Genomic DNA, 71,463 nt, shown 5'->3' with positions numbered 1-71,463 from the left:
ACGGATCATGTGCCACAGCAGGCAAGAATCAAGCAGCTGAGCAGGCATGAATCCTGCGGCCCAGCTGGCGATTATCAGGCAGCTGAGCAGGCATGAATCCTGCGGCCCAGCTGGCGATTATCAGGCAGCCCAGCAGGCATGAATCCTGCGGCCCAGCTGGCGATTATCAGGCAGCCGAGCAGGCATGAATCCTGCGGCCCAGCTGGCGATTATCAGGCAGCCCAGCAGGCATGAATCCTGCGGCCCAGCTGGCGATTATCAAGCAGGTGAGGAGGCGCTGATCCTGCACCGCGGCAGGCACTGATCACGTGCCTGTCATGCAGTGATCAGGTGACTGAGAGGCGCTGATCATGTGACTGCACATGTGCTGATCAGGTAGCTCTCCTGCACGGATCATGTGCCTCAGCAGGCAAGAATCAAGCAGCTGAGCAGGCATGAATCCTGCGGCCCAGCTGGCGATTATCAGGCAGCCGAGCAGGCATGAATCCTGCGGCCCAGCTGGCGATTATCAGGCAGCTGAGCAGGCATGAATCCTGCGGCCCAGCTGGCGATTATCAGGCAGCCGAGCAGGCATGAATCCTGCGGCCCAGCTGGCGATTATCTGGCAGCTGAGCAGGCATGAATCCTGCGGCCCAGCTGGCGATTATCAAGCAGGTGAGCAGGCGCTGATCCCGCACTGCGGCAGGCACTGATCACGTGCCTCTCATGCAGTGATCAGGTGACTGAGAGGCGCTGATCATGGGACTGCACATGTGCTGATGAGGTAGCTCTCCTGCACGGATCATGTGCCTCAGCAGGCAAGAATCAAGCAGCTGAGCAGGCATGAATCCTGCGGCCCAGCTGGCGATTATCAGGCAGCTGAGCAGGCATGAATCCTGCGGCCCAGCTGGCGATTATCAGGCAGCCGAGCAGGCATGAATCCTGCGGCCCAGCTGGCGATTATCAAGCAGGTGAGCAGGCGCTGATCCTGCACCGCGGCAGGCACTGATCACGTGCCTGTCATGCAGTGATCAGGTGACTGAGAGGCGCTGATCATGTGACTGCACATGTGCTGATGAGGTAGCTCTCCTGCACGGATCATGTGCCTCAGCAGGCAAGAATCAGGCAGCTGAGCAGGCATGAATCCTGCGGCCCAGCTGGCGATTATCAGGCAGGTGAGCAGGCGCTGATCGTGCACCGCGGCAGGCACTGATCACGTGCCTGTCATGCAGTGATCAGGTGACTGAGAGGCGCTGATCATGGGACTGCACATGTGCTGATCAGGTAGCTCTCCTGCACGGATCATGTGCCTCAGCAGGCAAGAATCAGGCAGCTGAGCAGGCATGAATCCTGCGGCCCAGCTGGCGATTATCAGGCAGGTGAGCAGGCGCTGATCCCGCACCGCGGCAGGCACTGATCACGTGCCTCTCATGCAGTGATCAGGTGACTGAGAGGCGCTGATCATGTGACTGCACATGTGCTGATGAGGTAGCTCTCCTGCACGGATCATGTGCCTCAGCAGGCAAGAATCAAGCAGCCGAGCAGGCATGAATCCTGCGGCCCAGCTGGCGATTATCAGGCAGCCGAGCAGGCATGAATCCTGCGGCCCAGCTGGCGATTATCAGGCAGCCGAGCAGGCATGAATCCTGCGGCCCAGCTGGCGATTATCAGGCAGCCGAGCAGGCATGAATCCTGCGGCCCAGCTGGCGATTATCAGGCAGCCGAGCAGGCATGAATCCTGCGGCCCAGCTGGCGATTATCAGGCAGCCGAGCAGGCATGAATCCTGCGGCCCAGCTGGCGATTATCAGGCAGCCCAGCAGGCATGAATCCTGCGGCCCAGCTGGCGATTATCAAGCAGGTGAGCAGGCGCTGATCCCGCACCGTGGCAGGCACTGATCACGTGCCTCTCATGCAGTGATCAGGTGACTGAGAGGCGCTGATCATGTGACTGCACATGTGCGGATCAGGTAGCTCTCCTGCACGGATCATGTGCCACAGCAGGCAAGAATCAAGCAGCTGAGCAGGCATGAATCCTGCGGCCCAGCTGGCGATTATCAGGCAGCCGAGCAGGCATGAATCCTGCGGCCCAGCTGGCGATTATCAGGCAGCCGAGCAGGCATGAATCCTGCGGCCCAGCTGGCGATTATCAGGCAGCCGAGCAGGCATGAATCCTGCGGCCCAGCTGGCGATTATCAGGCAGCTGAGCAGGCATGAATCCTGCGGCCCAGCTGGCGATTATCAGGCAGCCGAGCAGGCATGAATCCTGCGGCCCAGCTGGTGATTATCAGGCAGCTGAGCAGGCATGAATCCTGCGGCCCAGCTGGCGATTATCAAGCAGGTGAGCAGGCGCTGATCCCGCACTGCGGCAGGCACTGATCACGTGCCTCTCATGCAGTGATCAGGTGACTGAGAGGCGCTGATCATGGGACTGCACATGTGCTGATGAGGTAGCTCTCCTGCACGGATCATGTGCCTCAGCAGGCAAGAATCAAGCAGCCGAGCAGGCATGAATCCTGCGGCCCAGCTGGCGATTATCAGGCAGCCGAGCAGGCATGAATCCTGCGGCCCAGCTGGCGATTATCAGGCAGCCGAGCAGGCATGAATCCTGCGGCCCAGCTGGCGATTATCAGGCAGCCGAGCAGGCATGAATCCTGCGGCCCAGCTGGCGATTATCAAGCAGGTGAGCAGGCGCTGATCCTGCACCGCGGCAGGCACTGATCACGTGCCTGTCATGCAGTGATCAGGTGACTGAGAGGCGCTGATCATGTGACTGCACATGTGCTGATGAGGTAGCTCTCCTGCACGGATCATGTGCCTCAGCAGGCAAGAATCAGGCAGCTGAGCAGGCATGAATCCTGCGGCCCAGCTGGCGATTATCAGGCAGGTGAGCAGGCGCTGATCGTGCACCGCGGCAGGCACTGATCACGTGCCTGTCATGCAGTGATCAGGTGACTGAGAGGCGCTGATCATGGGACTGCACATGTGCTGATCAGGTAGCTCTCCTGCACGGATCATGTGCCTCAGCAGGCAAGAATCAGGCAGCTGAGCAGGCATGAATCCTGCGGCCCAGCTGGCGATTATCAGGCAGGTGAGCAGGCGCTGATCCCGCACCGCGGCAGGCACTGATCACGTGCCTCTCATGCAGTGATCAGGTGACTGAGAGGCGCTGATCATGTGACTGCACATGTGCTGATGAGGTAGCTCTCCTGCACGGATCATGTGCCTCAGCAGGCAAGAATCAAGCAGCTGAGCAGGCATGAATCCTGCGGCCCAGCTGGCGATTATCAGGCAGCCGAGCAGGCATGAATCCTGCGGCCCAGCTGGCGATTATCAGGCAGCCGAGCAGGCATGAATCCTGCGGCCCAGCTGGCGATTATCAGGCAGCTGAGCAGGCATGAATCCTGCGGCCCAGCTGGCGATTATTAGGCAGCTGAGCAGGCATGAATCCTGCGGCCCAGCTGGCGATTATCAAGCAGGTGAGCAGGCGCTGATCCTGCACCGCAGCAGGCACTGATCATGTGCCTGTCATGCAGTGATCAGGTGACTGAGAGGCGCTGATCATGTGACTGCACATGTGCTGATGAGGTAGCTCTCCTGCACGGATCATGTGCCTCAGCAGGCAAGAATCAAGCAGCTGAGCAGGCATGAATCCTGCGGCCCAGCTGGCGATTATCAGGCAGCCGAGCAGGCATGAATCCTGCGGCCCAGCTGGCGATTATCAGGCAGCCGAGCAGGCATGAATCCTGCGGCCCAGCTGGCGATTATCAGGCAGCCGAGCAGGCATGAATCCTGCGGCCCAGCTGGCGATTATCAGGCAGCCGAGCAGGCATGAATCCTGCGGCCCAGCTGGCGATTATCAGGCAGCCCAGCAGGCATGAATCCTGCGGCCCAGCTGGCGATTATCAGGCAGCCGAGCAGGCATGAATCCTGCGGCCCAGCTGGCGATTATCAGGCAGCCCAGCAGGCATGAATCCTGCGGCCCAGCTGGCGATTATCAAGCAGGTGAGGAGGCGCTGATCCTGCACCGCGGCAGGCACTGATCACGTGCCTGTCATGCAGTGATCAGGTGACTGAGAGGCGCTGATCATGTGACTGCACATGTGCTGATCAGGTAGCTCTCCTGCACGGATCATGTGCCTCAGCAGGCAAGAATCAAGCAGCTGAGCAGGCATGAATCCTGCGGCCCAGCTGGCGATTATCAGGCAGCCGAGCAGGCATGAATCCTGCGGCCCAGCTGGCGATTATCAGGCAGCTGAGCAGGCATGAATCCTGCGGCCCAGCTGGCGATTATCAGGCAGCCGAGCAGGCATGAATCCTGCGGCCCAGCTGGCGATTATCAGGCAGCTGAGCAGGCATGAATCCTGCGGCCCAGCTGGCGATTATCAAGCAGGTGAGCAGGCGCTGATCCCGCACTGCGGCAGGCACTGATCACGTGCCTCTCATGCAGTGATCAGGTGACTGAGAGGCGCTGATCATGGGACTGCACATGTGCTGATGAGGTAGCTCTCCTGCACGGATCATGTGCCTCAGCAGGCAAGAATCAAGCAGCTGAGCAGGCATGAATCCTGCGGCCCAGCTGGCGATTATCAGGCAGCTGAGCAGGCATGAATCCTGCGGCCCAGCTGGCGATTATCAGGCAGCTGAGCAGGCATGAATCCTGCGGCCCAGCTGGCGATTATCAAGCAGGTGAGCAGGCGCTGATCCTGCACCGCGGCAGGCACTGATCACGTGCCTGTCATGCAGTGATCAGGTGACTGAGAGGCGCTGATCATGTGACTGCACATGTGCTGATGAGGTAGCTCTCCTGCACGGATCATGTGCCTCAGCAGGCAAGAATCAGGCAGCTGAGCAGGCATGAATCCTGCGGCCCAGCTGGCGATTATCAGGCAGGTGAGCAGGCGCTGATCGTGCACCGCGGCAGGCACTGATCACGTGCCTGTCATGCAGTGATCAGGTGACTGAGAGGCGCTGATCATGGGACTGCACATGTGCTGATCAGGTAGCTCTCCTGCACGGATCATGTGCCTCAGCAGGCAAGAATCAGGCAGCTGAGCAGGCATGAATCCTGCGGCCCAGCTGGCGATTATCAGGCAGGTGAGCAGGCGCTGATCCCGCACCGCGGCAGGCACTGATCACGTGCCTCTCATGCAGTGATCAGGTGACTGAGAGGCGCTGATCATGTGACTGCACATGTGCTGATGAGGTAGCTCTCCTGCACGGATCATGTGCCTCAGCAGGCAAGAATCAAGCAGCCGAGCAGGCATGAATCCTGCGGCCCAGCTGGCGATTATCAGGCAGCCGAGCAGGCATGAATCCTGCGGCCCAGCTGGCGATTATCAGGCAGCCGAGCAGGCATGAATCCTGCGGCCCAGCTGGCGATTATCAGGCAGCCGAGCAGGCATGAATCCTGCGGCCCAGCTGGCGATTATCAGGCAGCCGAGCAGGCATGAATCCTGCGGCCCAGCTGGCGATTATCAGGCAGCCGAGCAGGCATGAATCCTGCGGCCCAGCTGGCGATTATCAGGCAGCTGAGCAGGCATGAATCCTGCGGCCCAGCTGGCGATTATCAAGCAGGTGAGGAGGCACTGATCCTGCACCGCGGCAGGCACTGATCACGTGCCTCTCATGCAGTGATCAGGTGACTGAGAGGCGCTGATCATGTGACTGCACATGTGCTGATCAGGTAGCTCTCCTGCACGGATCATGTGCCTCAGCAGGCAAGAATCAAGCAGCTGAGCAGGCATGAAACCTGCGGCCCAGCTGGCGATTATCAGGCAGCCGAGCAGGCATGAATCCTGCGGCCCAGCTGGCTATTATCAGGCAGCCGAGCAGGCATGAATCCTGCGGCCCAGCTGGCGATTATCAGGCAGCCGAGCAGGCATGAATCCTGCGGCCCAGCTGGCGATTATCAGGCAGCTGAGCAGGCATGAATCCTGCGGCCCAGCTGGCGATTATCAGGCAGCCGAGCAGGCATGAATCCTGCGGCCCAGCTGGCGATTATCAGGCAGCTGAGCAGGCATGAATCCTGCGGCCCAGCTGGCGATTATCAAGCAGGTGAGCAGGCGCTGATCCCGCACTGCGGCAGGCACTGATCACGTGCCTCTCATGCAGTGATCAGGTGACTGAGAGGCGCTGATCATGGGACTGCACATGTGCTGATGAGGTAGCTCTCCTGCACGGATCATGTGCCTCAGCAGGCAAGAATCAAGCAGCCGAGCAGGCATGAATCCTGCGGCCCAGCTGGCGATTATCAGGCAGCCGAGCAGGCATGAATCCTGCGGCCCAGCTGGCGATTATCAGGCAGCCGAGCAGGCATGAATCCTGCGGCCCAGCTGGCGATTATCAGGCAGCCGAGCAGGCATGAATCCTGCGGCCCAGCTGGCGATTATCAAGCAGGTGAGCAGGCGCTGATCCTGCACCGCGGCAGGCACTGATCACGTGCCTGTCATGCAGTGATCAGGTGACTGAGAGGCGCTGATCATGTGACTGCACATGTGCTGATGAGGTAGCTCTCCTGCACGGATCATGTGCCTCAGCAGGCAAGAATCAGGCAGCTGAGCAGGCATGAATCCTGCGGCCCAGCTGGCGATTATCAGGCAGGTGAGCAGGCGCTGATCGTGCACCGCGGCAGGCACTGATCACGTGCCTGTCATGCAGTGATCAGGTGACTGAGAGGCGCTGATCATGGGACTGCACATGTGCTGATCAGGTAGCTCTCCTGCACGGATCATGTGCCTCAGCAGGCAAGAATCAGGCAGCTGAGCAGGCATGAATCCTGCGGCCCAGCTGGCGATTATCAGGCAGGTGAGCAGGCGCTGATCCCGCACCGCGGCAGGCACTGATCACGTGCCTCTCATGCAGTGATCAGGTGACTGAGAGGCGCTGATCATGTGACTGCACATGTGCTGATGAGGTAGCTCTCCTGCACGGATCATGTGCCTCAGCAGGCAAGAATCAAGCAGCTGAGCAGGCATGAATCCTGCGGCCCAGCTGGCGATTATCAGGCAGCCGAGCAGGCATGAATCCTGCGGCCCAGCTGGCGATTATCAGGCAGCCGAGCAGGCATGAATCCTGCGGCCCAGCTGGCGATTATCAGGCAGCTGAGCAGGCATGAATCCTGCGGCCCAGCTGGCGATTATTAGGCAGCTGAGCAGGCATGAATCCTGCGGCCCAGCTGGCGATTATCAAGCAGGTGAGCAGGCGCTGATCCTGCACCGCAGCAGGCACTGATCATGTGCCTGTCATGCAGTGATCAGGTGACTGAGAGGCGCTGATCATGTGACTGCACATGTGCTGATGAGGTAGCTCTCCTGCACGGATCATGTGCCTCAGCAGGCAAGAATCAAGCAGCTGAGCAGGCATGAATCCTGCGGCCCAGCTGGCGATTATCAGGCAGCCGAGCAGGCATGAATCCTGCGGCCCAGCTGGCGATTATCAGGCAGCCGAGCAGGCATGAATCCTGCGGCCCAGCTGGCGATTATCAGGCAGCCGAGCAGGCATGAATCCTGCGGCCCAGCTGGCGATTATCAGGCAGCTGAGCAGGCATGAATCCTGCGGCCCAGCTGGCGATTATCAGGCAGCCGAGCAGGCATGAATCCTACGGCCCAGCTGGCGATTATCAGGCAGCCGAGCAGGCATGAATCCTGCGGCCCAGCTGGCGATTATCAGGCAGCCCAGCAGGCATGAATCCTGCGGCCCAGCTGGCGATTATCAAGCAGGTGAGCAGGCGCTGATCCCGCACCGTGGCAGGCACTGATCACGTGCCTCTCATGCAGTGATCAGGTGACTGAGAGGCGCTGATCATGTGACTGCACATGTGCGGATCAGGTAGCTCTCCTGCACGGATCATGTGCCACAGCAGGCAAGAATCAAGCAGCTGAGCAGGCATGAATCCTGCGGCCCAGCTGGCGATTATCAGGCAGCCGAGCAGGCATGAATCCTGCGGCCCAGCTGGCCATTATCAGGCAGCCGAGCAGGCATGAATCCTGCGGCCCAGCTGGCGATTATCAGGCAGCTGAGCAGGCATGAATCCTGCGGCCCAGCTGGCGATTATTAGGCAGCTGAGCAGGCATGAATCCTGCGGCCCAGCTGGCGATTATCAAGCAGGTGAGCAGGCGCTGATCCTGCACCGCAGCAGGCACTGATCATGTGCCTGTCATGCAGTGATCAGGTGACTGAGAGGCGCTGATCATGTGACTGCACATGTGCTGATGAGGTAGCTCTCCTGCACGGATCATGTGCCTCAGCAGGCAAGAATCAAGCAGCTGAGCAGGCATGAATCCTGCGGCCCAGCTGGCGATTATCAGGCAGCCGAGCAGGCATGAATCCTGCGGCCCAGCTGGCGATTATCAGGCAGCCGAGCAGGCATGAATCCTGCGGCCCAGCTGGCGATTATCAGGCAGCCGAGCAGGCATGAATCCTGCGGCCCAGCTGGCGATTATCAGGCAGCTGAGCAGGCATGAATCCTGCGGCCCAGCTGGCGATTATCAGGCAGCCGAGCAGGCATGAATCCTACGGCCCAGCTGGCGATTATCAGGCAGCCGAGCAGGCATGAATCCTGCGGCCCAGCTGGCGATTATCAGGCAGCCCAGCAGGCATGAATCCTGCGGCCCAGCTGGCGATTATCAAGCAGGTGAGCAGGCGCTGATCCCGCACCGTGGCAGGCACTGATCACGTGCCTCTCATGCAGTGATCAGGTGACTGAGAGGCGCTGATCATGTGACTGCACATGTGCGGATCAGGTAGCTCTCCTGCACGGATCATGTGCCACAGCAGGCAAGAATCAAGCAGCTGAGCAGGCATGAATCCTGCGGCCCAGCTGGCGATTATCAGGCAGCTGAGCAGGCATGAATCCTGCGGCCCAGCTGGCGATTATCAAGCAGGTGAAGAGGCACTGATCCTGCACCGCGGCAGGCACTGATCACGTGCCTGTCATGCAGTGATCAGGTGACTGAGAGGCGCTGATCATGTGACTGCACATGTGCTGATCAGGTAGCTCTCCTGCACGGATCATGTGCCTCAGCAGGCAAGAATCAAGCAGCTGAGCAGGCATGAATCCTGCGGCCCAGCTGGCGATTATCAGGCAGCCGAGCAGGCATGAATCCTGCGGCCCAGCTGGCGATTATCAGGCAGCCGAGCAGGCATGAATCCTGCGGCCCAGCTGGCGATTATCAGGCAGCCGAGCAGGCATGAATCCTGCGGCCCAGCTGGCGATTATCAGGCAGCCGAGCAGGCATGAATCCTGCGGCCCAGCTGGCGATTATCAGGCAGCTGAGCAGGCATGAATCCTGCGGCCCAGCTGGCGATTACCAGGCAGCCGAGCAGGCATGAATCCTGCGGCCCAGCTGGCGATTATCAGGCAGCTGAGCAGGCATGAATCCTGCGGCCCAGCTGGCGATTATCAAGCAGGTGAGCAGGCGCTGATCCCGCACTGCGGCAGGCACTGATCACGTGCCTCTCATGCAGTGATCAGGTGACTGAGAGGCGCTGATCATGTGACTGCACATGTGCTGATGAGGTAGCTCTCCTGCACGGATCATGTGCCTCAGCAGGCAAGAATCAAGCAGCTGAGCAGGCATGAATCCTGCGGCCCAGCTGGCGATTATCAGGCAGCCGAGCAGGCATGAATCCTGCGGCCCAGCTGGCGATTATCAGGCAGCCGAGCAGGCATGAATCCTGCGGCCCAGCTGGCGATTATCAGGCAGCCGAGCAGGCATGAATCCTGCGGCCCAGCTGGCGATTATCAGGCAGCCGAGCAGGCATGAATCCTGCGGCCCAGCTGGCGATTATCAGGCAGCCGAGCAGGCATGAATCCTGCGGCCCAGCTGGCGATTATCAGGCAGCCGAGCAGGCATGAATCCTGCGTCCCAGCTGGCGATTATCAGGCAGCCGAGCAGGCATGAATCCTGCGGCCCAGCTGGCGATTATCAGGCAGCCCAGCAGGCATGAATCCTGCGGCCCAGCTGGCGATTATCAAGCAGCTGAGCAGGCGCTGATCCCGCACCGTGGCAGGCACTGATCACGTGCCTCTCATGCAGTGATCAGGTGACTGAGAGGCGCTGATCATGTGACTGCACATGTGCTGATCAGGTAGCTCTCCTGCACGGATCATGTGCCTCAGCAGGCAAGAATCAAGCAGCTGAGCAGGCATGAATCCTGCGGCCCAGCTGGCGATTATCAGGCAGCTGAGCAGGCATGAATCCTGCGGCCCAGCTGGCGATTATCAAGCAGGTGAGGAGGCGCTGATCCTGCACCGCGGCAGGCACTGATCACGTGCCTGTCATGCAGTGATCAGGTGACTGAGAGGCGCTGATCATGTGACTGCACATGTGCTGATCAGGTAGCTCTCCTGCACGGATCATGTGCCTCAGCAGGCAAGAATCAAGCAGCTGAGCAGGCATGAATCCTGCGGCCCAGCTGGCGATTATCAGGCAGCCGAGCAGGCATGAATCCTGCGGCCCAGCTGGCGATTATCAGGCAGCTGAGCAGGCATGAATCCTGCGGCCCAGCTGGCGATTATCAAGCAGGTGAGCAGGCGCTGATCCCGCACTGCGGCAGGCACTGATCACGTGCCTCTCATGCAGTGATCAGGTGACTGAGAGGCGCTGATCATGGGACTGCACATGTGCTGATGAGGTAGCTCTCCTGCACGGATCATGTGCCTCAGCAGGCAAGAATCAAGCAGCTGAGCAGGCATGAATCCTGCGGCCCAGCTGGCGATTATCAGGCAGCTGAGCAGGCATGAATCCTGCGGCCCAGCTGGCGATTATCAGGCAGCTGAGCAGGCATGAATCCTGCGGCCCAGCTGGCGATTATCAAGCAGGTGAGCAGGCGCTGATCCTGCACCGCGGCAGGCACTGATCACGTGCCTGTCATGCAGTGATCAGGTGACTGAGAGGCGCTGATCATGTGACTGCACATGTGCTGATGAGGTAGCTCTCCTGCACGGATCATGTGCCTCAGCAGGCAAGAATCAGGCAGCTGAGCAGGCATGAATCCTGCGACCCAGCTGGCGATTATCAGGCAGGTGAGCAGGCGCTGATCGTGCACCGCGGCAGGCACTGATCACGTGCCTGTCATGCAGTGATCAGGTGACTGAGAGGCGCTGATCATGTGACTGCACATGTGCTGATCAGGTAGCTCTCCTGCACGGATCATGTGCCTCAGCAGGCAAGAATCAGGCAGCTGAGCAGGCATGAATCCTGCGGCCCAGCTGGCGATTATCAGGCAGGTAAGCAGGCGCTGATCCCGCACCGCGGCAGGCACTGATCACGTGCCTCTCATGCAGTGATCAGGTGACTGAGAGGCGCTGATCATGTGACTGCACATGTACTGATGAGGTAGCTCTCCTGCACGGATCATGTGCCTCAGCAGGCAAGAATCAAGCAGCTGAGCAGGCATGAATCCTGCGGCCCAGCTGGCGATTATCAGGCAGCCGAGCAGGCATGAATCCTGCGGCCCAGCTGGCGATTATCAGGCAGCTGAGCAGGCATGAATCCTGCGGCCCAGCTGGCGATTATCAAGCAGGTGAGCAGGCGCTGATCCCGCACTGCGGCAGGCACTGATCACGTGCCTCTCATGCAGTGATCAGGTGACTGAGAGGCGCTGATCATGTGACTGCACATGTGCTGATCAGGTAGCTCTCCTGCACGGATCATGTGCCTCAGCAGGCAAGAATCAAGCAGCTGAGCAGGCATGAATCCTGCGGCCCAGCTGGCGATTATCAGGCAGCCGAGCAGGCATGAATCCTGCGGCCCAGCTGGCGATTATCAGGCAGCTGAGCAGGCATGAATCCTGCGGCCCAGCTGGCGATTATCAAGCAGGTGAGCAGGCGCTGATCCCGCACTGCGGCAGGCACTGATCACGTGCCTCTCATGCAGTGATCAGGTGACTGAGAGGCGCTGATCATGTGACTGCACATGTGCGGATCAGGTAGCTCTCCTGCACGGATCATGTGCCTCAGCAGGCAAGAATCAAGCAGCTGAGCAGGCATGAATCCTGCGGCCCAGCTGGCGATTATCAGGCAGCCGAGCAGGCATGAATCCTGCGGCCCAGCTGGCGATTATCAGGCAGCCGAGCAGGCATGAATCCTGCGGCCCAGCTGGCGATTATCAGGCAGCCGAGCAGGCATGAATCCTGCGGCCCAGCTGGCGATTATCAGGCAGCCGAGCAGGCATGAATCCTGCGGCCCAGCTGGCGATTATCAGGCAGCCGAGCAGGCATGAATCCTGCGGCCCAGCTGGCGATTATCAGGCAGCCGAGCAGGCATGAATCCTGCGGCCCAGCTGGCGATTATCAGGCAGCCGAGCAGGCATGAATCCTGCGGCCCAGCTGGCGATTATCAGGCAGCCGAGCAGGCATGAATCCTGCGGCCCAGCTGGCGATTATCAGGCAGCTGAGCAGGCATGAATCCTGCAGCCCAGCTGGCGATTATCAAGCAGGTGAGGAGGCGCTGATCCTGCACCGCGGCAGGCACTCATCACGTGCCTGTCATGCAGTGATCAGGTGACTGAGAGGCGCTGATCATGTGACTGCACATGTGCTGATCAGGTAGCTCTCCTGCACGGATCATGTGCCTCAGCAGGCAAGAATCAAGCAGCTGAGCAGGCATGAATCCTGCGGCCCAGCTGGCGATTATCAGGCAGCCGAGCAGGCATGAATCCTGTGGCCCAGCTGGCGATTATCAGGCAGCCGAGCAGGCATGAATCCTGCGGCCCAGCTGGCGATTATCAGGCAGCCGAGCAGGCATGAATCCTGCGGCCCAGCTGGCGATTATCAGGCAGCCGAGCAGGCATGAATCTTGCGGCCCAGCTGGCGATTATCAGGCAGCCGAGCAGGCATGAATCCTGCGGCCCAGCTGGCGATTATCAGGCAGCTGAGCAGGCATGAATCCTGCGGCCCAGCTGGGGATTATCAGGCAGCCGAGCAGGCATGAATCCTGCGGCCCAGCTGGCGATTATCAGGCAGCTGAGCAGGCATGAATCCTGCGGCCCAGCTGGCGATTATCAAGCAGGTGAGCAGGCGCTGATACCGCACTGCGGCAGGCACTGATCACGTGCCTCTCATGCAGTGATCAGGTGACTGAGAGGCGCTGATCATGGGACTGCACATGTGCTGATGAGGTAGCTCTCCTGCACGGATCATGTGCCTCAGCAGGCAAGAATCAAGCAGCTGAGCAGGCATGAATCCTGCGGCCCAGCTGGCGATTATCAGGCAGCCGAGCAGGCATGAATCCTGCGGCCCAGCTGGCGATTATCAGGCAGCCGAGCAGGCATGAATCCTGCGGCCCAGCTGGCGATTATCAGGCAGCTGAGCAGGCATGAATCCTGCGGCCCAGCTGGCGATTATCAGGCAGCCGAGCAGGCATGAATCCTGCGGCCCAGCTGGCGATTATCAGGCAGCTGAGCAGGCATGAATCCTGCGGCCCAGCTGGCGATTATCAAGCAGGTGAGCAGGCGCTGATCCCGCACTGCGGCAGGCACTGATCACGTGCCTCTCATGCAGTGATCAGGTGACTGAGAGGCGCTGATCATGGGACTGCACATGTGCTGATGAGGTAGCTCTCCTGCACGGATCATGTGCCTCAGCAGGCAAGAATCAAGCAGCTGAGCAGGCATGAATCCTGCGGCCCAGCTGGCGATTATCAGGCAGCCGAGCAGGCATGAATCCTGCGGCCCAGCTGGCGATTATCAGGCAGCCGAGCAGGCATGAATCCTGCGGCCCAGCTGGCGATTATCAGGCAGCCGAGCAGGCATGAATCCTGCGGCCCAGCTGGCGATTATCAGGCAGCCGAGCAGGCATGAATCCTGCGGCCCAGCTGGCGATTATCAGGCAGCCCAGCAGGCATGAATCCTGCGGCCCAGCTGGCGATTATCAAGCAGCTGAGCAGGCGCTGATCCCGCACCGTGGCAGGCACTGATCACGTGCCTCTCATGCAGTGATCAGGTGACTGAGAGGCGCTGATCATGTGAATGCACATGTGCTGATCAGGTAGCTCTCCTGCACGGATCATGTGCCTCAGCAGGCAAGAATCAAGCAGCTGAGCAGGCATGAATCCTGCGGCCCAGCTGGCGATTATCAGGCAGCTGAGCAGGCATGAATCCTGCGGCCCAGCTGGCGATTATCAAGCAGGTGAGGAGGCGCTGATCCTGCACCGCGGCAGGCACTGATCACGTGCCTGTCATGCAGTGATCAGGTGACTGAGAGGCGCTGATCATGTGACTGCACATGTGCTGATCAGGTAGCTCTCCTGCACGGATCATGTGCCTCAGCAGGCAAGAATCAAGCAGCTGAGCAGGCATGAATCCTGCGGCCCAGCTGGCGATTATCAGGCAGCCGAGCAGGCATGAATCCTGCGGCCCAGCTGGCGATTATCAGGCAGCTGATCAGGCATGAATCCTGCGGCCCAGCTGGCGATTATCAAGCAGGTGAGCAGGCGCTGATCCCGCACTGCGGCAGGCACTGATCACGTGCCTCTCATGCAGTGATCAGGTGACTGAGAGGCGCTGATCATGGGACTGCACATGTGCTGATGAGGTAGCTCTCCTGCACGGATCATGTGCCTCAGCAGGCAAGAATCAAGCAGCTGAGCAGGCATGAATCCTGCGGCCCAACTGGTGATTATCAGGCAGCTGAGCAGGCATGAATCCTGCGGCCCAGCTGGCGATTATCAGGCAGCTGAGCAAGCATGAATCCTGCGGCCCAGCTGGCGATTATCAAGCAGGTGAGCAGGCGCTGATCCTGCACCTCGGCAGGCACTGATCACGTGCCTGTCATGCAGTGATCAGGTGACTGAGAGGCGCTGATCATGTGACTGCACATGTGCTGATGAGGTAGCTCTCCTGCACGGATCATGTGCCTCAGCAGGCAAGAATCAGGCAGCTGAGCAGGCATGAATCCTGCGGCCCAGCTGGCGATTATCAGGCAGGTGAGCAGGCGCTGATCGTGCACCGCGGCAGGCACTGATCACGTGCCTCTCATGCAGTGATCAGGTGACTGAGAGGCGCTGATCATGTGACTGCACATGTGCTGATCAGGTAGCTCTCCTGCACGGATCATGTGCCTCAGCAGGCAAGAATCAGGCAGCTGAGCAGTAATGAATCCTGCGGCCCAGCTGGCGATTATCAGGCAGGTAAGCAGGCGCTGATCCCGCACCGCGGCAGGCACTGATCACGTGCCTCTCATGCAGTGATCAGGTGACTGAGAGGCGCTGATCATGTGACTGCACATGTGCTGATGAGGTAGCTCTCCTGCACGGATCATGTGCCTCAGCAGGCAAGAATCAAGCAGCTGAGCAGGCATGAATCCTGCGGCCCAGCTGGCGATTATCAGGCAGCCGAGCAGGCATGAATCCTGCGGCCCAGCTTGCGATTATCAGGCAGCCGAGCAGGCATGAATCCTGCGGCCCAGCTGGCGATTATCAGGCAGCTGAGCAGGCATGAATCCTGCGGCCCAGCTGGCGATTATTAGGCAGCTGAGCAGGCATGAATCCTGCGGCCCAGCTGGCGATTATCAAGCAGGTGAGCAGGCGCTGATCCTGCACCGCAGCAGGCACTGATCATGTGCCTGTCATGCAGTGATCAGGTGACTGAGAGGCGCTGATCATGTGACTGCACATGTGCTGATGAGGTAGCTCTCCTGCACGGATCATGTGCCTCAGCAGGCAAGAATCAAGCAGCTGAGCAGGCATGAATCCTGCGGCCCAGCTGGCGATTATCAGGCAGCCGAGCAGGCATGAATCCTGCGGCCCAGCTGGCGATTATCAGGCAGCCGAGCAGGCATGAATCCTGCGGCCCAGCTGGCGATTATCAGGCAGCCGAGCAGGCATGAATCCTGCGGCCCAGCTGGCGATTATCAGGCAGCCGAGCAGGCATTAATCCTGCGGCCCAGCTGGCGATTATCAGGCAGCCGAGCAGGCATGAATCCTGCGGCCCAGCTGGCGATTATCAGGCAGCCGAGCAGGCATGAATCCTGCGGCCCAGCTGGCGATTATCAGGCAGCTGAGCAGGCATGAATCCTGCGGCCCAGCTGGCGATTATCAAGCAGGTGAGGAGGCGCTGATCCTGCACCGCGGCAGGCACTGATCACGTGCCTGTCATGCAGTGATCAGGTGACTGAGAGGCGCTGATCATGTGACTGCACATGTGCTGATCAGGTAGCTCTCCTGCACGGATCATGTGCCTCAGCAGGCAAGAATCAAGCAGCTGAGCAGGCATGAATCCTGCGGCCCAGCTGGCGATTATCAGGCAGCCGAGCAGGCATGAATCCTGTGGCCCAGCTGGCGATTATCAGGCAGCCGAGCAGGCATGAATCCTGCGGCCCAGCTGGCGATTATCAGGCAGCCGAGCAGGCATGATTCCTGCGGCCCAGCTGGCGATTATCAGGCAGCCGAGCAGGCATGAATCTTGCGGCCCAGCTGGCGATTATCAGGCAGCCGAGCAGGCATGAATCCTGCGGCCCAGCTGGCGATTATCAGGCAGCTGAGCAGGCATGAATCCTGCGGCCCAGCTGGCGATTATCAGGCAGCCGAGCAGGCATGAATCCTGCGGCCCAGCTGGCGATTATCAGGCAGCTGAGCAGGCATGAATCCTGCGGCCCAGCTGGCGATTATCAAGCAGGTGAGCAGGCGCTGATACCGCACTGCGGCAGGCACTGATCACGTGCCTCTCATGCAGTGATCAGGTGACTGAGAGGCGCTGATCATGGGACTGCACATGTGCTGATGAGGTAGCTCTCCTGCACGGATCATGTGCCTCAGCAGGCAAGAATCAAGCAGCTGAGCAGGCATGAATCCTGCGGCCCAGCTGGCGATTATCAGGCAGCCGAGCAGGCATGAATCCTGCGGCCCAGCTGGCGATTATCAGGCAGCCGAGCAGGCATGAATCCTGCGGCCCAGCTGGCGATTATCAGGCAGCGAGCAGGCATGAATCCTGCGGCCCAGCTGGCGATTATCAGGCAGCCGAGCAGGCATGAATCCTGCGGCCCAGCTGGCGATTATCAGGCAGCCGAGCAGGCATGAATCCTGCGGCCCAGCTGGCGATTATCAGGCAGCCGAGCAGGCATGAATCCTGCGGCCCAGCTGGCGATTATCAGGCAGCCGAGCAGGCATGAATCCTGCGGCCCAGCTGGCGATTATCAGGCAGCCCAGCAGGCATGAATCCTGCGGCCCAGCTGGCGATTATCAAGCAGGTGAGCAGGCGCTGATCCCGCACCGTGGCAGGCACTGATCACGTGCCTCTCATGCAGTGATCAGGTGACTGAGAGGCGCTGATCATGTGACTGCACATGTGCTGATCAGGTAGCTCTCCTGCACGGATCATGTGCCTCAGCAGGCAAGAATCAAGCAGCTGAGCAGGCATGAATCCTGCGGCCCAGCTGGCGATTATCAGGCAGCCGAGCAGGCATGAATCCTGCGGCCCAGCTGGCGATTATCAGGCAGCTGAGCAGGCATGAATCCTGCGGCCCAGCTGGCGATTATCAAGCAGGTGAGGAGGCGCTGATCCTGCACCGCGGCAGGCACTGATCACGTGCCTCTCATGCAGTGATCAGGTGACTGAGAGGCGCTGATCATGTGACTGCACATGTGCTGATCAGGTAGCTCTCCTGCACGGATCATGTGCCTCAGCAGGCAAGAATCAAGCAGCTGAGCAGGCATGAATCCTGCGGCCCAGCTGGCGATTATCAGGCAGCCGAGCAGGCATGAATCCTGCGGCCCAGCTGGCGATTATCAGGCAGCCGAGCAGGCATGAATCCTGCGGCCCAGCTGGCGATTATCAGGCAGGTGAGCAGGCGCTGATCCTGCACCGCAGCAGGCACTGATCATGTGCCTGTCATGCAGTGATCAGGTGACTGAGAGGCGCTGATCATGTGACTGCACATGTGCTGATGAGGTAGCTCTCCTGCACGGATCATGTGCCTCAGCAGGCAAGAATCAAGCAGCTGAGCAGGCATGAATCCTGCGGCCCAGCTGGCGATTATCAGGCAGCCGAGCAGGCATGAATCCTGCGGCCCAGCTGGCGATTATCAGGCAGCCGAGCAGGCATGAATCCTGCGGCCCAGCTGGCGATTATCAGGCAGCCGAGCAGGCATGAATCCTGCGGCCCAGCTGGCGATTATCAGGCAGCCGAGCAGGCATGAATCCTGCGGCCCAGCTGGCGATTATCAGGCAGCCGAGCAGGCATGAATCCTGCGGCCCAGCTGGCGATTATCAGGCAGCCCAGCAGGCATGAATCCTGCGGCCCAGCTGGCGATTATCAAGCAGGTGAGCAGGCGCTGATCCCGCACCGTGGCAGGCACTGATCACGTGCCTCTCATGCAGTGATCAGGTGACTGAGAGGCGCTGATCATGTGACTGCACATGTGCTGATCAGGTAGCTCTCCTGCACGGATCATGTGCCTCAGCAGGCAAGAATCAAGCAGCTGAGCAGGCATGAATCCTGCGGCCCAGCTGGCGATTATCAGGCAGCCGAGCAGGCATGAATCCTGCGGCCCAGCTGGCGATTATCAGGCAGCTGAGCAGGCATGAATCCTGCGGCCCAGCTGGCGATTATCAAGCAGGTGAGGAGGCGCTGATCCTGCACCGCGGCAGGCACTGATCACGTGCCTCTCATGCAGTGATCAGGTGACTGAGAGGCGCTGATCATGTGACTGCACATGTGCTGATCAGGTAGCTCTCCTGCACGGATCATGTGCCTCAGCAGGCAAGAATCAAGCAGCTGAGCAGGCATGAATCCTGCGGCCCAGCTGGCGATTATCAGGCAGCCGAGCAGGCATGAATCCTGCGGCCCAGCTGGCGATTATCAGGCAGCCGAGCAGGCATGAATCCTGCGGCCCAGCTGGCGATTATCAGGCAGGTGAGCAGGCGCTGATCCTGCACCGCAGCAGGCACTGATCATGTGCCTGTCATGCAGTGATCAGGTGACTGAGAGGCGCTGATCATGTGACTGCACATGTGCTGATGAGGTAGCTCTCCTGCACGGATCATGTGCCTCAGCAGGCAAGAATCAAGCAGCTGAGCAGGCATGAATCCTGCGGCCCAGCTGGCGATTATCAGGCAGCCGAGCAGGCATGAATCCTGCGGCCCAGCTGGCGATTATCAGGCAGCCGAGCAGGCATGAATCCTGCGGCCCAGCTGGCGATTATCAGGCAGCCGAGCAGGCATGAATCCTGCGGCCCAGCTGGCGATTATCAGGCAGCCGAGCAGGCATGAATCCTGCGGCCCAGCTGGCGATTATCAGGCAGCCGAGCAGGCATGAATCCTGCGGCCCAGCTGGCGATTATCAGGCAGCCGAGCAGGCATGAATCCTGCGGCCCAGCTGGCGATTATCAGGCAGCTGAGCAGGCATGAATCCTGCGGCCCAGCTGGCGATTATCAAGCAGGTGAGGAGGCGCTGATCCTGCACCGCGGCAGGCACTGATCACGTGCCTGTCATGCAGTGATCAGGTGACTGAGAGGCGCTGATCATGTGACTGCACATGTGCTGATCAGGTAGCTCTCCTGCACGGATCATGTGCCTCAGCAGGCAAGAATCAAGCAGCTGAGCAGGCATGAATCCTGCGGCCCAGCTGGCGATTATCAGGCAGCCGAGCAGGCATGAATCCTGTGGCCCAGCTGGCGATTATCAGGCAGCCGAGCAGGCATGAATCCTGCGGCCCAGCTGGCGATTATCAGGCAGCCGAGCAGGCATCAATCCTGCGGCCCAGCTGGCGATTATCAGGCAGCCGAGCAGGCATGAATCTTGCGGCCCAGCTGGCGATTATCAGGCAGCCGAGCAGGCATGAATCCTGCGGCCCAGCTGGCGATTATCAGGCAGCTGAGCAGGCATGAATCCTGCGGCCCAGCTGGCGATTATCAGGCAGCCGAGCAGGCATGAATCCTGCGGCCCAGCTGGCGATTATCAGGCAGCTGAGCAGGCATGAATCCTGCGGCCCAGCTGGCGATTATCAAGCAGGTGAGCAGGCGCTGATACCGCACTGCGGCAGGCACTGATCACGTGCCTCTCATGCAGTGATCAGGTGACTGAGAGGCGCTGATCATGGGACTGCACATGTGCTGATGAGGTAGCTCTCCTGCACGGATCATGTGCCTCAGCAGGCAAGAATCAAGCAGCTGAGCAGGCATGAATCCTGCGGCCCAGCTGGCGATTATCAGGCAGCCGAGCAGGCATGAATCCTGCGGCCCAGCTGGCGATTATCAGGCAGCCGAGCAGGCATGAATCCTGCGGCCCAGCTGGCGATTATCAGGCAGCTGAGCAGGCATGAATCCTGCGGCCCAGCTGGCGATTATCAAGCAGGTGAGGAGGCGCTGATCCTGCACCGCGGCAGGCACTGATCACGTGCCTGTCATGCAGTGATCAGGTGACTGAGAGGCGCTGATCATGTGACTGCACATGTGCTGATCAGGTAGCTCTCCTGCACGGATCATGTGCCTCAGCAGGCAAGAATCAAGCAGCTGAGCAGGCATGAATCCTGCGGCCCAGCTGGCGATTATCAGGCAGCTGAGCAGGCATGAATCCTGCGGCCCAGCTGGCGATTATCAAGCAGGTGAGGAGGCGCTGATCCTGCACCGCGGCAGGCACTGATCACGTGCCTGTCATGCAGTGATCAGGTGACTGAGAGGCGCTGATCATGTGACTGCACATGTGCTGATCAGGTAGCTCTCCTGCACGGATCATGTGCCTCAGCAGGCAAGAATCAAGCAGCTGAGCAGGCATGAATCCTGCGGCCCAGCTGGCGATTATCAGGCAGCCGAGCAGGCATGAATCCTGCGGCCCAGCTGGCGATTATCAGGCAGCCGAGCAGGCATGAATCCTGCGGCCCAAATGGCGATTATCAGGCAGCCGAGCAGGCATGAATCCTGCGGCCCAGCTGGCGATTATCAGGCAGCCGAGCAGGCATGAATCCTGCGGCCCAGCTGGCGATTATCAGGCAGCCGAGCAGGCATGAATCCTGCGGCCCAGCTGGCGATTATCAGGCAGCCGAGCAGGCATGAATCCTGCGGCCCAGCTGGCGATTATCAGGCAGCCGAGCAGGCATGAATCCTGCGGCCCAGCTGGCGATTATCAGGCAGCCCAGCAGGCATGAATCCTGCGGCCCAGCTGGCGATTATCAAGCAGGTGAGCAGGCGCTGATCCCGCACCGTGGCAGGCACTGATCACGTGCCTGTCATGCAGTGATCAGGTGACTGAGAGGCGCTGATCATGTGACTGCACATGTGCTGATCAGGTAGCTCTCCTGCACGGATCATGTGCCTCAGCAGGCAAGAATCAAGCAGCTGAGCAGGCATGAATCCTGCGGCCCAGCTGGCGATTATCAGGCAGCCGAGCAGGCATGAATCCTGCGGCCCAGCTGGCGATTATCAGGCAGCTGAGCAGGCATGAATCCTGCGGCCCAGCTGGCGATTATCAAGCAGGTGAGGAGGCGCTGATCCTGCACCGCGGCAGGCACTGATCACGTGCCTCTCATGCAGTGATCAGGTGACTGAGAGGCGCTGATCATGTGACTGCACATGTGCTGATCAGGTAGCTCTCCTGCACGGATCATGTGCCTCAGCAGGCAAGAATCAAGCAGCTGAGCAGGCATGAATCCTGCGGCCCAGCTGGCGATTATCAGGCAGCTGAGCAGGCATGAATCCTGCGGCCCAGCTGGCGATTATCAAGCAGGTGAGGAGGCGCTGATCCTGCACCGCGGCAGGCACTGATCACGTGCCTGTCATGCAGTGATCAGGTGACTGAGAGGCGCTGATCATGTGACTGCACATGTGCTGATCAGGTAGCTCTCCTGCACGGATCATGTGCCTCAGCAGGCAAGAATCAAGCAGCTGAGCAGGCATGAATCCTGCGGCCCAGCTGGCGATTATCAGGCAGCCGAGCAGGCATGAATCCTGCGGCCCAGCTGGCGATTATCAGGCAGCTGAGCAGGCATGAATCCTGCGGCCCAGCTGGCGATTATCAAGCAGGTGAGCAGGCGCTGATCCCGCACTGCGGCAGGCACTGATCACGTGCCTCTCATGCAGTGATCAGGTGACTGAGAGGCGCTGATCATGGGACTGCACATGTTCTGATGAGGTAGCTCTCCTGCACGGATCATGTGCCTCAGCAGGCAAGAATCAAGCAGCTGAGCAGGCATGAATCCTGCGGCCCAGCTGGCGATTATCAGGCAGCTGAGCAGGCATGAATCCTGCGGCCCAGCTGGCGATTATCAGGCAGCTGAGCAGGCATGAATCCTGCGGCCCAGCTGGCGATTATCAAGCAGGTGAGCAGGCGCTGATCCTGCACCGCGGCAGGCACTGATCACGTGCCTGTCATGCAGTGATCAGGTGACTGAGAGGCGCTGATCATGTGACTGCACATGTGCTGATGAGGTAGCTCTCCTGCACGGATCATGTGCCTCAGCAGGCAAGAATCAGGCAGCTGAGCAGGCATGAATCCTGCGGCCCAGCTGGCGATTATCAGGCAGGTGAGCAGGCGCTGATCGTGCACCGCGGCAGGCACTGATCACGTGCCTGTCATGCAGTGATCAGGTGACTGAGAGGCGCTGATCATGTGACTGCACATGTGCTGATCAGGTAGCTCTCCTGCACGGATCATGTGCCTCAGCAGGCAAGAATCAGGCAGCTGATCAGGCATGAATCCTGGGGCCCAGCTGGCGATTATCAGGCAGGTAAGCAGGCGCTGATCCCGCACCGCGGCAGGCACTGATCACGTGCCTCTCATGCAGTGATCAGGTGACTGAGAGGCGCTGATCATGTGACTGCACATGTGCTGATGAGGTAGCTCTCCTGCACGGATCATGTGCCTCAGCAGGCAAGAATCAAGCAGCTGAGCAGGCATGAATCCTGCGGCCCAGCTGGCGATTATCAGGCAGCCGAGCAGGCATGAATCCTGCGGCCCAGCTGGCGATTATCAGGCAGCCGAGCAGGCATGAATCCTGCGGCCCAGCTGGCGATTATCAGGCAGCTGAGCAGGCATGAATACTGCGGCCCAGCTGGCGATTATCAGGCAGCTGAGCAGGCATGAATCCTGCGGCCCAGCTGGCGATTATCAACCAGGTGAGCAGGCGCTGATCCTGCACCGCAGCAGGCACTGATCATGTGCCTGTCATGCAGTGATCAGGTGACTGAGAGGCGCTGATCATGTGACTGCACATGTGCTGATGAGGTAGCTCTCCTGCACGGATCATGTGCCTCAGCAGGCAAGAATCAAGCAGCTGAGCAGGCATGAATCCTGCGGCCCAGCTGGCGATTATCAGGCAGCCGAGCAGGCATGAATCCTGCGGCCCAGCTGGCGATTATCAGGCAGCCGAGCAGGCATGAATCCTGCGGCCCAGCTGGCGATTATCAGGCAGCCGAGCAGGCATGAATCCTGCGGCCCAGCTGGCGATTATCAGTCAGCTGAGCAGGCATGAATCCTGCGGCCCAGCTGGCGATTATCAGGCAACCGAGCAGGCATGAATCCTGCGGCTTAGCTGGCGATTATCAGGCAGCCGAGCAGGCATGAATCCTGCGGCCCAGCTGGCGATTATCAGGCAGCCCAGCAGGCATGAATCCTGCGGCCCAGCTGGCGATTATCAAGCAGGTGAGCAGGCGCTGATCCCGCACCGTGGCAGGCACTGATCACGTGCCTGTCATGCAGTGATCAGATGACTGAGAGGCGCTGATCATGTGACTGCACATGTGCTGATGAGGTAGCTCTCCTGCACGGATCATGTGCCTCAGCAGGCAAGAATCAAGCAGCTGAGCAGGCATGAATCCTGCGGCCCAGCTGGCGATTATCAAGCAGCCGAGCAGGCATGAATCCTGCGGCCCAGCTGGCGATTATCAGGCAGCCGAGCAGGCATGAATCCTGCGGCCCAGCTGGCGATTATCAGGCAGCCGAGCAGGCATGAATCTTGCGGCCCAGCTGGCGATTATCAGGCAGCCCAGCAGGCATGAATCCTGCGGCCCAGCTGGCGATTATCAGGCAGCTGAGCAGGCATGAATCCTGCGGCCCAGCTGGCGATTATCAAGCAGGTGAGGAGGCGCTGATCCTGCACCGCGGCAGGCACTGATCACGTGCCTGTCATGCAGTGATCAGGTGACTGAGAGGCGCTGATCATGTGACTGCACATGTGCTGATCAGGTAGCTCTCCTGCACGGATCATGTGCCTCAGCAGGCAAGAATCAAGCAGCTGAGCAGGCATGAATCCTGCGGCCCAGCTGGCGATTATCAAGCAGCCGAGCAGGCATGAATCCTGCGGCCCAGCTGGCGATTATCAGGCAGCCGAGCAGGCATGAATCCTGCGGCCCAGCTGGCGATTATCAGGCAGCCGAGCAGGCATGAATCTTGCGGCCCAGCTGGCGATTATCAGGCAGCCGAGCAGGCATGAATCCTGCGGCCCAGCTGGCGATTATCAAGCAGGTGAGCAGGCGCTGATCCCGCACCGCGGCAGGCACTGATCACGTGCCTCTCATGCAGTGATCAGGTGACTGAGAGGCGCTGATCATGGGACTGCACATGTGCTGATGAGGTAGCTCTCCTGCACGGATCATGTGCCTCAGCAGGCAAGAATCAAGCAGCTGAGCAGGCATGAATCCTGCGGCCCAGCTGGCGATTATCAGGCAGCCGAGCAGGCATGAATCCTGCGGCCCAGCTGGCGATTATCAGGCAGCCGAGCAGGCATGAATCCTGCGGCCCAGCTGGCGATTATCAGGCAGCTGAGCAGGCATGAATCCTGCGGCCCAGCTGGCGATTATCAGGCAGGTGAGCAGGCGCTGATCGTGCACCGCGGCAGGCACTGATCACGTGCCTGTCATGCAGTGATCAGGTGACTGAGAGGCGCTGATCATGTGACTGCACATGTGCGGATCAGGTAGCTCTCTTGCACGGATCATGTGCCACAGCAGGCAAGAATCAAGCAGTTGAGCAGGCATGAATCCTGCGGCCCAGCTGGCGATTATCAGGCAGCTGAGCAGGCATGAATCCTGCGGCCCAGCTGGCGATTATCAAGCAGGTGAGGAGGCACTGATCCTGCACCGCGGCAGGCACTGATCACGTGCCTGTCATGCAGTGATCAGGTGACTGAGAGGCGCTGATCATGTGACTGCACATGTGCTGATCAGGTAGCTCTCCTGCACGGATCATGTGCCTCAGCAGGCAAGAATCAAGCAGCTGAGCAGGCATGAATCCTGCGGCCCAGCTGGCGATTATCAGGCAGCCGAGCAGGCATGAATCCTGCGGCCCAGCTGGCGATTATCAGGCAGCTGAGCAGGCATGAATCCTGCGGCCCAGCTGGCGATTATCAAGCAGGTGAGGAGGCGCTGATCCTGCACCGCGGCAGGCACTGATCACGTGCCTGTCATGCAGTGATCAGGTGACTGAGAGGCGCTGATCATGTGACTGCACATGTGCTGATCAGGTAGCTCTCCTGCACGGATCATGTGCCTCAGCAGGCAAGAATCAAGCAGCTGAGCAGGCATGAATCCTGCAGCCCAGCTGGCGATTATCAGGCAGCTGAGCAGGCATGAATCCTGCGGCCCAGCTGGCGATTATCAAGCAGGTGAGGAGGCGCTGATCCTGCACCGCGGCAGGCACTGATCACGTGCCTGTCATGCAGTGATCAGGTGACTGAGAGGCGCTGATCATGTGACTGCACATGTGCTGACCAGGTAGCTCTCCTGCACGGATCATGTGCCTCAGCAGGCAAGAATCAAGCAGCTGAGCAGGCATGAATCCTGCGGCCCAGCTGGCGATTATCAGGCAGCCGAGCAGGCATGAATCCTGCGGCCCAGCTGGCGATTATCAGGCAGCCGAGCAGGCATGAATCCTGCGGCCCAGCTGGCGATTATCAGGCAGCCGAGCAGGCATGAATCCTGCGGCCCAGCTGGCGATTATCAGGCAGCCGAGCAGGCATGAATCCTGCGGCCCAGCTGGCGATTATCAGGCAGCCGAGCAGGCATGAATCCTGCGGCCCAGCTGGCGATTATCAGGCAGCCCAGCAGGCATGAATCCTGCGGCCCAGCTGGCGATTATCAAGCAGGTGAGCAGGCGCTGATCCCGCACCGTGGCAGGCACTGATCACGTGCCTGTCATGCAGTGATCAGATGACTGAGAGGCGCTGATCATGTGACTGCACATGTGCTGATGAGGTAGCTCTCCTGCACGGATCATGTGCCTCAGCAGGCAAGAATCAAGCAGCTGAGCAGGCATGAATCCTGCGGCCCAGCTGGCGATTATCAAGCAGCCGAGCAGGCATGAATCCTGCGGCCCAGCTGGCGATTATCAGGCAGCCGAGCAGGCATGAATCCTGCGGCCCAGCTGGCGATTATCAGGCAGCCGAGCAGGCATGAATCTTGCGGCCCAGCTGGCGATTATCAGGCAGCCGAGCAGGCATGAATCCTGCGGCCCAGCTGGCGATTATCAGGCAGCTGAGCAGGCATGAATCCTGCGGCCCAGCTGGCGATTATCAAGCAGGTGAGGAGGCGCTGATCCTGCACCGCGGCAGGCACTGATCACGTGCCTGTCATGCAGTGATCAGGTGACTGAGAGGCGCTGATCATGTGACTGCACATGTGCTGATCAGGTAGCTCTCCTGCACGGATCATGTGCCTCAGCAGGCAAGAATCAAGCAGCTGAGCAGGCATGAATCCTGCGGCCCAGCTGGCGATTATCAAGCAGCCGAGCAGGCATGAATCCTGCGGCCCAGCTGGCGATTATCAGGCAGCCGAGCAGGCATGAATCCTGCGGCCCAGCTGGCGATTATCAGGCAGCCGAGCAGGCATGAATCTTGCGGCCCAGCTGGCGATTATCAGGCAGCCGAGCAGGCATGAATCCTGCGGCCCAGCTGGCGATTATCAAGCAGGTGAGCAGGCGCTGATCCCGCACCGCGGCAGGCACTGATCACGTGCCTCTCATGCAGTGATCAGGTGACTGAGAGGCGCTGATCATGGGACTGCACATGTGCTGATGAGGTAGCTCTCCTGCACGGATCATGTGCCTCAGCAGGCAAGAATCAAGCAGCTGAGCAGGCATGAATCCTGCGGCCCAGCTGGCGATTATCTGGCAGCCGAGCAGGCATGAATCCTGCGGCCCAGCTGGCGATTATCAGGCAGCCGAGCAGGCATGAATCCTGCGGCCCAGCTGGCGATTATCAGGCAGCTGAGCAGGCATGAATTCTGCGGCCCAGCTGGCGATTATCAGGCAGCTGAGCAGGCATGAATCCTGCGGCCCAGCTGGCGATTATCAAGCAGCTGAGCAGGCGCTGATCCTGCACCGCGGCAGGCACTGATCACGTGCCTGTCATGCAGTGATCAGGTGACTGAGAGGTGCTGATCATGTGACTGCTCATGTGCGGATCAGGTAGCTCTCCTGCACGGATCATGTGCCACAGCAGGCAAGAATCAGGCAGCCGAGCAGGCATGAATCCTGCGGCCCAGCTGGCGATTATCAGGCAGCTCAGCAGGCATGAATCCTGCGGCCCAGCTGGCGATTATCAGGCAGCCGAGCAGGCATGAATCCTGCGGCCCAGCTGGCGATTATCAGGCAGCCGAGCAGGCATGAATCCTGCGGCCCAGCTGTCGATTATCAGGCAGCTGAGCAGGCATGAATCCTGCGGCCCAGCTGGCGATTATCAGGCAGGTGAGCAGGCGCTGATCGTGCACCGCGGCAGGCACTGATCACGTTCCTGTCATGCAGTGATCAGGTGACTGAGAGGCGCTGATCATGTGACTGCACATGTGCGGATCAGGTAGCTCTCCTGCACGGATCATGTGCCACAGCAGGCAAGAATCAAGCAGCTGTGCAGGCATGAATCCTGCGGCCCAGCTGGCGATTATCAGGCAGCTGAGCAGGCATGAATCCTGCGGCCCAGCTGGCGATTATCAAGCAGGTGAGGAGGCACTGATCCTGCACCGCGGCAGGCACTGATCACGTGCCTGTCATGCAGTGATCAGGTGACTGAGAGGCGCTGATCATGTGACTGCACATGTGCTGATCAGGTAGCTCTCCTGCACGGATCATGTGCCTCAGCAGGCAAGAATCAGGCAGCTGAGCAGGCATGAATCCTGCGGCCCAGCTGGCGATTATCAGGCAGCTGAGCAGGCATGAATCCTGCGGCCCAGCTGGCGATTATCAGGCAGCTGAGCAGGCATGAATCCTGCGGCCCAGCTGGCGATTATCAGGCAGCCGAGCAGGCATGAATCCTGCGGCCCAGCTGGCGATTATCAGGCAGCCGAGCAGGCATGAATCTTGCGGCCCAGCTGGCGATTATCAGGCAGCCGAGCAGGCATGAATCCTGCGGCCCAGCTGGCGATTATCAAGCAGGTGAGCAGGCGCTGATCCCGCACCACGGCAGGCACTGATCACGTGCCTCTCATGCAGTGATCAGGTGACTGAGAGGCGCTGATCATGGGACTGCACATGTGCTGATGAGGTAGCTCTCCTGCACGGATCATGTGCCTCAGCAGGCAAGAATCAAGCAGCTGAGCAGGCATGAATCCTGCGGCCCAGCTGGCGATTATCAGGCAGCCGAGCAGGCATGAATCCTGCGGCCCAGCTGGCGATTATCAGGCAGCCGAGCAGGCATGAATCCTGCGGCCCAGCTGGCGATTATCAGGCAGCTGAGCAGGCATGAATCCTGCGGCCCAGCTGGCGATTACCAAGCAGGTGAGGAGGCGCTGATCCTGCACCGCGGCAGGCACTGATCACGTGCCTGTCATGCAGTGATCAGGTGACTGAGAGGCGCTGATCATGTGACTGCACATGTGCTGATCAGGTAGCTCTCCTGCACGGATCATGTGCCTCAGCAGGCAAGAATCAAGCAGCTGAGCAGGCATGAATCCTGCGGCCCAGCTGGCGATTATCAGGCAGCTGAGCAGGCATGAATCCTGCGGCCCAGCTGGCGATTATCAAGCAGGTGAGGAGGCGCTGATCCTGCACCGCGGCAGGCACTGATCACGTGCCTGTCATGCAGTGATCAGGTGACTGAGAGGCGCTGATCATGTGACTGCACATGTGCTGATCAGGTAGCTCTCCTGCACGGATCATGTGCCTCAGCAGGCAAGAATCAAGCAGCTGAGCAGGCATGAATCCTGCGGCCCAGCTGGCGATTATCAGGCAGCCGAGCAGGCATGAATCCTGCGGCCCAGCTGGCGATTATCAGGCAGCCGAGCAGGCATGAATCCTGCGGCCCAGCTGGCGATTATCAGGCAGCGGAGCAGGCATGAATCCTGTGGCCCAGCTGGCGATTATCAGGCAGCCGAGCAGGCATGAATCCTGCGGCCCAGCTGGCGATTATCAGGCAGCTGAGCAGGCATGAATCCTGCGGCCCAGCTGGCGATTATCAAGCAGGTGAGGAGGCGCTGATCCTGCACCGCGGCAGGCACTGATCACGTGCCTGTCATGCAGTGATCAGGTGACTGAGAGGCGCTAATCATGTGACTGCACATGTGCTGATCAGGTAGCTCTCCTGCACGGATCATGTGCCTCAGCAGGCAAGAATCAAGCAGCTGAGCAGGCATGAATCCTGCGGCCCAGGTGGCGATTATCAGGCAGCCGAGCAGGCATGAATCCTGCGGCCCAGCTGGCGATTATCAGGCAGCCGAGCAGGCATGAATCCTGCGGCCCAGCTGGCGATTATCAGGCAGCCGAGCAGGCATGAATCCTGCGGCCCAGCTGGCGATTATCAGGCAGCCGAGCAGGCATGAATCGTGTGGCCCAGCTGGCGATTATCAGACAGCTGAGCAGGCATGAATCCTGCGGCCCAGCTGGCGATTATCAGGCAGCCGAGCAGGCATGAATCCTGCGGCCCAGCTGGCGATTATCAGGCAGCTGAGCAGGCATGAATCCTGCGGCCCAGCTGGCGATTATCAAGCAGGTGAGCAGGCGCTGATCCCGCACTGCGGCAGGCACTGATCACGTGCCTCTCATGCAGTGATCAGGTGACTGAGAGGCGCTGATCATGGGACTGCACATGTGCTGATGAGGTAGCTCTCCTGCACGGATCATGTGCCTCAGCAGGCAAGAATCAAGCAGCTGAGCAGGCATGAATCCTGCGGCCCAGCTGGCGATTATCAGGCAGCCGAGCAGGCATGAATCCTGCGGCCCAGCTGGCGATTATCAGGCAGCTGAGCAGGCATGAGTCCTGCGTCCCAGCTGGCGATTATCAAGCAGGTGAGGAGGCGCTGATCCTGCACCGCGGCAGGCACTGATCACGTGCCTGTCATGCAGTGATCAGGTGACTGAGAGGCGCTGATCATGTGACTGCACATGTGCTGATCAGGTAGCTCTCCTGCACGGATCATGTGCCTCAGCAGGCAAGAATCAAGCAGCTGAGCAGGCATGAATCCTGCGGCCCAGCTGGCGATTATCAGGCAGCCGAGCAGGCATGAATCTTGTGGCCCAGCTGGCGATTATCAGGCAGCCGAGCAGGCATGAATCCTGCGGCCCAGCTGGCGATTATCAGGCAGCCAAGCAGGCATGAATCCTGCGGCCCAGCTGGCGATTATCAGGCAGCCGAGCAGGCATGAATCTTGCGGCCCAGCTGGCGATTATCAGGCAGCCGAGCAGGCATGAGTCCTGCGGCCCAGCTGGCGATTATCAGGCAGCCGAGCAGGCATGAATCCTGCGGCCCAGCTGGCGATTATCAGGCAGCCGAGCAGGCATGAATCCTGCGGCCCAGCTGGCGATTATCAAGCAGGTGAGCAGGCGCTGATCCCGCACCGGGGCAGGCACTGATCACGTGCCTCTCATGCAGTGATCAGGTGACTGAGAGGCGCTGATCATGGGACTGCACATGTGCTGATGAGGTAGCTCTCCTGCACGGATCATGTGCCTCAGCAGGCAAGAATCAAGCAGCTGAGCAGGCATGAATCCTGCGGCCCAGCTGGCGATTATCAGGCAGCCGAGCAGGCATGAATCCTGCGGCCCAGCTGGCGATTATCAGGCAGCCGAGCAGGCATGAATCCTGCGGCCCAGCTGGCGATTATCAGGCAGCTGAGCAGGCATGAATCCTGGGGCCCAGCTGGCGATTATCAGGCAGCTGAGCAGGCATGAATCCTGCGGCCCAGCTGGCGATTATCAAGCAGGTGAGCAGGCGCTGATCCCGCACCGTGGCAGGCACTGATCACGTGCCTCTCATGCAGTGATCAGGTGACTGAGAGGCGCTGATCATGTGACTGCACATGTGCTGATCAGGTAGCTCTCCTGCACGGATCATGTGCCTCAGCAGGCAAGAATCAAGCAGCTGAGCAGGCATGAATCCTGCGGCCCAGCTGGCGATTATCAGGCAGCCGAGCAGGCATGAATCCTGCGGCCCAGCTGGCGATTATCAGGCAGCTGAGCAGGCATGAATCCTGCGGCCCAGCTGGCGATTATCAAGCAGGTGAGGAGGCGCTGATCCTGCACCGCGGCAGGCACTGATCACGTGCCTCTCATGCAGTGATCAGGTGACTGAGAGGCGCTGATCATGTGACTGCACATGTGCTGATCAGGTAGCTCTACTGCACGGATCATGTGCCTCAGCAGGCAAGAATCAAGCAGCTGAGCAGGCATGAATCCTGCGGCCCAGCTGGCGATTATCAGGCAGCTGAGCAGGCATGAATCCTGCGGCCCAGCTGGCGATTATCAAGCAGGTGAGGAGGCGCTGATCCTGCACCGCGGCAGGCACTGATCACGTGCCTGTCATGCAGTGATCAGGTGACTGAGAGGCGCTGATCATGTGACTGCACATGTGCTGATCAGGTAGCTCTCCTGCACGGATCATGTGCCTCAGCAGGCAAGAATCAAGCAGCTGAGCAGGCATGAATCCTGCGGCCCAGCTGGCGATTATCAGGCAGCCGAGCAGGCATGAATCCTGTGGCCCAGCTGGCGATTATCAGGCAGCCGAGCAGGCATGAATCCTGCGGCCCAGCTGGCGATTATCAGGCAGCCAAGCAGGCATGAATCCTGCGGCCCAGCTGGCGATTATCAGGCAGCCGAGCAGGCATGAATCTTGCGGCCCAGCTGGCGATTATCAGGCAGCCGAGCAGGCATGAGTCCTGCGGCCCAGCTGGCGATTATCAGGCAGCCGAGCAGGCATGAATCCTGCGGCCCAGCTGGCGATTATCAGGCAGCCGAGCAGGCATGAATCTTGCGGCCCAGCTGGCGATTATCAGGCAGCCGAGCAGGCATGAATCCTGCGGCCCAGCTGGCGATTATCAAGCAGGTGAGCAGGCGCTGATCCCGCACCGGGGCAGGCACTGATCACGTGCCTCTCATGCAGTGATCAGGTGACTGAGAGGCGCTGATCATGGGACTGCACATGTGCTGATGAGGTAGCTCTCCTGCACGGATCATGTGCCTCAGCAGGCAAGAATCAAGCAGCTGAGCAGGCATGAATCCTGCGGCCCAGCTGGCGATTATCAGGCAGCCGAGCAGGCATGAATCCTGCGGCCCAGCTGGCGATTATCAGGCAGCCGAGCAGGCATGAATCCTGCGGCCCAGCTGGCGATTATCAGGCAGCTGAGCAGGCATGAATCCTGCGGCCCAGCTGGCGATTATCAGGCAGCTGAGCAGGCATGAATCCTGCGGCCCAGCTGGCGATTATCAAGCAGGTGAGCAGGCGCTGATCCCGCACCGTGGCAGGCACTGATCACGTGCCTGTCATGCAGTGATCAGGTGACTGAGAGGCGCTGATCATGTGACTGCTCATGTGCGGATCAGGTAGCTCTCCTGCACGGATCATGTGCCACAGCAGGCAAGAATCAGGCAGCCGAGCAGGCATGAATCCTGCGGCCCAGCTGGCGATTATCAGGCAGCTGAGCAGGCATGAATCCTGCGGCCCAGCTGGCGATTATCAGGCAGCCGAGCAGGCATGAATCCTGCGGCCCAGCTGGCGATTATCAGGCAGCCGAGCAGGCATGAATCCTGCGGCCCAGCTGTCGATTATCAGGCAGCTGAGCAGGCATGAATCCTGCGGCCCAGCTGGCGATTATCAGGCAGGTGAGCAGGCGCTGATCGTGCACCGCGGCAGGCACTGATCACGTGCCTGTCATGCAGTGATCAGGTGACTGAGAGGCGCTGATAATGTGACTGCACATGTGCTGATCAGGTAGCTCTCCTGCACGGATCATGTGCCTCAGCAGGCAAGAATCAAGCAGCTGAGCAGGCATGAATCCTGCGGCCCAGCTGGCGATTATCAGGCAGCCGAGCAGGCATGAATCCTGCGGCCCAGCTGGCGATTATCAGGCAGCCGAGCAGGCATGAATCCTGCGGCCCAGCTGGCGATTATCAGGCAGCCGAGCAGGCATGAATCCTGCGGCCCAGCTGGCGATTATCAGGCAGCCGAGCAGGCATGAATCCTGCGGCCCAGCTGGCGATTATCAGGCAGCTGAGCAGGCATGAATCCTGCGGCCCAGCTGGCGATTATCAAGCAGGTGAGGAGGCGCTGATCCTGCACCGCGGCAGGCACTGATCACGTGCCTGTCATGCAGTGATCAGGTGACTGAGAGGCGCTGATCATGTGACTGCACATGTGCTGATCAGGTAGCTCTCCTGCACGGATCATGTGCCTCAGCAGGCAAGAATCAAGCAGCTGAGCAGGCATGAATCCTGCGGCCCAGCTGGCGATTATCAGGCAGCCGAGCAGGCATGAATCCTGCGGCCCAGCTGGCGATTATCAGGCAGCCGAGCAGGCATGAATCCTGCGGCCCAGCTGGCGATTATCAGGCAGCCGAGCAGGCATGAATCCTGCGGCCCAGCTGGCGATTATCAGGCAGCCGAGCAGGCATGAATCGTGTGGCCCAGCTGGCGATTATCAGGCAGCTGAGCAGGCATGAATCCTGCGGCCCAGCTGGCGATTATCAGGCAGCCGAGCAGGCATGAATCCTGCGGCCCAGCTGGCGATTATCAGGCAGCTGAGCAGGCATGAATCCTGCGGCCCAGCTGGCGATTATCAAGCAGGTGAGCAGGCGCTGATCCCGCACTGCGGCAGGCACTGATCACGTGCCTCTCATGCAGTGATCAGGTGACTGAGAGGCGCTGATCATGGGACTGCACATGTGCTGATGAGGTAGCTCTCCTGCACGGATCATGTGCCTCAGCAGGCAAGAATCAAGCAGCTGAGCAGGCATGAATCCTGCGGCCCAGCTGGCGATTATCAGGCAGCCGAGCAGGCATGAATCCTGCGGCCCAGCTGGCGATTATCAGGCAGCTGAGCAGGCATGAATCCTGCGGCCCAGCTGGCGATTATCAAGCAGGTGAGGAGGCGCTGATCCTGCACCGCGGCAGGCACTGATCACGTGCCTGTCATGCAGTGATCAGGTGACTGAGAGGCGCTGATCATGTGACTGCACATGTGCTGATCAGGTAGCTCTCCTGCACGGATCATGTGCCTCAGCAGGCAAGAATCAAGCAGCTGAGCAGGCATGAATCCTGCGGCCCAGCTGGCGATTATCAGGCAGCCGAGCAGGCATGAATCCTGTGGCCAAGCTGGCGATTATCAGGCAGCCGAGCAGGCATGAATCCTGCGGCCCAGCTGGCGATTATCAGGCAGCCGAGCAGGCATGAATCCTGCGGCCCAGCTGGCGATTATCAGGCAGCCGAGCAGGCATGAATCTTGCGGCCCAGCTGGCGATTATCAGGCAGCCGAGCAGGCATGAGTCCTGCGGCCCAGCTGGCGATTATCAGGCAGCCGAGCAGGCATGAATCCTGCGGCCCAGCTGGCGATTATCAGGCAGCCGAGCAGGCATGAATCTTGCGGCCCAGCTGGCGATTATCAGGCAGCCGAGCAGGCATGAATCCTGCGGCCCAGCTGGCGATTATCAAGCAGGTGAGCAGGCGCTGATCCCGCACCGGGGCAGGCACTGATCACGTGCCTCTCATGCAGTGATCAGGTGACTGAGAGGCGCTGATCATGGGAATGCACATGTGCTGATGAGGTAGCTCTCCTGCACGGATCATGTGCCTCAGCAGGCAAGAATCAAGCAGCTGAGCAGGCATGAATCCTGCGGCCCAGCTGGCGATTATCAGGCAGCCGAGCAGGCATGAATCCTGTGGCCCAGCTGGCGATTATCAGGCAGCCGAGCAGGCATGAATCCTGCGGCCCAGCTGGCGATTATCAGGCAGCGAGCAGGCATGAATCCTGCGGCCCAGCTGGCGATTATCAGGCAGCCGAGCAGGCATGAATCCTGCGGCCCAGCTGGCGATTATCAGGCAGCCGAGCAGGCATGAATCCTGCGGCCCAGCTGGCGATTATCAGGCAGCCGAGCAGGCATGAATCCTGCGGCCCAGCTGGCGATTATCAGGCAGCTGAGCAGGCATGAATCCTGCGGCCCAGCTGGCGATTATCAAGCAGGTGAGGAGGCGCTGATCCTGCACCGCGGCAGGCACTGATCACGTGCCTGTCATGCAGTGATCAGGTGACTGAGAGGCGCTGATCATGTGACTGCACATGTGCTGATCAGGTAGCTCTCCTGCACGGATCATGTGCCTCAGCAGGCAAGAATCAAGCAGCTGAGCAGGCATGAATCCTGCGGCCCAGCTGGCGATTATCAGGCAGCCGAGCAGGCATGAATCCTGTGGCCCAGCTGGCGATTATCAGGCAGCCGAGCAGGCATGAATCCTGCGGCCCAGCTGGCGATTATCAGGCAGCTGAGCAGGCATGAATCCTGCGGCCCAGCTGGCGATTATCAAGCAGGTGAGGAGGCACTGATCCTGCACCGCGGCAGGCACTGATCACGTGCCTGTCATGCAGTGATCAGGTGACTGAGAGGCGCTGATCATGTGACTGCACATGTGCTGATCAGGTAGCTCTCCTGCACGGATCATGTGCCTCAGCAGGCAAGAATCAAGCAGCTGAGCAGGCATGAATCCTGCGGCCCAGCTGGCGATTATCAGGCAGCCGAGCAGGCATGAATCCTGCGGCCCAGCTGGCGATTATCAGGCAGCCGAGCAGGCATGAATCCTGCGGCCCAGCTGGCGATTATCAGGCAGCGGAGCAGGCATGAATCCTGTGGCCCAGCTGGCGATTATCAGGCAGCCGAGCAGGCATGAATCCTGCGGCCCAGCTGGCGATTATCAGGCAGCTGAGCAGGCATGAATCCTGCGGCCCAGCTGGCGATTATCAAGCAGGTGAGGAGGCGCTGATCCTGCACCGCGGCAGGCACTGATCACGTGCCTGTCATGCAGTGATCAGGTGACTGAGAGGCGCTAATCATGTGACTGCACATGTGCTGATCAGGTAGCTCTCCTGCACGGATCATGTGCCTCAGCAGGCAAGAATCAAGCAGCTGAGCAGGCATGAATCCTGCGGCCCAGCTGGCGATTATCAGGCAGCGGAGCAGGCATGAATCCTGCGGCCCAGCTGGCGATTATCAGGCAGCCGAGCAGGCATGAATCCTGCGGCCCAGCTGGCGATTATCAGGCAGCCGAGCAGGCATGAATCCTGCGGCCCAGCTGGCGATTATCAGGCAGCCCAGCAGGCATGAATCCTGCGGCCCAGCTGGCGATTATCAGGCAGCCCAGCAGGCATGAATCCTGCGGCCCAGCTGGCGATTATCAAGCAGGTGAGCAGGCGCTGATCCCGCACCGGGGCAGGCACTGATCACGTGCCTCTCATGCAGTGATCAGGTGACTGAGAGGCGCTGATCATGGGACTGCACATGTGCTGATGAGGTAGCTCTCCTGCACGGATCATGTGCCTCAGCAGGCAAGAATCAAGCAGCTGAGCAGGCATGAATCCTGCGGCCCAGCTGGCGATTATCAGGCAGCCGAGCAGGCATGAATCCTGCGGCCCAGCTGGCGATTATCAGGCAGCCGAGCAGGCATGAATCCTGCGGCCCAGCTGGCGATTATCAGGCAGCTGAGCAGGCATGAATCCTGGGGCCCAGCTGGCGATTATCAGGCAGCTGAGCAGGCATGAATCCTGCGGCCCAGCTGGCGATTATCAAGCAGGTGAGCAGGCGCTGATCCCGCACCGTGGCAGGCACTGATCACGTGCCTCTCATGCAGTGATCAGGTGACTGAGAGGCGCTGATCATGTGACTGCACATGTGCTGATCAGGTAGCTCTCCTGCACGGATCATGTGCCTCAGCAGGCAAGAATCAAGCAGCTGAGCAGGCATGAATCCTGCGGCCCAGCTGGCGATTATCAGGCAGCCGAGCAGGCATGAATCCTGCGGCCCAGCTGGCGATTATCAGGCAGCTGAGCAGGCATGAATCCTGCGGCCCAGCTGGCGATTATCAAGCAGGTGAGGAGGCGCTGATCCTGCACCGCGGCAGGCACTGATCACGTGCCTCTCATGCAGTGATCAGGTGACTGAGAGGCGCTGATCATGTGACTGCACATGTGCTGATCAGGTAGCTCTACTGCACGGATCATGTGCCTCAGCAGGCAAGAATCAAGCAGCTGAGCAGGCATGAATCCTGCGGCCCAGCTGGCGATTATCAGGCAGCTGAGCAGGCATGAATCCTGCGGCCCAGCTGGCGATTATCAAGCAGGTGAGGAGGCGCTGATCCTGCACCGCGGCAGGCACTGATCACGTGCCTGTCATGCAGTGATCAGGTGACTGAGAGGCGCTGATCATGTGACTGCACATGTGCTGATCAGGTAGCTCTCCTGCACGGATCATGTGCCTCAGCAGGCAAGAATCAAGCAGCTGAGCAGGCATGAATCCTGCGGCCCAGCTGGCGATTATCAGGCAGCCGAGCAGGCATGAATCCTGTGGCCCAGCTGGCGATTATCAGGCAGCCGAGCAGGCATGAATCCTGCGGCCCAGCTGGCGATTATCAGGCAGCCAAGCAGGCATGAATCCTGCGGCCCAGCTGGCGATTATCAGGCAGCCGAGCAGGCATGAATCTTGCGGCCCAGCTGGCGATTATCAGGCAGCCGAGCAGGCATGAGTCCTGCGGCCCAGCTGGCGATTATCAGGCAGCCGAGCAGGCATGAATCCTGCGGCCCAGCTGGCGATTATCAGGCAGCCGAGCAGGCATGAATCTTGCGGCCCAGCTGGCGATTATCAGGCAGCCGAGCAGGCATGAATCCTGCGGCCCAGCTGGCGATTATCAAGCAGGTGAGCAGGCGCTGATCCCGCACCGGGGCAGGCACTGATCACGTGCCTCTCATGCAGTGATCAGGTGACTGAGAGGCGCTGATCATGGGACTGCACATGTGCTGATGAGGTAGCTCTCCTGCACGGATCATGTGCCTCAGCAGGCAAGAATCAAGCAGCTGAGCAGGCATGAATCCTGCGGCCCAGCTGGCGATTATCAGGCAGCCGAGCAGGCATGAATCCTGCGGCCCAGCTGGCGATTATCAGGCAGCCGAGCAGGCATGAATCCTGCGGCCCAGCTGGCGATTATCAGGCAGCTGAGCAGGCATGAATCCTGCGGCCCAGCTGGCGATTATCAGGCAGCTGAGCAGGCATGAATCCTGCGGCCCAGCTGGCGATTATCAAGCAGGTGAGCAGGCGCTGATCCCGCACCGTGGCAGGCACTGATCACGTGCCTGTCATGCAGTGATCAGGTGACTGAGAGGCGCTGATCATGTGACTGCTCATGTGCGGATCAGGTAGCTCTCCTGCACGGATCATGTGCCACAGCAGGCAAGAATCAGGCAGCCGAGCAGGCATGAATCCTGCGGCCCAGCTGGCGATTATCAGGCAGCTGAGCAGGCATGAATCCTGCGGCCCAGCTGGCGATTATCAGGCAGCCGAGCAGGCATGAATCCTGCGGCCCAGCTGGCGATTATCAGGCAGCCGAGCAGGCATGAATCCTGCGGCCCAGCTGTCGATTATCAGGCAGCTGAGCAGGCATGAATCCTGCGGCCCAGCTGGCGATTATCAGGCAGGTGAGCAGGCGCTGATCGTGCACCGCGGCAGGCACTGATCACGTGCCTGTCATGCAGTGATCAGGTGACTGAGAGGCGCTGATAATGTGACTGCACATGTGCTGATCAGGTAGCTCTCCTGCACGGATCATGTGCCTCAGCAGGCAAGAATCAAGCAGCTGAGCAGGCATGAATCCTGCGGCCCAGCTGGCGATTATCAGGCAGCCGAGCAGGCATGAATCCTGCGGCCCAGCTGGCGATTATCAGGCAGCCGAGCAGGCATGAATCCTGCGGCCCAGCTGGCGATTATCAGGCAGCCGAGCAGGCATGAATCCTGCGGCCCAGCTGGCGATTATCAGGCAGCCGAGCAGGCATGAATCCTGCGGCCCAGCTGGCGATTATCAGGCAGCTGAGCAGGCATGAATCCTGCGGCCCAGCTGGCGATTATCAAGCAGGTGAGGAGGCGCTGATCCTGCACCGCGGCAGGCACTGATCACGTGCCTGTCATGCAGTGATCAGGTGACTGAGAGGCGCTGATCATGTGACTGCACATGTGCTGATCAGGTAGCTCTCCTGCACGGATCATGTGCCTCAGCAGGCAAGAATCAAGCAGCTGAGCAGGCATGAATCCTGCGGCCCAGCTGGCGATTATCAGGCAGCCGAGCAGGCATGAATCCTGCGGCCCAGCTGGCGATTATCAGGCAGCCGAGCAGGCATGAATCCTGCGGCCCAGCTGGCGATTATCAGGCAGCTGAGCAGGCATGAATCCTGCGGCCCAGCTGGCGATTATCAGGCAGCTGAGCAGGCATGAATCCTGCGGCCCAGCTGGCGATTATCAGGCAGCTGAGCAGGCATGAATCCTGCGGCCCAGCTGGCGATTATCAAGCAGGTGAGCAGGCGCTGATCCCGCACTGCGGCAGGCACTGATCACGTGCCTCTCATGCAGTGATCAGGTGACTGAGAGGCGCTGATCATGGGACTGCACATGTGCTGATGAGGTAGCTCTCCTGCACGGATCATGTGCCTCAGCAGGCAAGAATCAAGCAGCTGAGCAGGCATGAATCCTGCGGCCCAGCTGGCGATTATCAGGCAGCCGAGCAGGCATGAATCCTGCGGCCCAGCTGGCGATTATCAGGCAGCCGAGCAGGCATGAATCCTGCGGCCCAGCTGGCGATTATCAGGCAGCCGAGCAGGCATGAATCCTGCGGCCCAGCTGGCGATTATCAGGCAGCCGAGCAGGCATGAATCCTGCGGCCCAGCTGGCGATTATCAGGCAGCCGAGCAGGCATGAATCCTGCGGCCCAGCTGGCGATTATCAGGCAGCCGAGCAGGCATGAATCCTGCGGCCCAGCTGGCGATTATCAGGCAGCTGAGCAGGCATGAATCCTGCGGCCCAGCTGGCGATTATCAAGCAGGTGAGGAGGCGCTGATCCTGCACCGCGGCAGGCACTGATCACGTGCCTGTCATGCAGTGATCAGGTGACTGAGAGGCGCTGATCATGTGACTGCACATGTGCTGATCAGGTAGCTCTCCTGCACGGATCATGTGCCTCAGCAGGCAAGAATCAAGCAGCTGAGCAGGCATGAATCCTGCGGCCCAGCTGGCGATTATCAGGCAGCCGAGCAGGCATGAATCCTGTGGCCCAGCTGGCGATTATCAGGCAGCCGAGCAGGCATGAATCCTGCGGCCCAGCTGGCGATTATCAGGCAGCTGAGCAGGCATGAATCCTGCGGCCCAGCTGGCGATTATCAAGCAGGTGAGGAGGCACTGATCCTGCACCGCGGCAGGCACTGATCACGTGCCTGTCATGCAGTGATCAGGTGACTGAGAGGCGCTGATCATGTGACTGCACATGTGCTGATCAGGTAGCTCTCCTGCACGGATCATGTGCCTCAGCAGGCAAGAATCAAGCAGCTGAGCAGGCATGAATCCTGCGGCCCAGCTGGCGATTATCAGGCAGCCGAGCAGGCATGAATCCTGCGGCCCAGCTGGCGATTATCAGGCAGCCGAGCAGGCATGAATCCTGCGGCCCAGCTGGCGATTATCAGGCAGCGGAGCAGGCATGAATCCTGTGGCCCAGCTGGCGATTATCAGGCAGCCGAGCAGGCATGAATCCTGCGGCCCAGCTGGCGATTATCAGGCAGCTGAGCAGGCATGAATCCTGCGGCCCAGCTGGCGATTATCAAGCAGGTGAGGAGGCGCTGATCCTGCACCGCGGCAGGCACTGATCACGTGCCTGTCATGCAGTGATCAGGTGACTGAGAGGCGCTAATCATGTGACTGCACATGTGCTGATCAGGTAGCTCTCCTGCACGGATCATGTGCCTCAGCAGGCAAGAATCAAGCAGCTGAGCAGGCATGAATCCTGCGGCCCAGCTGGCGATTATCAGGCAGCCGAGCAGGCATGAATCCTGCGGCCCAGCTGGCGATTATCAGGCAGCCGAGCAGGCATGAATCCTGCGGCCCAGCTGGCGATTATCAGGCAGCCGAGCAGGCATGAATCCTGCGGCCCAGCTGGCGATTATCAGGCAGCCGAGCAGGCATGAATCGTGTGGCCCAGCTGGCGATTATCAGGCAGCTGAGCAGGCATGAATCCTGCGGCCCAGCTGGCGATTATCAGGCAGCCGAGCAGGCATGAATCCTGCGGCCCAGCTGGCGATTATCAGGCAGCTGAGCAGGCATGAATCCTGCGGCCCAGCTGGCGATTATCAAGCAGGTGAGCAGGCGCTGATCCCGCACTGCGGCAGGCACTGATCACGTGCCTCTCATGCAGTGATCAGGTGACTGAGAGGCGCTGATCATGGGACTGCACATGTGCTGATGAGGTAGCTCTCCTGCACGGATCATGTGCCTCAGCAGGCAAGAATCAAGCAGCTGAGCAGGCATGAATCCTGCGGCCCAGCTGGCGATTATCAGGCAGCCGAGCAGGCATGAATCCTGCGGCCCAGCTGGCGATTATCAGGCAGCTGAGCAGGCATGAATCCTGCGGCCCAGCTGGCGATTATCAAGCAGGTGAGGAGGCGCTGATCCTGCACCGCGGCAGGCACTGATCACGTGCCTGTCATGCAGTGATCAGGTGACTGAGAGGCGCTGATCATGTGACTGCACATGTGCTGATCAGGTAGCTCTCCTGCACGGATCATGTGCCTCAGCAGGCAAGAATCAAGCAGCTGAGCAGGCATGAATCCTGCGGCCCAGCTGGCGATTATCAGGCAGCCGAGCAGGCATGAATCCTGTGGCCCAGCTGGCGATTATCAGGCAGCCGAGCAGGCATGAATCCTGCGGCCCAGCTGGCGATTATCAGGCAGCCGAGCAGGCATGAATCCTGCGGCCCAGCTGGCGATTATCAGGCAGCCGAGCAGGCATGAATCTTGCGGCCCAGCTGGCGATTATCAGGCAGCCGAGCAGGCATGAGTCCTGCGGCCCAGCTGGCGATTATCAGGCAGCCGAGCAGGCATGAATCCTGCGGCCCAGCTGGCGATTATCAGGCAGCCGAGCAGGCATGAATCTTGCGGCCCAGCTGGCGATTATCAGGCAGCCGAGCAGGCATGAATCCTGCGGCCCAGCTGGCGATTATCAAGCAGGTGAGCAGGCGCTGATCCCGCACCGCGGCAGGCACTGATCACGTGCCTCTCATGCAGTGATCAGGTGACTGAGAGGCGCTGATCATGGGAATGCACATGTGCTGATGAGGTAGCTCTCCTGCACGGATCATGTGCCTCAGCAGGCAAGAATCAAGCAGCTGAGCAGGCATGAATCCTGCGGCCCAGCTGGCGATTATCAGGCAGCCGAGCAGGCATGAATCCTGCGGCCCAGCTGGCGATTATCAGGCAGCCGAGCAGGCATGAATCCTGCGGCCCAGCTGGCGATTATCACGCAGCGGAGCAGGCATGAATCCTGCGGCCCAGCTGGCGATTATCAGGCAGCCGAGCAGGCATGAATCCTGCGGCCCAGCTGGCGATTATCAGGCAGCTGAGCAGGCATGAATCCTGCGGCCCAGCTGGCGATTATCAAGCAGGTGAGGAGGCGCTGATCCTGCACCGCGGCAGGCACTGATCACGTGCCTGTCATGCAGTGATCAGGTGACTGAGAGGCGCTAATCATGTGACTGCACATGTGCTGATCAGGTAGCTCTCCTGCACGGATCATGTGCCTCAGCAGGCAAGAATCAAGCAGCTGAGCAGGCATGAATCCTGCGGCCCAGCTGGCGATTATCAGGCAGCCGAGCAGGCATGAATCCTGCGGCCCAGCTGGCGATTATCAGGCAGCCGAGCAGGCATGAATCCTGCGGCCCAGCTGGCGATTATCAGGCAGCCGAGCAGGCATGAATCCTGCGGCCCAGCTGGCGATTATCAGGCAGCCGAGCAGGCATGAATCGTGTGGCCCAGCTGGCGATTATCAGGCAGCTGAGCAGGCATGAATCCTGCGGCCCAGCTGGCGATTATCAGGCAGCCGAGCAGGCATGAATCCTGCGGCCCAGCTGGCGATTATCAGGCAGCTGAGCAGGCATGAATCCTGCGGCCCAGCTGGCGATTATCAAGCAGGTGAGCAGGCGCTGATCCCGCACCGCGGCAGGCACTGATCACGTGCCTGTCATGCAGTGATCAGGTGACTGAGAGGCGCTGATCATGGGACTGCACATGTGCTGATGAGGTAGCTCTCCTGCACGGATCATGTGCCTCAGCAGGCAAGAATCAAGCAGCTGAGCAGGCATGAATCCTGCGGCCCAGCTGGCGATTATCAGGCAGCCGAGCAGGCATGAATCCTGCGGCCCAGCTGGCGATTATCAGGCAGCTGAGCAGGCATGAATCCTGCGGCCCAGCTGGCGATTATCAAGCAGGTGAGGAGGCGCTGATCCTGCACCGCGGCAGGCACTGATCACGTGCCTGTCATGCAGTGATCAGGTGACTGAGAGGCGCTGATCATGTGACTGCACATGTGCTGATCAGGTAGCTCTCCTGCACGGATCATGTGCCTCAGCAGGCAAGAATCAAGCAGCTGAGCAGGCATGAATCCTGCGGCCCAGCTGGCGATTATCAGGCAGCCGAGCAGGCATGAATCCTGCGGCCCAGCTGGCGATATCAGGCAGCCGAGCAGGCATGAATCCTGCGGCCCAGCTGGCGATTATCAGGCAGCCGAGCAGGCATGAGTCCTGCGGCCCAGCTGGCGATTATCAGGCAGCCGAGCAGGCATGAATCCTGCGGCCCAGCTGGCGATTATCAGGCAGCCGAGCAGGCATGAATCCTGCGGCCCAGCTGGCGATTATCAGGCAGCCGAGCAGGCATGAATCCTGCGGCCCAGCTGGCGATTATCAAGCAGGTGAGCAGGCGCTGATCCCGCACCGGGGCAGGCACTGATCACGTGCCTGTCATGCAGTGATCAGGTGACTGAGAGGCGCTGATCATGGGACTGCACATGTGCTGATGAGGTAGCTCTCCTGCACGGATCATGTGCCTCAGCAGGCAAGAATCAAGCAGCTGAGCAGGCATGAATCCTGCGGCCCAGCTGGCGATTATCAGGCAGCCGAGCAGGCATGAATCCTGCGGCCCAGCTGGCGATTATCAGGCAGCCGAGCAGGCATGAATCCTGCTGCCCAGCTGGCGATTATCAGGCAGCTGAACAGGCATGAATCCTGGGGCCCAGCTGGCGATTATCAGGCAGGTGAGCAGGCATGAATCCTGCGGCCCAGCTGGCGATTATCAAGCAGGTGAGCAGGCGCTGATCCCGCACCGCGGCAGGCACTGATCACGTGCCTGTCATGCAGTGATCAGGTGACTGAGAGGCGCTGATCATGTGACTGTACATGTGCTGATCAGGTAGCTCTCCTGCACGGATCATGTGCCTCAGCAGGCAAGAATCAAGCAGCTGAGCAGGCATGAATCCTGCGGCCCAGCTGGCGATTATCAGGCAGCCGAGCAGGCATGAATCCTGCGGCCCAGCTGGCGATTATCAGGCAGCTGAGCAGGCATGAATCCTGCGGCCCAGCTGGCGATTATCAAGCAGGTGAGGAGGCGCTGATCCTGCACCGCGGCAGGCACTGATCACGTGCCTGTCATGCAGTGATCAGGTGACTGAGAGGCGCTGATCATGTGACTGCACATGTGCTGATCAGGTAGCTCTCCTGCACGGATCATGTGCCTCAGCAGGCAAGAATCAAGCAGCTGAGCAGGCATGAATCCTGCGGCCCAGCTGGCGATTATCAGGCAGCCGAGCAGGCATGAATCCTGCGGCCCAGCTGGCGATATCAGGCAGCCGAGCAGGCATGAATCCTGCGGCCCAGCTGGCGATTATCAGGCAGCCGAGCAGGCATGAATCCTGCGGCCCAGCTGGCGATTATCAGGCAGCCGAGCAGGCATGAATCCTGCGGCCCAGCTGGCGATTATCAGGCAGCCGAGCAGGCATGAATCTTGCGGCCCAGCTGGCGATTATCAGGCAGCTGAGCAGGCATGAATCCTGCGGCCCAGCTGGCGATTATCAAGCAGGTGAGCAGGCGCTGATCCCGCACCGCGGCAGGCACTGATCACGTGCCTGTCATGCAGTGATCAGGTGACTGAGAGGCGCTGATCATGTGACTGCTCATGTGCGGATCAGGTAGCTCTCCTGCACGGATCATGTGCCACAGCAGGCAAGAATCAGGCAGCCGAGCAGGCATGAATCCTGCGGCCCAGCTGGCGATTATCAGGCAGCTGAGCAGGCATGAATCCTGCGGCCCAGCTGGCGATTATCAGGCAGCCGAGCAGGCATGAATCCTGCGGCCCAGCTGGCGATTATCAGGCAGCCGAGCAGGCATGAATCCTGCGGCCCAGCTGTCGATTATCAGGCAGCTGAGCAGGCATGAATCCTGCGGCCCAGCTGGCGATTATCAAGCAGGTGAGCAGGCGCTGATCGTGCACCGCGGCAGGCACTGATCACGTGCCTGTCATGCAGTGATCAGGTGACTGAGAGGCGCTGATAATGTGACTGCACATGTGCTGATCAGGTAGCTCTCCTGCACGGATCATGTGCCTCAGCAGGCAAGAATCAAGCAGCTGAGCAGGCATGAATCCTGCGGCCCAGCTGGCGATTATCAGGCAGCCGAGCAGGCATGAATCCTGCGGCCCAGCTGGCGATATCAGGCAGCCGAGCAGGCATGAATCCTGCGGCCCAGCTGGCGATTATCAGGCAGCCGAGCAGGCATGAATCCTGCGGCCCAGCTGGCGATTATCAGGCAGCCGAGCAGGCATGAATCCTGCGGCCCAGCTGGCGATTATCAGGCAGCTGAGCAGGCATGAATCCTGCGGCCCAGCTGGCGATTATCAAGCAGGTGAGTAGGCGCTGATCCTGCACCGCAGCAGGCACTGATCACGTGCCTGTCATGCAGTGATCAGGTGACTGAGAGGCGCTGATCATGTGACTGCACATGTGCTGATCAGGTAGCTCTCCTGCACGTATCATGTGCCTCAGCAGGCAAGAATCAAGCAGCTGAGCAGGCATGAATCCTGCGGCCCAGCTGGCGATTATCAGGCAGCCGAGCAGGCATGAATCCTGCGGCCCAGCTGGCGATTATCAGGCAGCCGAGCAGGCATGAATCCTGTGGCCCAGCTGGCGATTATCAGGCAGCTGAGCAGGCATGAATCCTGCGGCCCAGCTGGCGATTATCAGGCAGCTGAGCAGGCATGAATCCTGCGGCCCAGCTGGTGATTATCAGGCAGCTGAGCACGCATGAATCCTGCGGCCCAGCGGGCGATTATCAAGCAGGTGAGCAGGCGCTGATCCCGCACCGCGGCAGGCACTGATCACGTGCCTGTCATGCAGTGATCAGGTGACTGAGAGGCGCTGATCATGGGACTGCACATGTGCTGATGAGGTAGCTCTCCTGCACGGATCATGTGCCTCAGCAGGCAAGAATCAAGCAGCTGAGCAGGCATGAATCCTGCGGCCCAGCTGGCGATTATCAGGCAGCCGAGCAGGCATGAATCCTGCGGCCCAGCTGGCGATTATCAGGCAGCCGAGCAGGCATGAATCCTGCGGCCCAGCTGGCGATTATCAGGCAGCCGAGCAGGCATGAATCCTGCGGCCCAGCTGGCGATTATCAGGCAGCCGAGCAGGCATGAATCCTGCGGCCCAGCTGGCGATTATCAGGCAGCCGAGCAGGCATGAATCCTGCGGCCCAGCTGGCGATTATCAGGCAGCCGAGCAGGCATGAATCCTGCGGCCCAGCTGGCGATTATCAGGCAGCTGAGCAGGCATGAATCCTGCGGCCCAGCTGGCGATTATCAAGCAGGTGAGGAGGCGCTGATCCTGCACCGCGGCAGGCACTGATCACGTGCCTGTCATGCAGTGATCAGGTGACTGAGAGGCGCTGATCATGTGACTGCACATGTGCTGATCAGGTAGCTCTCCTGCACGGATCATGTGCCTCAGCAGGCAAGAATCAAGCAGCTGAGCAGGCATGAATCCTGCGGCCCAGCTGGCGATTATCAGGCAGCCGAGCAGGCATGAATCCTGCGGCCCAGCTGGCGATTATCAGGCAGCCGAGCAGGCATGAATCCTGCGGCCCAGCTGGCGATTATCAGGCAGCTGAGCAGGCATGAATCCTGCGGCCCAGCTGGCGATTATCAAGCAGGTGAGGAGGCGCTGATCCTGCACCGCGGCAGGCACTGATCACGTGCCTGTCATGCAGTGATCAGGTGACTGAGAGGCGCTGATCATGTGACTGCACATGTGCTGATCAGGTAGCTCTCCTGCACGGATCATGTGCCTCAGCAGGCAAGAATCAAGCAGCTGAGCAGGCATGAATCCTGCGGCCCAGCTGGCGATTATCAGGCAGCCGAGCAGGCATGAATCCTGCGGCCCAGCTGGCGATTATCAGGCAGCCGAGCAGGCATGAATCCTGCGGCCCAGCTGGCGATTATCAGGCAGCGGAGCAGGCATGAATCCTGCGGCCCAGCTGGCGATTATCAGGCAGCCGAGCAGGCATGAATCCTGCGGCCCAGCTGGCGATTATCAGGCAGCTGAGCAGGCATGAATCCTGCGGCCCAGCTGGCGATTATCAAGCAGGTGAGGAGGCGCTGATCCTGCACCGCGGCAGGCACTGATCACGTGCCTGTCATGCAGTGATCAGGTGACTGAGAGGCGCTAATCATGTGACTGCACATGTGCTGATCAGGTAGCTCTCCTGCACGTATCATGTGCCTCAGCAGGCAAGAATCAAGCAGCTGAGCAGGCATGAATCCTGCGGCCCAGCTGGCGATTATCAGGCAGCCGAGCAGGCATGAATCCTGCGGCCCAGCTGGCGATTATCAGGCAGCCGAGCAGGCATGAATCCTGCGGCCCAGCTGGCGATTATCAGGCAGCCGAGCAGGCATGAATCCTGCGGCCCAGCTGGCGATTATCAGGCAGCCGAGCAGGCATGAATCGTGCGGCCCAGCTGGCGATTATCAGGCAGCTGAGCAGGCATGAATCCTGCGGCCCAGCTGGCGATTATCAGGCAGCCGAGCAGGCATGAATCCTGCGGCCCAGCTGGCGATTATCAGGCAGCTGAGCAGGCATGAATCCTGCGGCCCAGCTGGCGATTATCAAGCAGGTGAGCAGGCGCTGATCCCGCACCGCGGCAGGCACTGATCACGTGCCTCTCATGCAGTGATCAGGTGACTGAGAGGCGCTGATCATGGGACTGCACATGTGCTGATGAGGTAGCTCTCCTGCACGGATCATGTGCCTCAGCAGGCAAGAATCAAGCAGCTGAGCAGGCATGAATCCTGCGGCCCAGCTGGCGATTATCAGGCAGCCGAGCAGGCATGAATCCTGCGGCCCAGCTGGCGATTATCAGGCAGCTGAGCAGGCATGAATCCTGCGGCCCAGCTGGCGATTATCAAGCAGGTGAGGAGGCGCTGATCCTGCACCGCGGCAGGCACTGATCACGTGCCTGTCATGCAGTGATCAGGTGACTGAGAGGCGCTGATCATGTGACTGCACATGTGCTGATCAGGTAGCTCTCCTGCACGGATCATGTGCCTCAGCAGGCAAGAATCAAGCAGCTGAGCAGGCATGAATCCTGCGGCCCAGCTGGCGATTATCAGGCAGCCGAGCAGGCATGAATCCTGCGGCCCAGCTGGCGATTATCAGGCAGCCGAGCAGGCATGAATCCTGCGGCCCAGCTGGCGATTATCAGGCAGCCGAGCAGGCATGAATCCTGCGGCCCAGCTGGCGATTATCAGGCAGCCGAGCAGGCATGAATCTTGCGGCCCAGCTGGCGATTATCAGGCAGCCGAGCAGGCATGAGTCCTGCGGCCCAGCTGGCGATTATCAGGCAGCCGAGCAGGCATGAATCCTGCGGCCCAGCTGTCGATTATCAGGCAGCCGAGCAGGCATGAATCTTGCGGCCCAGCTGGCGATTATCAGGCAGCCGAGCAGGCATGAATCCTGCGGCCCAGCTGGCGATTATCAAGCAGGTGAGCAGGCGCTGATCCCGCACCGGGGCAGGCACTGATCACGTGCCTCTCATGCAGTGATCAGGTGACTGAGAGGCGCTGATCATGGGAATGCACATGTGCTGATGAGGTAGCTCTCCTGCACGGATCATGTGCCTCAGCAGGCAAGAATCAAGCAGCTGAGCAGGCATGAATCCTGCGGCCCAGCTGGCGATTATCAGGCAGCCGAGCAGGCATGAATCCTGCGGCCCAGCTGGCGATTATCAGGCAGCCGAGCAGGCATGAATCCTGCGGCCCAGCTGGCGATTATCAGGCAGCGGAGCAGGCATGAATCCTGTGGCCCAGCTGGCGATTATCAGGCAGCCGAGCAGGCATGAATCCTGCGGCCCAGCTGGCGATTATCAGGCAGCTGAGCAGGCATGAATCCTGCGGCCCAGCTGGCGATTATCAAGCAGGTGAGGAGGCGCTGATCCTGCACCGCGGCAGGCACTGATCACGTGCCTGTCATGCAGTGATCAGGTGACTGAGAGGCGCTAATCATGTGACTGCACATGTGCTGATCAGGTAGCTCTCCTGCACGGATCATGTGCCTCAGCAGGCAAGAATCAAGCAGCTGAGCAGGCATGAATCCTGCGGCCCAGCTGGCGATTATCAGGCAGCCGAGCAGGCATGAATCCTGCGGCCCAGCTGGCGATTATCAGGCAGCCGAGCAGGCATGAATCCTGCGGCCCAGCTGGCGATTATCAGGCAGCCGAGCAGGCATGAATCCTGCGGCCCAGCTGGCGATTATCAGGCAGCCGAGCAGGCATGAATCGTGCGGCCCAGCTGGCGATTATCAGGCAGCTGAGCAGGCATGAATCCTGCGGCCCAGCTGGCGATTATCAGGCAGCCGAGCAGGCATGAATCCTGCGGCCCAGCTGGCGATTATCAGGCAGCTGAGCAGGCATGAATCCTGCGGCCCAGCTGGCGATTATCAAGCAGGTGAGCAGGCGCTGATCCTGCACTGCGGCAGGCACTGATCACGTGCCTCTCATGCAGTGATCAGGTGACTGAGAGGCGCTGATCATGGGACTGCACATGTGCTGATGAGGTAGCTCTCCTGCACGGATCATGTGCCTCAGCAGGCAAGAATCAAGCAGCTGAGCAGGCATGAATCCTGCGGCCCAGCTGGCGATTATCAGGCAGCCGAGCAGGCATGAATCCTGCGGCCCAGCTGGCGATTATCAGGCAGCTGAGCAGGCATGAATCCTGCGGCCCAGCTGGCGATTATCAAGCAGGTGAGGAGGCGCTGATCCTGCACCGCGGCAGGCACTGATCACGTGCCTGTCATGCAGTGATCAGGTGACTGAGAGGCGCTGATCATGTGACTGCACATGTGCTGATCAGGTAGCTCTCCTGCACGGATCATGTGCCTCAGCAGGCAAGAATCAAGCAGCTGAGCAGGCATGAATCCTGCGGCCCAGCTGGCGATTATCAGGCAGCCGAGCAGGCATGAATCCTGTGGCCCAGCTGGCGATTATCAGGCAGCCGAGCAGGCATGAATCCTGCGGCCCAGCTGGCGATTATCAGGCAGCCGAGCAGGCATGAATCCTGCGGCCCAGCTGGCGATTATCAGGCAGCCGAGCAGGCATGAATCTTGCGGCCCAGCTGGCGATTATCAGGCAGCCGAGCAGGCATGAGTCCTGCGGCCCAGCTGGCGATTATCAGGCAGCCGAGCAGGCATGAATCCTGCGGCCCAGCTGGCGATTATCAGGCAGCCGAGCAGGCATGAATCTTGCGGCCCAGCTGGCGATTATCAGGCAGCCGAGCAGGCATGAATCCTGCGGCCCAGCTGGCGATTATCAAGCAGGTGAGCAGGCGCTGATCCCGCACCGGGGCAGGCACTGATCACGTGCCTCTCATGCAGTGATCAGGTGACTGAGAGGCGCTGATCATGGGAATGCACATGTGCTGATGAGGTAGCTCTCCTGCACGGATCATGTGCCTCAGCAGGCAAGAATCAAGCAGCTGAGCAGGCATGAATCCTGCGGCCCAGCTGGCGATTATCAGGCAGCCGAGCAGGCATGAATCCTGCGGCCCAGCTGGCGATTATCAGGCAGCCGAGCAGGCATGAATCCCGCGGCCCAGCTGGCGATTATCAGGCAGCGGAGCAGGCATGAATCCTGTGGCCCAGCTGGCGATTATCAGGCAGCCGAGCAGGCATGAATCCTGCGGCCCAGCTGGCGATTATCAGGCAGCTGAGCAGGCATGAATCCTGCGGCCCAGCTGGCGATTATCAAGCAGGTGAGGAGGCGCTGATCCTGCACCGCGGCAGGCACTGATCACGTGCCTGTCATGCAGTGATCAGGTGACTGAGAGGCGCTAATCATGTGACTGCACATGTGCTGATCAGGTAGCTCTCCTGCACGGATCATGTGCCTCAGCAGGCAAGAATCAAGCAGCTGAGCAGGCATGAATCCTGCGGCCCAGCTGGCGATTATCAGGCAGCCGAGCAGGCATGAATCCTGCGGCCCAGCTGGCGATTATCAGGCAGCCGAGCAGGCATGAATCCTGCGGCCCAGCTGGCGATTATCAGGCAGCCGAGCAGGCATGAATCCTGCGGCCCAGCTGGCGATTATCAGGCAGCCGAGCAGGCATGAATCGTGTGGCCCAGCTGGCGATTATCAGGCAGCTGAGCAGGCATGAATCCTGCGGCCCAGCTGGCGATTATCAGGCAGCCGAGCAGGCATGAATCCTGCGGCCCAGCTGGCGATTATCAGGCAGCCGAGCAGGCATGAATCTTGCGGCCCAGCTGGCGATTATCAGGCAGCCGAGCAGGCATGAATCCTGCGGCCCAGCTGGCGATTATCAAGCAGGTGAGCAGGCGCTGATCCCGCACCGGGGCAGGCACTGATCACGTGCCTCTCATGCAGTGATCAGGTGACTGAGAGGCGCTGATCATGGGAATGCACATGTGCTGATGAGGTAGCTCTCCTGCACGGATCATGTGCCTCAGCAGGCAAGAATCAAGCAGCTGAGCAGGCATGAATCCTGCGGCCCAGCTGGCGATTATCAGGCAGCCGAGCAGGCATGAATCCTGCGGCCCAGCTGGCGATTATCAGGCAGCCGAGCAGGCATGAATCCTGCGGCCCAGCTGGCGATTATCAGGCAGCTGAGCAGGCATGAATCCTGCGGCCCAGCTGGCGATTATCAGGCAGCTGAGCAGGCATGAATCCTGCGGCCCAGCTGGCGATTATCAAGCAGGTGAGCAGGCGCTGATCCCGCACCGTGGCAGGCACTGATCACGTGCCTCATGCAGTGATCAGGTGACTGAGAGGCGCTGATCATGTGACTGTACATGTGCTGATCAGGTAGCTCTCCTGCACGGATCATGTGCCTCAGCAGGCAGGATCAAGCAGCTGAGCAGGCATGAATCCTGCGGCCCAGCTGGCGATTATCAGGCAGCCGAGCAGGCATGAATCCTGCGGCCCAGCTGGCGATTATCAGGCAGCTGAGCAGGCATGAATCCTGCGGCCCAGCTGGCGATTATCAAGCAGGTGAGGAGGCGCTGATCCTGCACCGCGGCAGGCACTGATCACGTGCCTGTCATGCAGTGATCAGGTGACTGAGAGGCGCTGATCATGTGACTGCACATGTGCTGATCAGGTAGCTCTCCTGCACGGATCATGTGCCTCAGCAGGCAAGAATCAAGCAGCTGAGCAGGCATGAATCCTGCGGCCCAGCTGGCGATTATCAGGCAGCCGAGCAGGCATGAATCCTGTGGCCCAGCTGGCGATTATCAGGCAGCCGAGCAGGCATGAATCCTGCGGCCCAGCTGGCGATTATCAGGCAGCCAAGCAGGCATGAATCCTGCGGCCCAGCTGGCGATTATCAGGCAGCCGAGCAGGCATGAATCTTGCGGCCCAGCTGGCGATTATCAGGCAGCCGAGCAGGCATGAGTCCTGCGGCCCAGCTGGCGATTATCAGGCAGCTGAGCAGGCATGAATCCTGCGGCCCAGCTGGCGATTATCAAGCAGGTGAGCAGGCGCTGATCCCGCACCGTGGCAGGCACTGATCACGTGCCTGTCATGCAGTGATCAGGTGACTGAGAGGCGCTGATCATGTGACTGCTCATGTGCGGATCAGGTAGCTCTCCTGCACGGATCATGTGCCACAGCAGGCAAGAATCAGGCAGCCGAGCAGGCATGAATCCTGCGGCCCAGCTGGCGATTATCAGGCAGCTGAGCAGGCATGAATCCTGCGGCCCAGCTGGCGATTATCAGGCAGCCGAGCAGGCATGAATCCTGCGGCCCAGCTGGCGATTATCAGGCAGCCGAGCAGGCATGAATCCTGCGGCCCAGCTGTCGATTATCAGGCAGCTGAGCAGGCATGAATCCTGCGGCCCAGCTGGCGATTATCAGGCAGGTGAGCAGGCGCTGATCGTGCACCGCGGCAGGCACTGATCACGTGCCTGTCATGCAGTGATCAGGTGACTGAGAGGCGCTGATAATGTGACTGCACATGTGCTGATCAGGTAGCTCTCCTGCACGGATCATGTGCCTCAGCAGGCAAGAATCAAGCAGCTGAGCAGGCATGAATCCTGCGGCCCAGCTGGCGATTATCAGGCAGCCGAGCAGGCATGAATCCTGCGGCCCAGCTGGCGATTATCAGGCAGCCGAGCAGGCATGAATCCTGCGGCCCAGCTGGCGATTATCAGGCAGCCGAGCAGGCATGAATCCTGCGGCCCAGCTGGCGATTATCAGGCAGCCGAGCAGGCATGAATCCTGCGGCCCAGCTGGCGATTATCAGGCAGCTGAGCAGGCATGAATCCTGCGGCCCAGCTGGCGATTATCAAGCAGGTGAGGAGGCGCTGATCCTGCACCGCGGCAGGCACTGATCACGTGCCTGTCATGCAGTGATCAGGTGACTGAGAGGCGCTGATCATGTGACTGCACATGTGCTGATCAGGTAGCTCTCCTGCACGGATCATGTGCCTCAGCAGGCAAGAATCAAGCAGCTGAGCAGGCATGAATCCTGCGGCCCAGCTGGCGATTATCAGGCAGCCGAGCAGGCATGAATCCTGCGGCCCAGCTGGCGATTATCAGGCAGCCGAGCAGGCATGAATCCTGCGGCCCAGCTGGCGATTATCAGGCAGCTGAGCAGGCATGAATCCTGCGGCCCAGCTGGCGATTATCAGGCAGCTGAGCAGGCATGAATCCTGCGGCCCAGCTGGCGATTATCAGGCAGCTGAGCAGGCATGAATCCTGCGGCCCAGCTGGCGATTATCAAGCAGGTGAGCAGGCGATGATCCCGCACTGCGGCAGGCACTGATCACGTGCCTCTCATGCAGTGATCAGGTGACTGAGAGGCGCTGATCATGGGACTGCACATGTGCTGATGAGGTAGCTCTCCTGCACGGATCATGTGCCTCAGCAGGCAAGAATCAAGCAGCTGAGCAGGCATGAATCCTGCGGCCCAGCTGGCGATTATCAGGCAGCCGAGCAGGCATGAATCCTGCGGCCCAGCTGGCGATTATCAGGCAGCCGAGCAGGCATGAATCCTGCGGCCCAGCTGGCGATTATCAGGCAGCCGAGCAGGCATGAATCCTGCGGCCCAGCTGGCGATTATCAGGCAGCCGAGCAGGCATGAATCCTGCGGCCCAGCTGGCGATTATCAGGCAGCCGAGCAGGCATGAATCCTGCGGCCCAGCTGGCGATTATCAGGCAGCCGAGCAGGCATGAATCCTGCGGCCCAGCTGGCGATTATCAGGCAGCTGAGCAGGCATGAATCCTGCGGCCCAGCTGGCGATTATCAAGCAGGTGAGGAGGCGCTGATCCTGCACCGCGGCAGGCACTGATCACGTGCCTGTCATGCAGTGATCAGGTGACTGAGAGGCGCTGATCATGTGACTGCACATGTGCTGATCAGGTAGCTCTCCTGCACGGATCATGTGCCTCAGCAGGCAAGAATCAAGCAGCTGAGCAGGCATGAATCCTGCGGCCCAGCTGGCGATTATCAGGCAGCCGAGCAGGCATGAATCCTGTGGCCCAGCTGGCGATTATCAGGCAGCCGAGCAGGCATGAATCCTGCGGCCCAGCTGGCGATTATCAGGCAGCTGAGCAGGCATGAATCCTGCGGCCCAGCTGGCGATTATCAAGCAGGTGAGGAGGCACTGATCCTGCACCGCGGCAGGCACTGATCACGTGCCTGTCATGCAGTGATCAGGTGACTGAGAGGCGCTGATCATGTGACTGCACATGTGCTGATCAGGTAGCTCTCCTGCACGGATCATGTGCCTCAGCAGGCAAGAATCAAGCAGCTGAGCAGGCATGAATCCTGCGGCCCAGCTGGCGATTATCAGGCAGCCGAGCAGGCATGAATCCTGCGGCCCAGCTGGCGATTATCAGGCAGCCGAGCAGGCATGAATCCTGCGGCCCAGCTGGCGATTATCAGGCAGCGGAGCAGGCATGAATCCTGTGGCCCAGCTGGCGATTATCAGGCAGCCGAGCAGGCATGAATCCTGCGGCCCAGCTGGCGATTATCAGGCAGCTGAGCAGGCATGAATCCTGCGGCCCAGCTGGCGATTATCAAGCAGGTGAGGAGGCGCTGATCCTGCACCGCGGCAGGCACTGATCACGTGCCTGTCATGCAGTGATCAGGTGACTGAGAGGCGCTAATCATGTGACTGCACATGTGCTGATCAGGTAGCTCTCCTGCACGGATCATGTGCCTCAGCAGGCAAGAATCAAGCAGCTGAGCAGGCATGAATCCTGCGGCCCAGCTGGCGATTATCAGGCAGCCGAGCAGGCATGAATCCTGCGGCCCAGCTGGCGATTATCAGGCAGCCGAGCAGGCATGAATCCTGCGGCCCAGCTGGCGATTATCAGGCAGCCGAGCAGGCATGAATCCTGCGGCCCAGCTGGCGATTATCAGGCAGCCGAGCAGGCATGAATCGTGTGGCCCAGCTGGCGATCATCAGGCAGCTGAGCAGGCATGAATCCTGCGGCCCAGCTTGCGATTATCAGGCAGCCGAGCAGGCATGAATCCTGCGGCCCAGCTGGCGATTATCAGGCAGCTGAGCAGGCATGAATCCTGCGGCCCAGCTGGCGATTATCAAGCAGGTGAGCAGGCGCTGATCCCGCACTGCGGCAGGCACTGATCACGTGCTCTGCATGCAGTGATCAGGTGACTGAGAGGCGCTGATCATGGGACTGCACATGTGCTGATGAGGTAGCTCTCCTGCACGGATCATGTGCCTCAGCAGGCAAGAATCAAGCAGCTGAGCAGGCATGAATCCTGCGGCCCAGCTGGCGATTATCAGGCAGCCGAGCAGGCATGAATCCTGCGGCCCAGCTGGCGATTATCAGGCAGCTGAGCAGGCATGAATCCTGCGGCCCAGCTGGCGATTATCAAGCAGGTGAGGAGGCGCTGATCCTGCACCGCGGCAGGCACTGATCACGTGCCTGTCATGCAGTGATCAGGTGACTGAGAGGCGCTGATCATGTGACTGCACATGTGCTGATCAGGTAGCTCTCCTGCACGGATCATGTGCCTCAGCAGGCAAGAATCAAGCAGCTGAGCAGGCATGAATCCTGCGGCCCAGCTGGCGATTATCAGGCAGCCGAGCAGGCATGAATCCTGTGGCCCAGCTGGCGATTATCAGGCAGCCGAGCAGGCATGAATCCTGCGGCCCAGCTGGCGATTATCAGGCAGCCGAGCAGGCATGAATCCTGCGGCCCAGCTGGCGATTATCAGGCAGCCGAGCAGGCATGAATCTTGCGGCCCAGCTGGCGATTATCAGGCAGCCGAGCAGGCATGAGTCCTGCGGCTCAGCTGGCGATTATCAGGCAGCCGAGCAGGCATGAATCCTGCGGCCCAGCTGGCGATTATCAGGCAGCCGAGCAGGCATGAATCTTGCGGCCCAGCTGGCGATTATCAGGCAGCCGAGCAGGCATGAATCCTGCGGCCCAGCTGGCGATTATCAAGCAGGTGAGCAGGCGCTGATCCCGCACCGGGGCAGGCACTGATCACGTGCCTCTCATGCAGTGATCAGGTGACTGAGAGGCGCTGATCATGGGAATGCACATGTGCTGATGAGGTAGCTCTCCTGCACGGATCATGTGCCTCAGCAGGCAAGAATCAAGCAGCTGAGCAGGCATGAATCCTGCGGCCCAGCTGGCGATTATCAGGCAGCCGAGCAGGCATGAATCCTGCGGCCCAGCTGGCGATTATCAGGCAGCCGAGCAGGCATGAATCCTGCGGCCCAGCTGGCGATTATCAGGCAGCGGAGCAGGCATGAATCCTGTGGCCCAGCTGGCGATTATCAGGCAGCCGAGCAGGCATGAATCCTGCGGCCCAGCTGGCGATTATCAGGCAGCTGAGCAGGCATGAATCCTGCGGCCCAGCTGGCGATTATCAAGCAGGTGAGGAGGCGCTGATCCTGCACCGCGGCAGGCACTGATCACGTGCCTGTCATGCAGTGATCAGGTGACTGAGAGGCGCTAATCATGTGACTGCACATGTGCTGATCAGGTAGCTCTCCTGCACGGATCATGTGCCTCAGCAGGCAAGATCAAGCAGCTGAGCAGGCATGAATCCTGCGGCCCAGCTGGCGATTATCAGGCAGCCGAGCAGGCATGAATCCTGCGGCCCAGCTGGCGATTATCAGGCAGCCGAGCAGGCATGAATCCTGCGGCCCAGCTGGCGATTATCAGGCAGCCGAGCAGGCATGAATCCTGCGGCCCAGCTGGCGATTATCAGGCAGCCGAGCAGGCATGAATCGTGTGGCCCAGCTGGCGATTATCAGGCAGCTGAGCAGGCATGAATCCTGCGGCCCAGCTGGCGATTATCAGGCAGCCGAGCAGGCATGAATCCTGCGGCCCAGCTGGCGATTATCAGGCAGCTGAGCAGGCATGAATCCTGCGGCCCAGCTGGCGATTATCAAGCAGGTGAGCAGGCGCTGATCCCGCACTGCGGCAGGCACTGATCACGTGCCTCTCATGCAGTGATCAGGTGACTGAGAGGCGCTGATCATGGGACTGCACATGTGCTGATGAGGTAGCTCTCCTGCACGGATCATGTGCCTCAGCAGGCAAGAATCAAGCAGCTGAGCAGGCATGAATCCTGCGGCCCAGCTGGCGATTATCAGGCAGCCGAGCAGGCATGAATCCTGCGGCCCAGCTGGCGATTATCAGGCAGCTGAGCAGGCATGAATCCTGCGGCCCAGCTGGCGATTATCAAGCAGGTGAGGAGGCGCTGATCCTGCACCGCGGCAGGCACTGATCACGTGCCTGTCATGCAGTGATCAGGTGACTGAGAGGCGCTGATCATGTGACTGCACATGTGCTGATCAGGTAGCTCTCCTGCACGGATCATGTGCCTCAGCAGGCAAGAATCAAGCAGCTGAGCAGGCATGAATCCTGCGGCCCAGCTGGCGATTATCAGGCAGCCGAGCAGGCATGAATCCTGCGGCCCAGCTGGCGATTATCAGGCAGCCGAGCAGGCATGAATCCTGCGGCCCAGCTGGCGATTATCAGGCAGCCAAGCAGGCATGAATCCTGCGGCCCAGCTGGCGATTATCAGGCAGCCGAGCAGGCATGAATCTTGCGGCCCAGCTGGCGATTATCAGGCAGCCGAGCAGGCATGAGTCCTGCGGCCCAGCTGGCGATTATCAGGCAGCCGAGCAGGCATGAATCCTGCGGCCCAGCTGGCGATTATCAGGCAGCCGAGCAGGCATGAATCTTGCGGCCCAGCTGGCGATTATCAGGCAGCCGAGCAGGCATGAATCCTGCGGCCCAGCTGGCGATTATCAAGCAGGTGAGCAGGCGCTGATCCCGCACCGGGGCAGGCACTGATCACGTGCCTCTCATGCAGTGATCAGGTGACTGAGAGGCGCTGATCATGGGAATGCACATGTGCTGATGAGGTAGCTCTCCTGCACGGATCATGTGCCTCAGCAGGCAAGAATCAAGCAGCTGAGCAGGCATGAATCCTGCGGCCCAGCTGGCGATTATCAGGCAGCCGAGCAGGCATGAATCCTGCGGCCCAGCTGGCGATTATCAGGCAGCCGAGCAGGCATGAATCCTGCGGCCCAGCTGGCGATTATCAGGCAGCTGAGCAGGCATGAATCCTGCGGCCCAGCTGGCGATTATCAGGCAGCTGAGCAGGCATGAATCCTGCGGCCCAGCTGGCGATTATCAAGCAGGTGAGCAGGCGCTGATCCCGCACCGTGGCAGGCACTGATCACGTGCCTCTCATGCAGTGATCAGGTGACTGAGAGGCGCTGATCATGTGACTGTACATGTGCTGATCAGGTAGCTCTCCTGCACGGATCATGTGCCTCAGCAGGCAGGATCAAGCAGCTGAGCAGGCATGAATCCTGCGGCCCAGCTGGCGATTATCAGGCAGCCGAGCAGGCATGAATCCTGCGGCCCAGCTGGCGATTATCAGGCAGCTGAGCAGGCATGAATCCTGCGGCCCAGCTGGCGATTATCAAGCAGGTGAGGAGGCGCTGATCCTGCACCGCGGCAGGCACTGATCACGTGCCTGTCATGCAGTGATCAGGTGACTGAGAGGCGCTGATCATGTGACTGCACATGTGCTGATCAGGTAGCTCTCCTGCACGGATCATGTGCCTCAGCAGGCAAGAATCAAGCAGCTGAGCAGGCATGAATCCTGCGGCCCAGCTGGCGATTATCAGGCAGCCGAGCAGGCATGAATCCTGTGGCCCAGCTGGCGATTATCAGGCAGCCGAGCAGGCATGAATCCTGCGGCCCAGCTGGCGATTATCAGGCAGCCAAGCAGGCATGAATCCTGCGGCCCAGCTGGCGATTATCAGGCAGCCGAGCAGGCATGAATCTTGCGGCCCAGCTGGCGATTATCAGGCAGCCGAGCAGGCATGAGTCCTGCGGCCCAGCTGGCGATTATCAGGCAGCCGAGCAGGCATGAATCCTGCGGCCCAGCTGGCGATTATCAGGCAGCCGAGCAGGCATGAATCTTGCGGCCCAGCTGGCGATTATCAGGCAGCCGAGCAGGCATGAATCCTGCGGCCCAGCTGGCGATTATCAAGCAGGTGAGCAGGCGCTGATCCCGCACCGGGGCAGGCACTGATCACGTGCCTCATGCAGTGATCAGGTGACTGAGAGGCGCTGATCATGGGACTGCACATGTGCTGATGAGGTAGCTCTCCTGCACGGATCATGTGCCTCAGCAGGCAAGAATCAAGCAGCTGAGCAGGCATGAATCCTGCGGCCCAGCTGGCGATTATCAGGCAGCCGAGCAGGCATGAATCCTGCGGCCCAGCTGGCGATTATCAGGCAGCCGAGCAGGCATGAATCCTGCGGCCCAGCTGGCGATTATCAGGCAGCTGAGCAGGCATGAATCCTGCGGCCCAGCTGGCGATTATCAGGCAGCTGAGCAGGCATGAATCCTGCGGCCCAGCTGGCGATTATCAAGCAGGTGAGCAGGCGCTGATCCGCACCGTGGCAGGCACTGATCGCGTGCCTGTCATGCAGTGATCAGGTGACTGAGAGGCGCTGATCATGTGACTGCTCATGTGCGGATCAGGTAGCTCTCCTGCACGGATCATGTGCCACAGCAGGCAAGAATCAGGCAGCCGAGCAGGCATGAATCCTGCGGCCCAGCTGGCGATTATCAGGCAGCTGAGCAGGCATGAATCCTGCGGCCCAGCTGGCGATTATCAGGCAGCCGAGCAGGCATGAATCCTGCGGCCCAGCTGGCGATTATCAGGCAGCCGAGCAGGCATGAATCCTGCGGCCCAGCTGTCGATTATCAGGCAGCTGAGCACGCATGAATCCTGCGGCCCAGCTGGCGATTATCAGGCAGGTGAGCAGGCGCTGATCGTGCACCGCGGCAGGCACTGATCACGTGCCTGTCATGCAGTGATCAGGTGACTGAGAGGCGCTGATAATGTGACTGCACATGTGCTGATCAGGTAGCTCTCCTGCACGGATCATGTGCCTCAGCAGGCAAGAATCAAGCAGCTGAGCAGGCATGAATCCTGCGGCCCAGCTGGCGATTATCAGGCAGCCGAGCAGGCATGAATCCTGCGGCCCAGCTGGTGATTATCAGGCAGCTGAGCAGGCATGAATCCTGCGGCCCAGCTGGCGATTATCAGGCAGCCGAGCAGGCATGAATCCTGCGGCCCAGCTGGCGATTATCAGGCAGCTGAGCAGGCATGAATCCTGCGGCCCAGCTGGCGAATATCAAGCAGGTGAGGAGGCGCTGATCCTGCACCGCGGCAGGCACTGATCACGTGCCTGTCATGCAGTGATCAGGTGACTGAGAGGCGCTGATCATGTGACTGCACATGTGCTGATCAGGTAGCTCTCCTGCACGGATCATGTGCCTCAGCAGGCAAGAATCAAGCAGCTGAGCAGGCATGAATCCTGCGGCCCAGCTGGCGATTATCAGGCAGCCGAGCAGGCATGAATCCTGCGGCCCAGCTGGCGATTATCAGGCAGCCGAGCAGGCATGAATCCTGCGGCCCAGCTGGCGATTATCAGGCAGCCGAGCAGGCATGAATCCTGCGGCCCAGCTGGCGATTATCAGGCAGCCGAGCAGGCATGAATCCTGCGGCCCAGCTGGCGATTATCAGGCAGCTGAGCAGGCATGAATCCTGCGGCCCAGCTGGCGATTATCAAGCAGGTGAGGAGGCGCTGATCCTGCACCGCGGCAGGCACTGATCACGTGCCTGTCATGCAGTGATCAGGTGACTGAGAGGCGCTGATCATGTGACTGCACATGTGCTGATCAGGTAGCTCTCCTGCACGGATCATGTGCCTCAGCAGGCAAGAATCAAGCAGCTGAGCAGGCATGAATCCTGCGGCCCAGCTGGCGATTATCAGGCAGCCGAGCAGGCATGAATCCTGCGGCCCAGCTGGCGATTATCAGGCAGCCGAGCAGGCATGAATCCTGCGGCCCAGCTGGCGATTATCAGGCAGCTGAGCAGGCATGAATCCTGCGGCCCAGCTGGCGATTATCAGGCAGCTGAGCAGGCATGAATCCTGCGGCCCAGCTGGCGATTATCAGGCAGCTGAGCAGGCATGAATCCTGCGGCCCAGCTGGCGATTATCAAGCAGGTGAGCAGGCGCTGATCCCGCACTGCGGCAGGCACTGATCACGTGCCTCTCATGCAGTGATCAGGTGACTGAGAGGCGCTGATCATGGGACTGCACATGTGCTGATGAGGTAGCTCTCCTGCACGGATCATGTGCCTCAGCAGGCAAGAATCAAGCAGCTGAGCAGGCATGAATCCTGCGGCCCAGCTGGCGATTATCAGGCAGCCGAGCAGGCATGAATCCTGCGGCCCAGCTGGCGATTATCAGGCAGCCGAGCAGGCATGAATCCTGCGGCCCAGCTGGCGATTATCAGGCAGCCGAGCAGGCATGAATCCTGCGGCCCAGCTGGCGATTATCAGGCAGCCGAGCAGGCATGAATCCTGCGGCCCAGCTGGCGATTATCAGGCAGCCGAGCAGGCATGAATCCTGCGGCCCAGCTGGCGATTATCAGGCAGCCGAGCAGGCATGAATCCTGCGGCCCAGCTGGCGATTATCAAGCAGGTGAGGAGGCGCTGATCCTGCACCGCGGCAGGCACTGATCACGTGCCTGTCATGCAGTGATCAGGTGACTGAGAGGCGCTGATCATGTGACTGCACATGTGCTGATCAGGTAGCTCTCCTGCACGGATCATGTGCCTCAGCAGGCAAGAATCAAGCAGCTGAGCAGGCATGAATCCTGCGGCCCAGCTGGCGATTATCAGGCAGCCGAGCAGGCATGAATCCTGTGGCCCAGCTGGCGATTATCAGGCAGCCGAGCAGGCATGAATCCTGCGGCCCAGCTGGCGATTATCAGGCAGCTGAGCAGGCATGAATCCTGCGGCCCAGCTGGCGATTATCAAGCAGGTGAGGAGGCACTGATCCTGCACCGCGGCAGGCACTGATCACGTGCCTGTCATGCAGTGATCAGGTGACTGAGAGGCGCTGATCATGTGACTGCACATGTGCTGATCAGGTAGCTCTCCTGCACGGATCATGTGCCTCAGCAGGCAAGAATCAAGCAGCTGAGCAGGCATGAATCCTGCGGCCCAGCTGGCGATTATCAGGCAGCCGAGCAGGCATGAATCCTGCGGCCCAGCTGGCGATTATCAGGCAGCCGAGCAGGCATGAATCCTGCGGCCCAGCTGGCGATTATCAGGCAGCTGAGCAGGCATGAATCCTGCGGCCCAGCTGGCGATTATCAGGCAGCTGAGCAGGCATGAATCCTGCGGCCCAGCTGGCGATTATCAGGCAGCTGAGCAGGCATGAATCCTGCGGCCCAGCTGGCGATTATCAAGCAGGTGAGCAGGCGCTGATCCCGCACTCGGCAGGCACTGATCACGTGCCTCTCATGCAGTGATCAGGTGACTGAGAGGCGCTGATCATGGGACTGCACATGTGCTGATGAGGTAGCTCTCCTGCACGGATCATGTGCCTCAGCAGGCAAGAATCACGCAGCTGAGCAGGCATGAATCCTGCGGCCCAGCTGGCGATTATCAGGCAGCCGAGCAGGCATGAATCCTGCGGCCCAGCTGGCGATTATCAGGCAGCCGAGCAGGCATGAATCCTGCGGCCCAGCTGGCGATTATCAGGCAGCCGAGCAGGCATGAATCCTGCGGCCCAGCTGGCGATTATCAGGCAGCCGAGCAGGCATGAATCCTGCGGCCCAGCTGGCGATTATCAGGCAGCCGAGCAGGCATGAATCCCGGCCCAGCTGGCGATTATCAGGCAGCCGAGCAGGCATGAATCGTGTGGCCCAGCTGGCGATTATCAGGCAGCTGAGCAGGCATGAATCCTGCGGCCCAGCTGGCGATTATCAGGCAGCCGAGCAGGCATGAATCCTGCGGCCCAGCTGGCGATTATCAGGCAGCTGAGCAGGCATGAATCCTGCGGCCCAGCTGGCGATTATCAAGCAGGTGAGCAGGCGCTGATCCCGCACCGCGGCAGGCACTGATCACGTGCCTCTCATGCAGTGATCAGGTGACTGAGAGGCGCTGATCATGGGACTGCACATGTGCTGATGAGGTAGCTCTCCTGCACGGATCATGTGCCTCAGCAGGCAAGAATCAAGCAGCTGAGCAGGCATGAATCCTGCGGCCCAGCTGGCGATTATCAGGCAGCCGAGCAGGCATGAATCCTGCGGCCCAGCTGGCGATTATCAGGCAGCTGAGCAGGCATGAATCCTGCGGCCCAGCTGGCGATTATCAAGCAGGTGAGGAGGCGCTGATCCTGCACCGGCAGGCACTGATCACGTGCCTGTCATGCAGTGATCAGGTGACTGAGAGGCGCTGATCATGTGACTGCACATGTGCTGATCAGGTAGCTCTCCTGCACGGATCATGTGCCTCAGCAGGCAAGAATCAAGCAGCTGAGCAGGCATGAATCCTGCGGCCCAGCTGGCGATTATCAGGCAGCCGAGCAGGCATGAATCCTGTGGCCCAGCTGGCGATTATCAGGCAGCCGAGCAGGCATGAATCCTGCGGCCCAGCTGGCGATTATCAGGCAGCCAAGCAGGCATGAATCCTGCGGCCCAGCTGGCGATTATCAGGCAGCCGAGCAGGCATGAATCTTGCGGCCCAGCTGGCGATTATCAGGCAGCCGAGCAGGCATGAGTCCTGCGGCCCAGCTGGCGATTATCAGGCAGCCGAGCAGGCATGAATCCTGCGGCCCAGCTGGCGATTATCAGGCAGCCGAGCAGGCATGAATCTTGCGGCCCAGCTGGCGATTATCAGGCAGCCGAGCAGGCATGAATCCTGCGGCCCAGCTGGCGATTATCAAGCAGGTGAGCAGGCGCTGATCCCGCACCGGGGCAGGCACTGATCACGTGCCTCTCATGCAGTGATCAGGTGACTGAGAGGCGCTGATCATGGGAATGCACATGTGCTGATGAGGTAGCTCTCCTGCACGGATCATGTGCCTCAGCAGGCAAGAATCAAGCAGCTGAGCAGGCATGAATCCTGCGGCCCAGCTGGCGATTATCAGGCAGCCGAGCAGGCATGAATCCTGCGGCCCAGCTGGCGATTATCAGGCAGCCGAGCAGGCATGAATCCTGCGGCCCAGCTGGCGATTATCAGGCAGCTGAGCAGGCATGAATCCTGCGGCCCAGCTGGCGATTATCAGGCAGCCGAGCAGGCATGAATCCTGCGGCCCAGCTGGCGATTATCAGGCAGCCGAGCAGGCATGAGTCCTGCGGCCCAGCTGGCGATTATCAGGCAGCCGAGCAGGCATGAATCCTGCGGCCCAGCTGGCGATTATCAGGCAGCCGAGCAGGCATGAATCTTGCGGCCCAGCTGGCGATTATCAGGCAGCCGAGCAGGCATGAATCCTGCGGCCCAGCTGGCGATTATCAAGCAGGTGAGCAGGCGCTGATCCCGCACCGCGGCAGGCACTGATCACGTGCCTCTCATGCAGTGATCAGGTGACTGAGAGGCGCTGATCATGGGAATGCACATGTGCTGATGAGGTAGCTCTCCTGCACGGATCATGTGCCTCAGCAGGCAAGAATCAAGCAGCTGAGCAGGCATGAATCCTGCGGCCCAGCTGGCGATTATCAGGCAGCCGAGCAGGCATGAATCCTGCGGCCCAGCTGGCGATTATCAGGCAGCCGAGCAGGCATGAATCCTGCGGCCCAGCTGGCGATTATCAGGCAGCTGAGCAGGCATGAATCCTGCGGCCCAGCTGGCGATTATCAAGCAGGTGAGGAGGCACTGATCCTGCACCGCGGCAGGCACTGATCACGTGCCTGTCATGCAGTGATCAGGTGACTGAGAGGCGCTGATCATGTGACTGCACATGTGCTGATCAGGTAGCTCTCCTGCACGGATCATGTGCTTCAGCAGGCAAGAATCAAGCAGCTGAGCAGGCATGAATCCTGCGGCCCAGCTGGCGATTATCAGGCAGCCGAGCAGGCATGAATCCTGCGGCCCAGCTGGCGATTATCAGGCAGCCGAGCAGGCATGAATCCTGCGGCCCAGCTGGCGATTATCAGGCAGCTGAGCAGGCATGAATCCGGCGGCCCAGCTGGCGATTATCAGGCAGCTGAGCAGGCATGAATCCTGCGGCCCAGCTGGCGATTATCAGGCAGCTGAGCAGGCATGAATCCTGCGGCCCAGCTGGCGATTATCAAGCAGGTGAGCAGGCGCTGATCCCGCACTGCGGCAGGCACTGATCACGTGCCTCTCATGCAGTGATCAGGTGACTGAGAGGCGCTGATCATGGGACTGCACATGTGCTGATGAGGTAGCTCTCCTGCACGGATCATGTGCCTCAGCAGGCTAGTATCAAGCAGCTGAGCAGGCATGAATCCTGCGGCCCAGCTGGCGATTATCAGGCAGCCGAGCAGGCATGAATCCTGCGGCCCAGCTGGCGATTATCAGGCAGCCGAGCAGGCATGAATCCTGCGGCCCAGCTGGCGATTATCAGGCAGCCGAGCAGGCATGAATCCTGCGGCCCAGCTGGCGATTATCAGGCAGCCGAGCAGGCATGAATCCTGCGGCCCAGCTGGCGATTATCAGGCAGCCGAGCAGGCATGAATCCTGCGGCCCAGCTGGCGATTATCAGGCAGCCGAGCAGGCATGAATCCTGCGGCCCAGCTGGCGATTATCAGGCAGCTGAGCAGGCATGAATCCTGCGGCCCAGCTGGCGATTATCAAGCAGGTGAGGAGGCGCTGATCCTGCACCGCGGCAGGCACTGATCACGTGCCTGTCATGCAGTGATCAGGTGACTGAGAGGCGCTGATCATGTGACTGCACATGTGCTGATCAGGTAGCTCTCCTGCACGGATCATGTGCCTCAGCAGGCAAGAATCAAGCAGCTGAGCAGGCATGAATCCTGCGGCCCAGCTGGCGATTATCAGGCAGCCGAGCAGGCATGAATCCTGTGGCCCAGCTGGCGATTATCAGGCAGCCGAGCAGGCATGAATCCTGCGGCCCAGCTGGCGATTATCAGGCAGCTGAGCAGGCATGAATCCTGCGGCCCAGCTGGCGATTATCAAGCAGGTGAGGAGGCACTGATCCTGCACCGCGGCAGGCACTGATCACGTGCCTGTCATGCAGTGATCAGGTGACTGAGAGGCGCTGATCGTGTGACTGCACATGTGCTGATCAGGTAGCTCTCCTGCACGGATCATGTGCCTCAGCAGGCAAGAATCAAGCAGCTGAGCAGGCATGAATCCTGCGGCCCAGCTGGCGATTATCAGGCAGCCGAGCAGGCATGAATCCTCCGGCCCAGCTGGCGATTATCAGGCAGCCGAGCAGGCATGAATCCTGCGGCCCAGCTGGCGATTATCAGGCAGCGGAGCAGGCATGAATCCTGGCCCAGCTGGCGATTATCAGGCAGCCGAGCAGGCATGAATCCTGCGGCCCAGCTGGCGATTATCAGGCAGCTGAGCAGGCATGAATCCTGCGGCCCAGCTGGCGATTATCAAGCAGGTGAGGAGGCGCTGATCCTGCATCAGCAGGCACTGATCACGTGCCTGTCATGCAGTGATCAGGTGACTGAGAGGCGCTAATCATGTGTCTGCACATGTGCTGATCAGGTAGCTCTCCTGCACGGATCATGAGCCTCAGCAGGCAAGAATCAAGCAGCTGAGCAGGCATGAATCCTGCGGCCCAGCTGGCGATTATCAGGCAGCCGAGCAGGCATGAATCCTGCGGCCCAGCTGGCGATTATCAGGCAGCTGAGCAGGCATGAATCCTGCGGCCCAGCTGGCGATTATCAAGCAGGTGAGGAGGCGCTGATCCTGCACCGCGGCAGGCACTGATCACGTGCCTGTCATGCAGTGATCAGGTGACTGAGAGGCGCTGATCATGTGACTGCACATGTGCTGATCAGGTAGCTCTCCTGCACGGATCATGTGCCTCAGCAGGCAAGAATCAAGCAGCTGAGCAGGCATGAATCCTGCGGCCCAGCTGGCGATTATCAGGCAGCCGAGCAGGCATGAATCCTGTGGCCCAGCTGGCGATTATCAGGCAGCCGAGCAGGCATGAATCCTGCGGCCCAGCTGGCGATTATCAGGCAGCCAAGCAGGCATGAATCCTGCGGCCCAGCTGGCGATTATCAGGCAGCCGAGCAGGCATGAATCTTGCGGCCCAGCTGGCGATTATCAGGCAGCCGAGCAGGCATGAGTCCTGCGGCCCAGCTGGCGATTATCAGGCAGCCGAGCAGGCATGAATCCTGCGGCCCAGCTGGCGATTATCAGGCAGCCGAGCAGGCATGAATCTTGCGGCCCAGCTGGCGATTATCAGGCAGCCGAGCAGGCATGAATCCTGCGGCCCAGCTGGCGATTATCAAGCAGGTGAGCAGGCGCTGATCCCGCACCGGGGCAGGCACTGATCACGTGCCTCTCATGCAGTGATCAGGTGACTGAGAGGCGCTGATCATGGGAATGCACATGTGCTGATGAGGCAGCTCTCCTGCACGGATCATGTGCCTCAGCAGGCAAGAATCAAGCAGCTGAGCAGGCATGAATCCTGCGGCCCAGCTGGCGATTATCAGGCAGCCGAGCAGGCATGAATCCTGCGGCCCAGCTGGCGATTATCAGGCAGCCGAGCAGGCATGAATCCTGCGGCCCAGCTGGCGATTATCAGGCAGCTGAGCAGGCATGAATCCTGCGGCCCAGCTGGCGATTATCAGGCAGCCGAGCAGGCATGAATCCTGCGGCCCAGCTGGCGATTATCAGGCAGCCGAGCAGGCATGAGTCCTGCGGCCCAGCTGGCGATTATCAGGCAGCCGAGCAGGCATGAATCCTGCGGCCCAGCTGGCGATTATCAGGCAGCCGAGCAGGCATGAATCTTGCGGCCCAGCTGGCGATTATCAGGCAGCCGAGCAGGCATGAATCCTGCGGCCCAGCTGGCGATTATCAAGCAGGTGAGCAGGCGCTGATCCCGCACCGGGCAGGCACTGATCACGTGCCTGTCATGCAGTGATCAGGTGACTGAGAGGCGCTGATCATGGGAATGCACATGTGCTGATGAGGTAGCTCTCCTGCACGGATCATGTGCCTCAGCAGGCAAGAATCAAGCAGCTGAGCAGGCATGAATCCTGCGGCCCAGCTGGCGATTATCAGGCAGCCGAGCAGGCATGAATCCTGCGGCCCAGCTGGCGATTATCAGGCAGCCGAGCAGGCATGAATCCTGCGGCCCAGCTGGCGATTATCAGGCAGCTGAGCAGGCATGAATCCTGCGGCCCAGCTGGCGATTATCAAGCAGGTGAGGAGGCACTGATCCTGCACCGCGGCAGGCACTGATCACGTGCCTGTCATGCAGTGATCAGGTGACTGAGAGGCGCTGATCATGTGACTGCACATGTGCTGATCAGGTAGCTCTCCTGCACGGATCATGTGCCTCAGCAGGCAAGAATCAAGCAGCTGAGCAGGCATGAATCCTGCGGCCCAGCTGGCGATTATCAGGCAGCCGAGCAGGCATGAATCCTGCGGCCCAGCTGGCGATTATCAGGCAGCCGAGCAGGCATGAATCCTGCGGCCCAGCTGGCGATTATCAGGCAGCTGAGCAGGCATGAATCCTGCGGCCCAGCTGGCGATTATCAGGCAGCTGAGCAGGCATGAATCCTGCGGCCCAGCTGGCGATTATCAGGCAGCTGAGCAGGCATGAATCCTGCGGCCCAGCTGGCGATTATCAAGCAGTGAGCAGGCGCTGATCCCGCACTGCGGCAGGCACTGATCACGTGCCTCTCATGCAGTGATCAGGTGACTGAGAGGCGCTGATCATGTGACTGCACATGTGCTGATGAGGTAGCTCTCCTGCACGGATCATGTGCCTCAGCAGGCAAGAATCAAGCAGCTGAGCAGGCATGAATCCTGCGGCCCAGCTGGCGATTATCAGGCAGCCGAGCAGGCATGAATCCTGCGGCCCAGCTGGCGATTATCAGGCAGCCGAGCAGGCATGAATCCTGCGGCCCAGCTGGCGATTATCAGGCAGCCGAGCAGGCATGAATCCTGCGGCCCAGCTGGCGATTATCAGGCAGCCGAGCAGGCATGAATCCTGCGGCCCAGCTGGCGATTATCAGGCAGCCGAGCAGGCATGAATCCTGCGGCCCAGCTGGCGATTATCAGGCAGCCGAGCAGGCATGAATCCTGCGGCCCAGCTGGCGATTATCAGGCAGCTGAGCAGGCATGAATCCTGCGGCCCAGCTGGCGATTATCAAGCAGGTGAGGAGGCGCTGATCCTGCACCGCGGCAGGCACTGATCACGTGCCTGTCATGCAGTGATCAGGTGACTGAGAGGCGCTGATCATGTGACTGCACATGTGCTGATCAGGTAGCTCCTGCACGGATCATGTGCCTCAGCAGGCAAGAATCAAGCAGCTGAGCAGGCATGAATCCTGCGGCCCAGCTGGCGATTATCAGGCAGCCGAGCAGGCATGAATCCTGTGGCCCAGCTGGCGATTATCAGGCAGCCGAGCAGGCATGAATCCTGCGGCCCAGCTGGCGATTATCAGGCAGCTGAGCAGGCATGAATCCTGCGGCCCAGCTGGCGATTATCAGGCAGGTGAGGAGGCACTGATCCTGCACCGCGGCAGGCACTGATCACGTGCCTGTCATGCAGTGATCAGGTGACTGAGAGGCGCTGATCATGTGACTGCACATGTGCTGATCAGGTAGCTCCTGCACGGATCATGTGCCTCAGCAGGCAAGAATCAAGCAGCTGAGCAGGCATGAATCCTGCGGCCCAGCTGGCGATTATCAGGCAGCTGAGCAGGCATGAATCCTCCGGCCCAGCTGGCGATTATCAGGCAGCCGAGCAGGCATGAATCCTGCGGCCCAGCTGGCGATTATCAGGCAGCGGAGCAGGCATGAATCCTGTGGCCCAGCTGGCGATTATCAGGCAGCTGAGCAGGCATGAACTCGGCCCAGCTGGCGATTATCAGGCAGCTGAGCAGGCATGAATCCTGCGGCCCAGCTGGCGATTATCAAGCAGGTGAGGAGGCGCTGATCCTGCACCGCAGCAGGCACTGATCACGTGCCTGTCATGCAGTGATCAGGTGACTGAGAGGCGCTAATCATGTGTCTGCACATGTGCTGATCAGGTAGCTCTCCTGCACGGATCATGTGCCTCAGCAGGCAAGAATCAAGCAGCTGAGCAGGCATGAATCCTGCGCCCAGCTGGCGATTATCAGGCAGCCGAGCAGGCATGAATCCTGCGGCCCAGCTGGCGATTATCAGGCAGCTGAGCAGGCATGAATCCTGCGGCCCAGCTGGCGATTATCAGGCAGCCGAGCAGGCATGAATCCCAGCGCCCAGC

This window comes from Bos javanicus, chromosome 19, assembly GCF_032452875.1.
Source record: "Bos javanicus breed banteng chromosome 19, ARS-OSU_banteng_1.0, whole genome shotgun sequence".
NCBI classification, from domain to species: domain Eukaryota; kingdom Metazoa; phylum Chordata; class Mammalia; order Artiodactyla; family Bovidae; genus Bos; species Bos javanicus.
Note: the sequence above shows the minus strand (reverse complement) of the source record.